Source organism: Orcinus orca, chromosome 6 (assembly GCF_937001465.1).
Source record: "Orcinus orca chromosome 6, mOrcOrc1.1, whole genome shotgun sequence".
Classification (NCBI taxonomy): domain Eukaryota; kingdom Metazoa; phylum Chordata; class Mammalia; order Artiodactyla; family Delphinidae; genus Orcinus; species Orcinus orca.
The window spans coordinates 29,669,324-29,741,412 of record NC_064564.1 but is presented as its reverse complement, the minus strand read 5'-3'; the positions used below and the strand labels follow the sequence as shown (position 1 = coordinate 29,741,412).

At 35.4% G+C, this 72,089-nt stretch overlaps 1 protein-coding gene, 1 long non-coding RNA gene and 2 pseudogenes across 2 annotated transcripts; 3 read left to right on the top strand and 1 right to left on the bottom strand.

Moving 5' to 3' along the window:
* The first annotated feature begins 27,960 nt into the window (after positions 1–27,960).
* LOC125964848 (60S ribosomal protein L22) lies at positions 27,961–30,203 on the top strand. The gene has a single exon (XM_049711537.1). The coding sequence runs from the start codon at positions 27,982–27,984 to the stop codon at positions 28,366–28,368; it is 387 nt and encodes a 128-aa protein (XP_049567494.1). The 5' UTR covers positions 27,961–27,981; the 3' UTR covers positions 28,369–30,203.
* Positions 30,204–41,658: 11,455 nt separating this feature from the next.
* On the top strand, positions 41,659–42,900 carry LOC125964799 (T-box transcription factor T-like; annotated as a pseudogene).
* On the top strand, positions 42,812–53,571 carry LOC125964798 (casein kinase II subunit beta-like; annotated as a pseudogene).
* A 1,131-nt stretch (positions 53,572–54,702) lies between these two features.
* On the bottom strand, positions 54,703–59,945 carry LOC117203865 (uncharacterized). Its single transcript, XR_004486805.2, has 2 exons — positions 56,816–59,945; positions 54,703–55,132 (listed from the first exon to the last, which is right to left on the bottom strand). It is a non-coding gene; the product is annotated as an uncharacterized LOC117203865 (long non-coding RNA).
* Between the last annotated feature and the right edge of the window lie 12,144 nt (positions 59,946–72,089).

Below are 72,089 nucleotides of genomic sequence, written 5' to 3'. Positions count from 1 at the left end.
AACTTAGTTTGTTAACAAGAATATATTTCAAGAAGTATACTGTCCAATTAGTTTTCTATTTGAATAATTTACAAACCTTCTGAAAATGGATAATAGTGAATAATAAAAATGTCATACAAATTAGTAAGACCTCTCTAATTATATAACTATATGATATATTCTAAATCTTTGGGCCTTAAACACAAGATAAATCTAAAAAACCTTATAATTTAGATAAAATACGTAATAACAAAAACAATAGCAAAGACAAACATTCCTATAGTTCCTACGATTTATCACACAATTTAAGAACTTTACTAACGCATCTATTTGACGGCAAACAAAAGCTTAACACTGACTCTTTCTAGTGTTATTACATGTGATTATTTCTCCTTATACTTTTTTGTTTTGTGCAATAATTTTGTTAACAAATATGTTACTTTGGGGCTGAAAATTTTTGCCTTTTATACCTTTTTTCTTTATTTTATTTTTAAGAAGTTACTTTCTGTTTTTCCAAATAATTGTACCAGAGTGGGTTTTTCATACATTCTGATATTCAGTGGAGGAGATTCTCATAGACAAATGTTTTTTAATGATTTTATCTTAAAAAATCTTATAGGATTTTTTAAAATTTGAAATATAGTTATTTATTTCTAAGTTAATCTCAAGAGAAAGTCAAAATAACTGCAACTATACGATAAGAAATAGGTATACATGAAATGAAAGAGAAAAAGAAATTCTTAAAATCAGCAACTATCAAAAAATCTTATATATTTACTTATACCATTTTCAACATACATATAATCATATGCCTCATTTTATGGAAAAAGTTGGCAATATTATATATAGTAAAAATGTAAAAGCAGCAGCGAGTTCAATGTGAGTCTTCTTTATTTATAGAAAAATTTCAATGAAATGATTTCAATCTCATGATCTATCCCTTTAAAGAGGTTCTCTGGTACCACCTTATCCCCACCCCCATCTGTATATGTGTGTGTATTTGAAAAAGTTTTAGATTTTTATTTGGAAAAAATTAAAATGGTGTGATGTGTCTCTCTAATATGGGTCTCGTTTTTCAGACTTTTGTATACTTCAGTCTGAATGCAAGAATTAAGGTCACTGGTGTTATACTTTAAGGGTTTGGGGGCTTATTTTTGGATAACTGTGAGACTGGGCCCATTTTCACATTAGCAGTGACTTGAAAATTATTCCACTGGGTAACAGACATATTCAAAAACCACAATCAATAAAATTAATATTTTAGATACGATCATAATAAAATCTTATTAATAAGTGATTAGGTGTGGGGGGAAATATTTTATGTGCATTTTGTTAATAAACAAAATATAACATGCATTCACTTTTAAGTGAATAGCCGATAGCTCAAAGTACTGCCAGTATTGCAGTTTTGAAAGAAGAATTTCCCTTCACCAAATAAATGTTAGTCCTGATATATTTCCTGAAACAATCTAACTTTTTATTTTCCAAGTTAGGTTTTTAGCCTATGAACTTCAGCATATTTTTGAATGTTTCTTTTTTTAAAAAAAAATTATTTATTTAATTTATTTAGTTTTGGCTACATTGGGTCTTCGTTACTGTGCGCGGGCTTTCTCCAGTTGTGAGGAGCGGGGACTACTCTTCCTTGTGGTGCGAGGGCTTCTCATCGTGGTGGCTTCTCTTGTTGCAGAGCATGGGCTCTAGGCACGCGAGCTTCAGTAGTTGTGGCTCGTGGTCTCTAGAGCGCAGGCTCAGTAGTTGTGGTCACGGGCTTAGTTCCTCCACGGCATGTGGGATCTTCCCGGACCAGGGCATGAACCCGTGTCCCCTGCATTGGCAGGAAGATTCTTAACCACTGCGCCACCAGGGAAGCCCAAATGTTTCTAATAATGGTGTACCGTGAACTAATTCAACACCAATCATTTTCACATACTGGATTTTGTTGTTTCAAGCAATGAAAGCCACTTAACCACAAGGACATCCTTTATTGAGAAATAGGATACCACTTAGAAATGCATCACAATAGTTGCAGAATATATATTATCTAATATTCACTGGGCTCACTGTGAAACAGACTTGAGCTAGCAATAAAACAACCTATTTTATTAATTTTCATTTACTTAAGGGTCATTTAGTCCAAACTAAATATAAATTATCATTAATTCATTCAACAATATTTATGGAGCACTGATTTAGGGGCAGGTCCTTCTCCAAGCTATGGAATTTCTGTAAGTTTCCAAAAGACATGAGTCCTAAACTCATGGAGCTCAGTCTTATAAATCTTAATTACATTAAAAAGTCTTTTGTAAAGAACTTTTGTTGTTGTTTCTAAAACAGACTCAATTCAAAGAATTAAAGATAAATTATATACTCATATAAAATTTCAGGTTGATTTAAGTTAAGAAAAAAAACAAGAGAGAGAAAGTATACCTTTCAAATTTCAAAAACAAAATTATCCATTTCTCATTAAAGCATTTACCTTGTGTAAAATAAGGATGCTTCAGCTTTTTCTCTCACTTCCATAGGAAGGGATATTTCTTCTTTTAAGAGAGAATTTCCTGGCATTTTCCTTTTTTTACTAAAAAGAAACTATTCTTATATGTTTTACCGGATTTTCACAGCACCAGGACCCGGGGTAATCAAAGTCATTCACCAGAATGACCGTGCATTGTAACAAGGCCTTCTACTGCTGCCGTCTGTCAAGAATGGAATCATTTTTTTAATGTAGAGAAGTCAGGAAGAAATAAAATGAAATGTCTGCCCTTTAACATTTCAGAACTGGGAAACTGATTCACTCTGCCCTATTCCAGTTAACTGTAATAGATGTATTTTTGTACTTGTTCAAACCACAGAGCTTCTGATGGGCATTCTTTTAAAATACTCCTATAGAGAGAATATATTCTTCCTCTCTGTTTATTTTCTTTGGAATGGCAGCTGCCTCAACTTAATGAGATTGAGACCATTTCTCTGAGGATCAGGTGCTAGTTCAGTGAGATTAATGAACAGTATGAAAGCTTAGTTTGATATTTGAAAAACTTATTTGTTTACTTATTTATGACCACTACTCATGGAATTCTGCTCCATAACCAGTGAATTCTAGTTCCTCAGGCCTGATTCAGGGTAACGTGTAGACTTTAAAATATGACCGATACTATCCTGATGATATTTTGACATCCTTGACTCTCTAGTAGAATCAGTAGATTTTTAGCAACATTTATTATTTGTTCAGAGATTTAGAGTTCATTCATTTGCATTATCTGTCTTATCACAGTGCCTGAGTGAAGAATGATGGTGATGGTTTCTATAAATACACATTCTCAGTTGAAGGAAACATTTTTCTAATCCTTTCCTATGGTCATTAAAAATATTTTGAAAGTAAATATTAAATATTTCCAATACCAGTTAAAATTAAAGTATTATATCTCTGTGTATCTATTAATATTGTAATTGCATCGTAGTAAGCTGAAAAATGTCTTCCCCCAAAATATTCACAACCTAATCCCTGGAACCTGTGAATGTTACCTTATATTGCAGAAAAACAGGGGTATTTGCAGATGTGATTAAATTGAGATCTTAAGATAGAAAATTATGTTGGATTATCCTAAATGCCATCACATGTATCCCTATAAAAGGGACTCAGATTTTACACAGATGGGGGGAGAAGGCAACGTGAAGATGGAGCAGAGAGATACTTAAAGACACTGGAATGATGGGGCCACATTTGACGGGATGCCTGCAGCCACCAGAAACTGGAAAAGTCAAGGAAAAAATTCTCCTATAGAGCCTCTGGGGGGGCCATGGCCCTGCCGCCACTATGACTCAGATTAAGTAATACTGACAGAACTGTGAGAGAATAAATGGAACACATTTTGCTTGTTTTAAGCCAAGTATCTGCTGAATTGTTACAGAAACTTTTTATGACTTGGAAAAATTATTCTTATGTTATCTTCTTGATTGAGGGCTTAGCTAATTTATTTCTTGGTTTTTAGTTAATTCTTGAAACATCAATGTCTTTCTGAGAACTATTTTTATCATATTATATATTCATCAGCCCATAATCCATACGGTTGCCATTTAAGCAAATTTAGTGAGATTTTTCTTAGTGCCCATATTCTATGTCTGTAAAACATTATAGATGTTTGAATAGATTGAATGTTGTTCATATCGTAGACACATATGTTATAGGTTAATATATAGAGGGGTATGGATAGATACTTTTTAATATCAAGTAAAACCAAGTTTTATTATGATATAATTCCTTCTTTGTTTTCTCCTCTTAGTTTTTTGCTTGCTTTGCTATATTTGAACAAAACTGTTTTCTATTGACTTATTACTTACACATGTCATACAGTTTGTAATGATTTCCTGTGAATTTAAAATATACATTGTTATATCTTTAATTAATAGACCTTTAGTTAACCAGTTTCTACCTATAGGTGATATGTTGTTTCACCTGTCATATAAGGTCTTTAAAACTGGCCTTAAAATGCCCTAAGGCCAACATTGTCACTGTTTTTTTAGCTAAAGACTTTTGTCTTGTGGTGGAAATAAAGGGGAAGCATCAAGATGCATATACTTGTCCCACCCACATGGCTGTGTTCCCCTCTCCAGTCTGCGTCACTAATAAGCATTCCTAGTTGATCTTTCAGACCTTTACTGTGAGAGACCAATGGATTTAATGAAGAAAGAGTCCTCCAGGGCGAGCAGACTCCCCCAGTTTCTTCAGTGCAGGGTTGTTTCACACGGCATTCCCAGCCTGCAATTAACCTTCCTCAAATGTCTGTCCTTCTAACTAAATTCTTCTTACCAGCTTCCTGCTGTGTCTACCAATTTTGTTTACTTTTGTGTTGTTTTAAGAACTTGTTTTATCTGTATGTAACAGTACTGTTGTAACAGTGAAGAGCTAAATTGGACTCCAGGTTAGATCTGTTTCTTTGAATTTAACCTTTGCTTTTCGTTGCTTTTCTTATTATATCATACATAATGGCCTGCCTCAAGGAACACTGCCCCTCTGCCTGAATGTTAAACTAAACTGCCTTTGTTCAGCTCCCAGGGAGCCGATCTGACCCTGCCCGCTTGTGAATGGCTGCAGTTAAGAAGAAATTAACACATCTCCTCCTATTTTGCAAGATAAATGGCCTTTTGTACTTTACTTCTTCACCTTCTCTCCCTCTCTGTTCTGTAAAAGAAACTGGCATCCAGACCCCGATAAGATGTTTTTTTGGGAACCCCAATCCGACATTTTCTCGGTCTGCCGGCTTTCTGAATGAAATCGCTCTTCCTTGCCTCACCACTTCCTGTCCCGATTTATTGGCCTGCCGTGCGGCGGGCAGAGCGAGCTTGGACCCGGCAACACTATTGCATTATTTGGAACATTAGTTACCTCTTAGGTGTCATTTTCTAAGAAAGACAGCGTCACATCTGACTCTAACAAATTGTAAATTCTTAAGTATGTCTTAACTGCTAGAATTTTCTATTTCTTATTCCACTTTTTAGAGTATTTCCCTCATTCACATGTGTGTTATATTGTGCAAGTTTTACACACTTGTGATGTTTCTCTGTTCTTGTTTATCATAATTTTTACTGATATAAAGCAAACCCCTTGATTTTTAAAGCATTTTTACCGTAAATTCTATTTTGACTGAGATTTACATTGAAAATCTTGTTTTAATCTTGCTTAAAATTTCCAGGTCTATAAATGGAGATACTTTTAAATGTCTTAAATTTTGCTTTTGATTTGTCTACTATAAATAATATAGTGATAGAATTTTAAGTAGTCAGTCTAGGAAAATTTGTCTTTTAATGCAAGCTTTATATCAATTCACAATTATGATCCATAATATACTTCATCTTATATCTGGTTTTCATTGAAATTCTTTTGCTTTTTCCCTTGTTTCTGCATTTTCTTGTATTCCAATTTAAAAACTTTTCTAGAAATAGTTTGTATTTTTTATTTATGGTTCTTATTTTTCTCTAATACTTAAAAATGTCTATCCTCTCTTTATAAATGGTACATGTGAAACCGAGCAGGGCCCTTTTGAGGCTCCCGGGCACGGAGGTCTCTTTTTTGTCCCCTATTTCTTGTCGGCGAGACTCCAGCCTCCTTGACCTTCCCTGAGTTCCAAAGGGCAGATTCAAACAGTTGCTAATCAAGGGAGGAGGAGCCAAAAAACCACTTGAGGCAAGATTAAAGGGAGCAGAGAAGCTCATCTAGATTAGGAGACCCGCCACTGAGACCCTGCACACACCCTAATCTTGTCAGCAACCCCACCCTTGGGAAGCATTGTTATAAAACTCCTTATCAAATCCTCCTGGGTGGGGACACACAGTTTTTTGAGGCAGAAGCCCCCTGTGTCCCCCTTTGCCTGGCAAAGTTATAAAGCTATCCTCTTCTATCTCATCCAAAGCTCTGTCTCCGAGGTTCGATTCAGCACTGGTGTACAGAGAAGCTGAGCTTTCGACATCACAGGTAACTGAAATGACCGTATCTAAATGTAAAACAACTTTAACTGCAGCATAAACATCTATGTATATATCCCTGGTAAAACAAACAAATAACAAAAATATCACTATGCATAACTTCTCCTATAACATAGCAATACATTTTGCATGGAATTTCTTGATCCTTCTCCCCTCCCTACCTCTAAACCCAAGGGTTGGTCCTGCCATCTAAAATATCTCTTCTTGTTTATAAGTTTTTATATATACAAACAAAAACAGCAAACAACATTAACGTTCTTAAATGGTAAAAATGCTGAATAAATGATAGTACATATAAATACAGAAATATTACCGTTTTTATATGTGACTTGTATGTCCGTCCTCACATGATATCTTGATTGATGTTTAAGTGGGAAATGCAGGTTTCAGAGTACTGTGCATAGTTTGCTTCCATTCTTTATAGAAGTAAACAGCAAACACATCTACATACGTGTTTGTGTGTATGTATGTTTTTGTATGGGTGCGTGGTATTGAAGCCGAATCCAGCCTCTGTACCCTGACACCGAATTGAATCTCAGAGACAGAGTTTTGGGTGAAGTAGAAAAGAATAGCTTTATTACTTTGCCAGGCAAAGGGGGACACAGCGGTATAATGTCCTCAAAACTGTGTGTCCAAAAAGGGAGGGGGGGTTGTGAAGAGTCTTATAGTCAAGGGGGCAGGGCTGCTGATAAGGATCGGGCTGTGCATTCCTTCAATCCAAATATCATCTGGCATCACGTGGTGATGGGCAAACTGTTACCTTATCTGGAATGAAGAGTGCTTCATCAAGTAGTTAACATCTTCCATTTGGTGAGGGGTTTAGTTCTGCAGAAGAGCTCAAAGATATTGTTATGAATATCCTTTGCGGGGGGTGGGGGTGGGGGTGGGGGGGACCGGGACCCTGCCCTCAAGGCTGTACTATTGTTTCTAGACTGCTCCTCCCTTGTCTCTGCATCCCCCCTCTCCTGATTAGCAACTGTTTGAACCTGGCCTTTGGAACTCAGAGAAGGGGATACAGAAAGGCTTTTGTGCCCAGGAGCCCCATAGGGTCCTGCTGGGTTTCAGTATCTTTTTAAATTCATGAGGAAAGATGTAATAAGTTATACATAAAAAAAAAAAACTCATTGCTTGAAGGAGCTAGAAAATGTTTTATTTCTGTGATTGCATTGAACTTGTATTATTTTGCAATACAAATATTTAGTACTTAAATTGCATTACATTCCAAAGTAGTGTTGTCAAAAAGTATTTATGTTTTAGTCAGTTTTCTCCAGAAAAACAGAGCCTGCAGCAGATATAAAGATATGCAGAGAGAATTTTTTTATGAAGGTGACGTGATTATGGAGGCTGAGAAGTTCTGCGATCTGCAGTTCGCTTGCTGGAGGCCCGGAACACTGGTGACACAGTTCCTCTTCAAACCCAAAGGCTAAGTGGAGGGGAGCCAATGGCGTAGGTCCCAGTCTGAGTCTGAAGGCCTGAGAACCGAAATCATTGATATCTAAGGGCAGAAGAGGGACCTCCTGGCTCCAACAGAGAGTAAATTCACCCTTCCTCTGCCTTCTTGTTCTATTCAGGCCCTCAGTGGATTGCGTGATGCCCCCCTCCATTGGTGAGGGCCATCTTCTTGACTCAGTCTACTGATTCAGATGCTAATCTCTTCCAGAAATACCCTCACAGACATACCCAGAAATAATGTTTCACAAGGTATCTGGGCATCCCTCAGCCCAGTAAAGCAAGTTGACACATAAAATTATCTATCACAATTTAGCATAAGCTGTGTTTTGCTATTTACATATATATGTACATACATATATAGTTTTTTTATATATAAATTTATTATCAGTTTTACTGAGCTTTTCTATGTGATTAATTTTCTTTTTCTGAAAAATATATGTAGGTACTTTATTTTTTAATTTTTATATTTCTTCCATATATTTGTTTTTTTATACTTGCATAATTAGTTACAGAGTTGTTTTTGCAATATCTTTTTTTTGACCACACTTGCACATGTCGCTACATTGTTTTGGAGAATGGGGTCATCTCTCAATACATGTTTTATTACCTCATCAGATAATAAAGAAAATGTGACTGTTTTAAAGTGTAAATATTCCTTTTCTCTAGGAGTTTGTAGCAATTTATTATTATTTTGTTTGTTCATTAATTTTGTCTGAATGTTTCAGATGAAAGCATCATCAATCTTAACAGGGTTTTTGGGGGTTGTTTTTAATTCAGTGATATGTTGTACTATTTATTTATCTAAATACCTTTTTCTCTTATATTCTCTCTATCCCTTAGTAGGATATATGTTACTGAGGTTGCATATGCATTTATTTTAAATTCCTAAGCTCCCTTAAAGAAAAGTTTCATATTCATATTTTGCAGGAATGCTATCTTCTCAAACATTACTAAGCATATTTATTAAGTTATTTGTGTTTATTTTTCCATTAATTTTGTTCCTTAATAGATAGTTCTTTCATTAGCTCCAGCCAGTGTTCCTCTTCTATGTTCCCCTCAGATATTTGGTCATTATGGATTTTTCTGTGTAAATTTATAACAGTAGTTAGCATTGATCAATAGTAGTTGTTTAAGTGGCTTCTTTTTATTCACTCAGCACAACACTAAATATTTTTCTTTTCCAAACAGCAGATGCACTTTTACTTTATGTGATTTCTAGCTGTGATTGTAATTATGAACTTGAGTCTGGTCTGGTTTTTCTGTTGAACAGGAAGAAATAGCCTTTTCTATGGTGATGACCAGAAGTTTTCCTCAGCACACCTCTCAGCTTCTCCTTCCAGCTTCAACACTCTGGGAACCTGCCATACTTGAGCTCTTTGGAGAGGTATTCTGGGACAAATCCTCTAGATACAGAAAATGTTAAGAGGTAACTGGCACAGAATTAACAGCTTTCATACTTGGCTACAAGACAGTCTTCTCTAGTTTCCCATATATTTCTTGACCTGATGCATTTAAGGACGTTTGAAATCACATTATTTTGAAGTGTCTTAATTTTGCTTATATTGGGTTGTGGAAGTTTCAGATTAGGTTTATCCTCTCAAGGCAATCTGATCTTATTGGCTCTGTATCCTTCAGAAATAACTGACTAATTGATTTACTAGGGACTTCTCTTGGTTTTTTAGGACCTCCAAGTCTTTAACTGTTTATTTACTATATTTTGTGATTTCTATAATCTCAATGGGATTTTTGAAAGAAGAAGAGATTAAAACATGCCCTTAGTCAGCCATTTTGAAACCCCAAGTCTCTCTTTTTTTTTAGGTAATATTATCACAGTGAGGGAACAGAAAAAACAGTTAATACCAATCAGAGTTTAATACAGAGTATGGTTCTATGAGTTATACATGGACATATAAACAGCAGTTGAAATCTAATCCCTATTAGAAGGAAATGCACATTCTTAAATGTGATTATTTTAACTTCATTATGATTAATTTTAATAAAATTACATACAGTTTTCTGGAATCCAGTTCATCATTAATTAAAATGAAAGGTACGATTAATACATCCACATTAAAAGTGTTTTTAAAAATTAAGCAAGAAAAAAATACACTAATAAATGTGAATTTTATTACTAACTAAGGAAAGTTAATTGGTTTGAAATAATTAGAAATAGACATATCCTAGATTTAAATTGGGTGTAGAATAGAATGTATCCCACAGAGAATGTAACTTTAATTCAAAAGGTAATACAGTGAATTTTACAAATCATAACTTGAGTGTGGGTGGAAAATCACTTCAGTTTCTTTTTTTGTTTTTGTTCTTTTTTTGCGGTACACGGGCCTCTCACTGTTGTGGCCTCTCCCGTTGCGGAGCACAGGCTCTGGACGCGCAGGCTCGGCGGCCATGGCTCACGGGCCCAGCCGCTCCGCGGCATGTGGGATCTTCCTGGACCGGGGCACGGACCTGTGTCCCCTGCATCGGCAGGCGGGCTCTCAACCACTGCGCCACCAGGGAAGCCCTCGGTTTCTTTTTAAAGTGTGCATTCCTGGTCCTCATTTCCAAATATCCTAATGAGATTCCCAAGAAGCTAAATTCCTAACAAGAATCCCCAGGTAATTCTAATGAGAGACACTGTTCCAAGAGAGTACGTACTCATTTTACCACTCAATAAAAGAGCTCAACAGAAATAGTTAATCAGATTTGATAATGCTGCAGCAATGCTAACTATGAGAGTAATAGTAATAATTACAATTACAAGAGCAAACAAATTAATAGCTTTATAGTTGTCAGTCTGCTATGAACTTTCTTTTAATGGTTTCTACCAATCCTTATAAAAATCTGAGTTCCTACAAATTAAGTTTATACTTCTGATAAAGAATTTAGTCTAAGAAAAGAGAAGCTATTTGTCTATGTCCTGTAAGTAGCAAGCATCAGCACTCTCTCACAGCAGAGACTTCTCCCATACTCCTCCCTGCTAGGCACTTCTATTTAAAATCATAATTTTAATAGTGCAAGTTGAAAACAACATGTATTTATATAATTACTATGTACCATGTTAATGTATCACATGACTGATAGAAAGACACCTTTCTGATGTTGATTCTTCCCATACAAGAACAAGGTATTTACTTCCATTAGTCATATCTTTTTTGAAGACTCTCCATAATGCTTCACTATTTTATCTGTTGAATTTCTAAAATGTATTGAATGAGTTATTTCTAAATATGTAAATTTTTGTTCTATTGCAACAGAGTTTTTTTTTTCTTTCTATGATGTTTCTTATCAATTTTTATTAGGAGAAGTAATTTTGGTATGTGATTAGATCACCAATTTAACACATTGCTTATTTTAATTTTTTGTTACATTACTAAAATTTTCTAGGTAATGTATCTGTAAATTGTTAAAATTTTATACCACTTATGCCTCTCATATAATCATATGATAATTGAAAAAATGCTTATTAATCAAGAACTGTGTCAAGCACTGCATTGAGTGTTGGAGTGAAAAAAACAAAAAGCAAAACCTTGCCTCATTAAACTTACAATTTACTGGTAATCTCAGGCATTTGCCAAATAATCATACAGAAATATAATTCCAAATTGGATAGGTTCCATTAAGAAAATACAGAAAGTTTTTTTTTCAATAAATTTATTATTTTATTTATTTAGTTTTGGCTGCATTGGGTATTCGTTGCTGCACACAGGCTTTCTCTAGTTGCACGCAGGCTTTCTGTAGTTGTGGCGAGCGGGGACTACTCTTTGTTGCGGTGCAAGGGCTTCTCATTGCAGCGGCTTCTCTTGTTGTGGAGCACTGGCTCTAGGAACGCGGGCTTCAGTAGTTGTGGCTTGCGGGCTCTAGAACGCAGGCTCAGTAGTTGTGGTCCACAGGTTTATTTGCTCCGCATGTGGGATCTTCCCGAACCAGGGCTCAAACCCGTGTCCCCTGTATTGGCAGGCAGACTCTTAACCACTGCGCCACCAGGGAAGCCCAAGAAAATACAGAAAGCTTTTAATGTATGCCACGGGGCATGTGATTAGCAGTTCAGATTGTAGAGAAATGCTGCAGTTAACTAGAAGTGTTACGGAATATTATTTTACATGGGTGGCACTATTTGAAAGGTCCAGGCATGAGGGAAAACAGGGCACAATGGAGAGCCTAGGGCCTGGTGACTGAGGCAGAGACCACAAAGGGGAATGAGATAGGAGAGTGTATTATCTACTGCTGTGTAAGAAATTACCTAATTTTAATGGTTTCTAACAATAAAAATGTATTTTCTAACAGTTTTTGGGAGTCAGGGATCAGAGTGTGACTTAGTTAAGTGCCTTTGTCTAACATCAATACTGAAATTATAGTCTGTAGGCCACCTGGGGCTCTGGTCACACCTATAGACTCAAAGTGAGGAGGGATAAATCCAGTTACAAGTCCATTCATGTGGTTGTTGGCAAGTCTCTGTCCCTCGACACATGAGCCTCCTACAGGGCTGCTCGACAAGGTGGCCTAACATGGTGATCAAATCCAAGAAAGCATGAGAGAAAGCAGCCAAGATGGAAGCCAGTCTTTTTACAGCCTAATCTTGGAAATGACAAGTCACCCCTTCTGCTCTTCTATGTTACAAAAGACTCCATAAGTCCAGCCTCCACCACCCACAGCCCCTCCCTCCGCGACCCACACCACCACACACCCACATGCACACTCCATCCTTCCAATCTTCTCCATCTCACTGTCTATTGTTTCTGTTCCCAGGGTGACCATAAGCTGTGGCTGAACCATAAAAATCTTCACGTACGCACAAGCTGACAGTGCTTTGCAAAACGCCCATACTGTGCCCCTCTTACTCCCTGTCTGACGACTTCTTTGCTTGAGCCGTTACAGGACCTCTTTTGGCACGTTCCTTTGCACAGCCTGAAAGTATGTGGGAGTTAATCTCCCAAGGGGTAAACTTTGAACAGTAGGATTCAGTAATTTGTTGGTAAATTCAGTCCTATTTATCCCTTGCAATAGAAGGACCCCAAATGAAGCTAGTATGGATTTTTGAGAGTAATCATGGTATTCTGTAATTTGTCTTACTTAGTGGTAGGCAGTTCAATAATCTATACTTGTGTCATCTCTCCCTTCCTCCTTGCCACTTTTTCTTTCACGTCTCCCTAGAAATGAACATAACTCCTCTGCCTCAGGCTCAGCTTTCTGGAAAGACTTAAGCTACCAGTTTGTACTTAGAATGCTAATCTTCAAGGTGGAATTTCGGAACTGAATTTTACCCTCAACTGAAAGCAATAAGAACACCATGTAACAGCACAATCACTAAAGATTTTATGTGTCATTTGGATGAGGTATATATAGGTGGAAGGTGAAGAGTTCAGATTTATAATGGCTAAGGCACTTGAGCAGTATGACAGCAAAAAATAATGATAAGAACTGTGAAGTGGGTTGGCTTTTTATAAACTGCTAACCATAAGAATGTACTGTAAACCATTGTTATTTTTAACCCAAATTTTAGTATAAAAATATGTGACCTTCAAAAATTAGAAGTTTGCATTCCTATATCCCTTACCTAGAGTTTCCAGGTTTCATTATTTGCTATATATCTTTTATCTCTCACCCTCGGTCTACCTAAACATACACTCACAACAATACACATTTTGATTACATATTTATCAATTATTTAAAACTAAGTTTCTGATACTTCACACAAATATTTTAGCTTGTATTTCATTTTTTTAAAAGATATTTTATCTAATTGTAATTATCACATCCAGAAAATTTAAGCCTGATATACAAAATGTTCTTTAATATTTATGTCATGTGTTCAATATAACAATTTTCCCCAAATATGCCACTGAATATTTTTCTAGTTGTTTTTATTTCTTAGTTCTGATCCAAGATCTAATAAAAGATCACATATTGAATTTTCTGGTCATCTAGAACAACCCATATTCCTTTTATTTTTATAACGACGTTTTCACAGTTGTGACTGAGAATTTTCTTCACTTACTTCCAAATACCAAGAATGAACTTGACTAAGGGCTCCAAATCCACCACTCTGAAATCCAACTCTGTGATAACACTGAGGTCACAGGCTATCTACGGGACTCCTCTTAGAACCGATGTTGCCAGTAACAATGTCCCTTTATTTTCCGTTCTTGATATTGAAATTTTTCATTCTTATAGGAAGCTCCTCTCCCTTTTTTCTTGGTCACTGTAACTAGAAGTTTGTCAATTTTATTGAACTTTTCAAAGAATATGCTTTTATTTGCATTGATTTTTTTTTATTTTTCTATTTTCAATTTCATTAATTTCTTCTCCATTCTTTATTACTTCTTTCTACTTGCTTTGGGTTTAGTTTGCTCTATTTTTCTTTAAAAATTTCTTAAGATGGGGCTTCCCTGGTGGCGCAGTGGTTGAGAGTCTGCCTGCCGATGCAGGGGACACGGGTTCGTGCCCTGGTCCGGGAAGATCCCACATGCTGCGGAGCGGCTGGTCCCGTGACCCATGGCCACTGAGCCTGCGTGTCCAGAGCCTGTGCTCCGCAACGGGAGAGGCCACAACAGTGAGAGGGCCGCGTACCACAAAAAAAAAAAAAAAATTTCTTAAGATGAAAAATTAAATTATTGATCTGAGTCATTTCTTCTTTCCTAATATAAGTATTCAATACTATAAATGACCCTGAAAGCACTGCTATAGCTGTATCCCTCATATTTTGATGTGTTGTATTTTTATCTGTATTTCATACAGACTATTTTTTCATTGGTTTTAGACTTCCCCTTTAACCCTGGGTTATTTAGAAATGGGATGTTTAATATCTAAAGATTTGAGAATTTTTTAGATTTATTCCTGTTTGACTTATAGCTAAATTCTATTATGCTATTAAAATGTAGCTATGATTTCTACTCTTTTAAATTGTTTGAGATATTTTTATTGGCTTATTATATGGTCTATCTTGTTGAATATTCATATGTCTTTGAAAATAATGTGTATTCTACTGTTGGGTGAATTGTTCTATATGTCAATTAGGACTATTTGGTTGATAGTGTTCAAATCTTCTATACTCTTACTGTCTTTCTGCCTATTTGTTCTATCAATTACTGGGAAAGGATTTTTGATGTCTCAATTATAATTTTAGAACTGCCAACTTGTTTTACTAACTTCCATTTTTGTCTCATTTATTTTGATGCTCTGTTATCAGTAATATATATATATATATATATATATATGTATTTATGGTCATTATGTCTTATTGGAGAATTGACCCTTAATGATGATATACTGTCCCATTTTATTCTGGATAGTATTCCTTGTTCTGAAGCTGGCTTTTTCTGATATTAACATAGCTATTCAAGGTTTTGGGGGATATTTTCATGGCATATCTTTCTCCATCTTTTTACTTTTAACTTATCTTTATCAGTATATATTAACTGCATTTCTAATAGACACAGTAGAATTGGATCTTGCTGTCTGATCCAATCTGACAATTGCATTCTTAAGAAAGTTATATTTAAGCCATTCATAAGTAACGTGATTATGGATGTCGTTGGATAAAAACTTTACTAAATTGCTAGCTGTTTTGTATTTATTTAATTTATTATATACTCTTGCTCTGCCTTCTTTTGCATTAAATAAACATTATATAGTATATCATTTTACCTCCACTATTGACTTATTACTTATACATCTCTTATAAAGTTTGTAGTAATTTCCTGCTAATTTAAAGTATACATTGTTATATTTTTAATGAATATACCTTTAATCAGGTTCTACCCTCAAATGATTGTTTCACCTACCATATAAGCTTGTTAAAACTGGCCTTAATATACCCTAAGGCCAGTAGTGTCACTGTTCTTTCTGATTAAAGCTTTTGTCTTGTGGTGGAAATAAAGAGGAAGCATCAGGATGCATATACTTGTCCCACCCACATGACTGTGTTCCCCTCTCCAGTCTGTATCACCATAGGCACTTCGTAGTTGATTTTTCAGACCCTTTGCTGTGAGAGGCCAATGGGGTCCAAGAAGAAAGAGTCCTTCAGGGCATGCAGACTCCTCCAGTTTCTTCAGTGCAGTGTTGCTTCACATGGCATTGCCAGTCTGCAATCATCCTTCTTCAAGTATCTGCTCTTCTAGCATCCTACCAATTTTGTTTTGTTGTGTGTTGTTTTTTTTTTTGTGTGTGTGTGTGTTGTTTTAAGAACGTGTTTTTTTCTGTATATAGCAGTACTATTGTATTATTTGGAACATTAGTCTTCTCTTAGATGTCACTTTCTAAGAAAGACAACTTCACATCTGACTCTGACAAACTGTAAATTCTTAAGTATGTATTACCTGCTTGAATTGTCACATAATAGTAAATGTTACACTGAAAATATTTTATGATGAAAGACCTTTGGAATAAAATACCCTTGGAATATTGTAAACAAAGTTTTAACATATTAAACAGGGAACTTTTTAAACAGAAGTACTTAGTAAGTTTCTCACAACTTGACATAACCTTAAATACATACCTTCCTTAGAATGATTGCTTCTATCATAGAACAGTCCTATGCTGAGATCTATACCATTATTGAAATAGCTGAAAATCAATGTGTTATTGGGAGATATATAGCCAGGTGTATATTCACATTGTCAGTATGCTTTATAATAAATGCTCAAGGACTTAAAATTATTATAGCTAAGTGATTTGCCCTTGAAATTCAGGGATTACTGTTATGTATTTTGATTCTTGCATTTTATATAATAGTAAGTTCATTGGGTTCAGAGCCCTAAATGTTTCCAAATGACTACAATTTTTTCAATGCCAGCAGTTTGGAAAATAATTGCTTTGAATCTCATTTTTTTTTTATTACCCATCATCTACACTATGCCACCCAGACAAGAGAACAGTGAAGTAAAAAAACATTGTTGATTTTTTGGTTACATTACAAAGTCTTCCCATTAACGTATATTGATATGGAGTTTTTTTAAGTGCAAGGACTAAGATCACTGAAAGTACAAAATAACATGCCTTAAATTTTGTTGTTTCTGGTAGATAGGCTCTGCTATAGAAATGCTGATTTGAAGGATAGTCACAAAAAGTCACAAAACCAGATATGTAAATTTTACATGGATTAGAATATATTAGCTCAAATTTAACTTAATCCTAATTTTAGAAAAGCTACAGAACTTAACAGATAGTCAAGTTAAAAGCTTATTTATTATAATTTATGATAAGACAAAAGATCATATATTCATACCATTCCACACTTCACAATATATAGGGCATGAAATTTCTAACACTCTTGATATCTTTGGCTTAATCCCATAAAGTTAACATTAAAAACTTCAATATTTTTTGAGAAAGATTAACAATTTAAACAAATATTACATATGGTTTAGGATTTACTAAATGAAAATTGAAATTCCATTCTGAAATTTAGTGATTATTGATTTCTTCAATCCACATAAAATTAATTTCAGGATACCAAGGCACAGTTCAGTCAGATGAGCACAAATTACCTTATTTTCTCTGTTCAATGTTAGACAAGAAATATTCAAATATCAACCATGCTATCTTCTGTCTGATGATAGTGTGTCAGATACAGTGGTGTTCATCAACCCAATCTATTCAGCCCCACTGTTTTCCTAGTCATCTTTCATCTAAGGAAAGCAATGTAGCATGGTTCCAACAATTAGATGGAAACAAGTCACTGAGTTGAGCTTTTGGGAATGTTTTGAAGAATGGTGAGGCTCCATAGGCAGGCAGTTATGCTTTTGCCCTTAGGCACTTCATGTTTTTTCCACCCTTTCTTCTTATTTATGCTTGGAATAATGGCAGGTTGTTAGAAGATTATCAACCATACTATGAATGGGAGAATGGAATCCACATGCTAAAAATGGCGAAGCAGGAAGATAGAATGTACCTGGGCTTTCAATGGCATTGGTCAGAAGCTGCATGTTTAAGAAAAACTTATAACAGCAACCAAACAACTAAGAGAGAAGAAGAGGTTGAGAGAGAATGAGAGAGAGAGAGAGACTTAGAATGAAGAATGTTCTTTTATGTTTTTCTCCCTTGTTTGTACTCTTTCTTTGAAAAAGAAAACCATCATAGGATAAAGTGCTAAAAAAAATGCTCAATATTTACTTAGTTAACTTATTCAATATGCTTTCCAGAAGAAAAAAAAATCATTACATGAAGTGGTTGACAGAATTGTAAAAATATCTCCCCAAGATTTTTTGTTTCCTAGCTGTTCAGTAAAGCACTGATACAGGTACTGCTGAGAAGAGTCTTTCACATGGAATTAAGGTTACTAATCAATTGCTTTATATTAGGGAGGTTATCCTGGATTACCTGAGTGGACCTAATGTAATCATATGAGCCCTTAAAAGCTAAAGAGGAAGACAGAATCATCAGTCAAAGAGATGAAGCTTAAGGGACTTGACCCACTCTTGTTGGTTTGAAGATGGAGGAATGGGGCCAGGAGCCAAGGAAGGCTAGCAGCCTCTAGAAGCTGAGAAAGATCCCTGATGTCTAGCCAACTGGTAATACCAGCAAGAAAACAGGGACCTTAGCCCTACAACCACAAGGAAGTGAATCCTACCAATCACTCACACATGCCAGGATGTGGATTCTGCCTTAAAGCATCAAGAAAGGAACACAGCCATGTAGACACCTTGATTTTAGCCTTCTGAGACCCAAGGAAGCTAGACTTCAGACTGTGAAGGCACTGTGAGATAATGCCTGTGTTAAGTCTCTGAATTTGTGGCAATTTGTTATGGCAACATTATGAAACTAATAATCATAGTAATACAAGAGAACCTGTTTAGGACATTTCCAAAAATATCCTGACATATTAACCTTTCAAAAATTACTTTCATCAAATTATAAGGCACAGATCAGAGATCAAAACCCTGAAAAATTACTACTAAGAACTCAGTGTTTGAGTGGAGGCAGGGAAGTAAGGATCATGAGATGCAATCAGGGTAGATAGTGTGTGGCTCTGTGGATGGGCCTTTGTGATTGAGTTTCCAATTGGAAGTTTGAAAAATAAATGCCAAAAAACTACACTACTTCAGAGTTTTCACTAGTGTCAGTTTCTAAGAAATCTTACATGAATTACTATAATTTCAACAAAACATTGATTTTACTAACATTTTATATTGTTGTAACTCTAAAGTTTGAACAATAATGTTTACTGTGAAATATAGGAAATTTATAATTATGTGTTTTTAAATTTTTTGCATGTAAAAAGTAGGTTGATTGAGACTATGCAATCCCATCTATTCACTCTTTGTGATTATACTGAAGTGCCATTCTCTTCAAAAAAGAAGAAAATATAGAGAGCTCAACTGAAATGAAAGGATTATAGTAGTATGAATTACTCATTCATATTAGTGATATATTCAATCAATCCAAAATATTAATTGAATAACCATTATATCCAATGATTTTTATACATAAATTTACCTATATTGCCACAACACAATGCATATTTTGAATGCATTTAAATTATTTTACACACATATACAAAATAAGACTGCTGATGATTAAATTTCACCTCGAAGTATCTTATTAGGTGATTAAATAGTAGGTGGCACAGAGTACAGTGAGTAGTACCAACTATTATTTCATCACTCACTTATAATAAGAAAACATTGAATAAAGAATGTTGTATTTATCTGAGTTTCCCAAGCAAACAACAAAATACCTAATACGTGGGAACATAAAAATGCTGTTGGAGTGAACTGTATGTTAATAGTTACACGATTTAAGCAAGAACATGACCAAGGATAAATGTATAACTGAATAGTTATGTTCTGTCATTTTGATAAAAAATTTCAAAATAACACTAAAAAGTCAAGTTTTGTTCTCAATTATTTGCTATCTTTCATTCTCTAAACAAATATTACATGAGTACTTGCCATGTAGCAAGTATCCAAGACATTTAGGGAATGGAAACGAACAAAGAGAGTCTCCGGCTTTAAGAATTTCCTGGACATGTTAGAATGTCTGCCACATGCAATACCTGAAGATGTTTATTAGAGCTTTATTCGGCATGCAGCAAAGGGCAGAGGAGGAAGTGTTTAACTCAAGGTAAGTTGTTTATCTGCTGGGGGAAAATCAGTGAAATCAGCTGAGAAAAACTGTCATGTGATATTATGGTTTAGTTATTCTGAAATGGGAAATAAAAGAATATTTTATACAGAAATATTAAATTATTTTATGGTGTGCAAATTAAATTTTTTGCATTGAGGTTTTTTAAAATGGCAATGTTAATCATGAACTTAAGAAAAAATACAGGTGAAAAAAGAGAAATGAGTTATATTTTTCAGGATTGGGCTGAGGGGAATATACTCCAGGCAGTGGCAACGGAAGATGCAACTTGCAGGGCTGTGAAAACTCATGGAACTTTTGAATGATGACAGGGAGTTCAGAGCCAGAGCAGAGAGGTTTTGTAGGCAGACAGGGATGAGTCTGAGAAGCAAGCAGGAGTAAGATCAAAAAAGTTCTCAAATATATTGCCAACAAGTATTTGACTTCAAGCTAGGCTCTGGGAACTCAATGACAGATGTGAATTGCAGAGGAATGACCATATTTCCATTTCAGAACAATCACACTGGCAACAATGTGGAGAGTCAGAAGGGAGGCCAGAATGTGAGCACTCAAATGAAGAAAAAATGAGCATGAGCCCAATGCCAGCAGAAATAGGGTGGAGGAGAGGGCTTCAAGAAAGGTTTAGGATGTAGAGTCTGTAAGACTTTCTGACTGATTTGAAATGAAGGGGAGGAACTGCCAAAGGAAGATTCAAGGACCACCCCAATTTACTGGTTAGCAAAACTTAACTTATCACACATACTTGTGATAACTATAAACTGAGATTTAAAAAAATCTTATTTATACTTGAATTTCAGAGTTAACCTAAACATTTCCTAATAAAACTTGCCTATAATTATGATTCCTTCTAATTTTTTCCTAATACTCAAAAGCAGTGATTTTACATTTCATGTAATCATGGTATAAGTGGCATGAGAAATACTAATTGCAGAATATTTACTTCAATAAGCCTTTTTCTCATGTGTTTGAATATTTCAAAACATAGTTCGTGACATTAAAGAAAAAATAAAAAAGATATAGTTAATTCTAAAAGGCACCATGAGATGCAAAAGTGCAACCTATACTTAAAAAAACATTAAAACATTGAGTATTTGTCCACATACATTGCCCACTGATTTGCAGCAGCAGTAACTCATGTAAAAGCTATCATGTAATATACATGAGATTGCTTTTCTACAATCTTGCAGAAAGGATACTTGGAAGTATCCTTTTGTACCAAAACTGGAATCATTTTTCTGATGATAGGGTAAAGTAAGGTGAAGTTTTGCATTTCATGAGTAGTCAGTAAACGTAGGTGGGCGAAATCATTTATTCCTTTCAAACAGATCACAAAATGTGTTATTCTTGATGATTTCCAACAATATTATAAGTCCTTGAAGTAGCACATGTATTTGCAGAAAAAAAAATATACACATAAGCAAAGCAGGGTGAAAGAAACAAAAATTTACCCATGATCCCAATAGCGATTATATATATATTTGAAAGAGAGAGAGAGAGAGGATGCTAGCTAACGGACTAGGTAATCAGACTCTCTAAGCAAAGTCTACCATTACAGGGATTCTAGGAATCTAGGGGTGGGCAGGAATATAGTGATTCTAGTACGTCATAGTGCTTAGTCACTGGGGAAGCAGTCTGGCAAGAACACATTGGCCAATCTTGGGGCAGCTGGAGGCTGTCAACCAGCTATCCTTCCTGCAGAAGTCTTCCTTGAATAGAGATGTAAGCAAGACACCTCCCATCCATCCCTTGCTTCATACAGATTCTCTTCTCTGTGCATGAGGTTTGGAAAACAGCTCCTTCATCATTTTTTTTTAAGCTTTGTATATGCATTTTTCTTTTGAACCAGAATCATTTTTTTATTTAATTTTTTTTAAAATTTTTGGCCGTGTCCAGTCTTTGTTGCTGTGTGCAGGCTTTCTCTAGATGCGGCGAGTGGGGGCTGCTCTTCATTGTGATGAGCGGGCTTCTCATTGCAGTGGCTTCTCTTGTTGTGGAGCACAGATTCTAGGCACGCGGGCTTCAGCAGTTGAGGCATGAGGGCTCAGTAGCTGTCGCTCACGGGCTCTAGAGTGCAGGCTCAGTAGTTGTGGCACACGGGCTTAGTTGCTCCGCGGCATGTGGGATCTTTCCGGACCAGGGCTCAAACCCTTGTACCCTGCATTGGCTGGCGGATTCTTAACCACTGTGCCACCAGGGAAGTCCCTCCTCCATAGTTCTTGTCCGTGTTTCTGAGGAGAAACTTATGAGAGGTTAGTGGGAAGAGGTACAGACACCATTGCTGCAGGTAGGTTCAGGATACCATTAATACTCATCCTCTCCCTCCTCAAACACCTATACTAATTTCCTCCTACCCTTAATTATTACCACAGGATTTGGTAGCTTACCTGGCTTTATGACCCAGGATAAGCTATATAATTTTCTGTGTTCAGTGCAAAATGAAATGTAGGATTCCTTGTTCAAAAATTACTTAAGAATTTCAAAACAGTGACAGCAGAGCAATAGACCAAGCATGAGGTTCTTTTAAGTATGGGGCCCTTCATTTGACCTGTGGGACTGCCCAGGTCAAATGCCCATGAATCGGCCCTGTTGTGGCCCACACTTAAATTTCTAAAGGGACTGAGACCGTGGTAATCATCCCTCTGTCTGGCTGGGGTTGCTGCATCCATCCACTCACAGGTACAACTGGGTAAGTTCCAAATTTCATAATGAGAATGCATAATCATTACTGAACTGAGCATGAGGAATTGGATTAATATCATGATTTTAGGTGTGGAAATGGTAAATAGGAGCTTAGAATTCACTAAATTATAAAACTGAAGAATGTTTCAATGTTTATGCCAGTTGAATGGTATTCTTTTAACAATGTTACTTTATTTTCATATGTGATGGGAACCTCCTAATTCCCGAAAAGACCTGTGACTTCTGAAAAAATAAACAATATCTTGAAGTTTTGTGACTTCACACCTACTTTATAAACTAATTGAGCTGAAGATTGGTGTTTAAAATTCTTGTGTTCTCGAGTGGACAGCTTGTGAAAAAAATTGAGGAAAAAATAATACTTACTGGAAAATAAGAAATTTATTTGGTAAAGTATAAAAATATTCTATTGGAGAAGTGAATATGGCCTGTGCATTGCTTATTAATAATAATAAATATTTACAAAGCACCTTCTAGGCACTAGGAAAAGTTCTAATTGCTTTACATTTTTTTTATTATATGATAAATGCCCCCATTTTATGGATAAGGAAACAGAATAGGTAAATATAGGTAAAAATTTAAGAGTTACAGTCTTAATCAGTTTTTAAAATTAATTACAAATTAATAAAATTCATGTTCTGGTATAAATTAAATTGTGTTTTGAATCATTTACTTTTAAAAATTTTGTTTTAATTTTACTCAAAGAGAAAAAATATACTCCTGAGTTTGATTAGAGAGAAAAGTGGTCACATTTCAGGAACTAGGTAATATATGATCTTTATATACAATGCCAGCACCCAGGAAGAGACTGCCTATCATAAGCTGTTTTTTCTCAAAATAACAACTTTATGGAAATATAGTTTACTTACCATACATTTTACCACTTTAAAGTGTGCAATGTTTAGCATTAGTGGTTAAGTGTTCATTGTTTGGTGTATTCACAGAGTTCTGCAAGCATCACCACTATCTCATTTTGGAATATTTGCATCACCCCAGGAAGAAATCCTTTAGCAATCTCTCCCCTGTCCTTCCTCTTCTTAACTCCTATTAAACTCATAAGTTTTTCAAAATTGAAAAAAGTCACATTGAATCCTAACCTGAGGCCCCATTTTTTGTTTGTTTAAGCTGTGAGAGACTTATTTGTTTGAAGTTTATGATAATTTTGTGTTTAAGAGATTTACAATGCCAAATTACTGAGTGTTTGATAGTAATGTTAATTTAAATGTGTTACACTAGATATAACAAAATTCAGATTTTTCCTTATGTAGTATGTTTAAGATGGGTTGCTTGTATATTTTAACCCCTTAACCTGACTCTGCATTGAATTTCTATGGTAACAGCATTTCTGCAAAAACATAAAAACGTTCAGAGGCTGTGCCCTCTCTCTCCTTTTCCTGTTGCCTTTCAGATCAGGAGAACATGTCTCTCCAGAAGTCACTGGAATGCCCTACATACATTTATTATTATTGCTATTTCCATCCCCCAAATTAATATCAAAACTACCATGATAGATTTGTAAAGAAACCATTTAGGACTACTCATGAGAAAGAAAATTATCTTGGATAATGACAGAAAAGAAAAAAAAAATACAGTTAGAAGATAGGAAGTCAAATTCAAACTGTTTGGCCTAATCCTGAATGTATCATTTTCATTATATAGTCAACTTCTGCTGTGCCCACTTGACTTTATGGCTTAATGATATGATTATGCCCAGTTGATGATGAGTAGCTCTGGTCATAGGATCACCCGAAATCCTAGTCATGTTTAAATAGAACATAGTGGTATGTGAGAAGCTCTTACTCAAACTAAGAGTAATTTACTGTCACAGCAACCAAGACTTTGTCCCCCAACTTCAATTAGGCTATGATGTTTTATCATAATATTTCATTCCTCTCAGATTTCCTATCTTTGGTTATAGGACCAGATGGTTTCACCGGTGAATTCTACCAAATATTATAAGAAGTCATACCATTCCCTCTCAAACTTCTCCAAAACATAGATGAGGAAAGAACACTTTGAAATTCATCTTACAAGGCCATCATTACCTGATACAAAAGCCAGACAAGGATATACAAAAAAATTAAATTACAGGTCAATATATGTGATGAACATAAATGCAAAATTACCCAATAAAATATTAGTAAATCAAATTCAACAGTACATTAAAAGGATCATACACCATGATCAAGTGGGCTTTGCTTCTGGGATGCAAGGATGGGTCAACACTTGCAAATTAATCAATGTGATTCACCACATTACAAAATAAAGGATAAAATCCTGTGATTATCTTAAGAGATGCAGAAAAAGCATTTGACAAATTCAACATCTTTTCCTAATAAAAAACTCTTAACAAAGTGGATATAGAAGAAATTTATCTCAACATAATAAAGGCCCTATATAACAAGCCCACAGCTAACATCATAATCAGTGATGAAAAGCTGAAAGCTATTGCTCTAAGATCAGGAACATGACAAGAATGCCTGTTCTCACTATTATTTAACACAGTACTGGCAGTCCTAGTCAGAGCAATTAGTCAAGAAAAAGAAATAAAAAGCATTCAAATCAGAAAATAATAATTTAAATTGTCTCTGCTTGCAGATGATATGATATAATATTTATAATAGACTTCACCAAAAGACTGTTATAACTAATAAACAGTTTCAGTAAAGTTGCAAGATACAAAATCAATATACAAAGGTCAGTTGTGTTTCTATACACTAATAATACCTATCAGAAAGAGAAATTAAGAAAACGATCTCATTTACAATTGCATTAAAAAGAATAAAATACTTGGTAATAAGTTTGATCAAGGAGGTGAAGGATTTGTACACTCAAGAATTGTTCCAGATTGAATGTTGAGCATCTTTTCATGTACCTGTTGGCCACTTGAGTGTCTTCTTAGGAAAATGTCTACTTAGTTCTTCTACCCATTTTTTAGTTGGATTATTTTGTATTGAGTTGTATGAGTTCCTTATATATTTTGGACATTAACCCTTTACTCTGTATATGGTTTGCAAAATTTTTCTCCCATTCTGTAGGTAGCCTTTTCATTTTGTTGATTGTTTCTTTAGCTGTGAAGAAGCTTTTTAGTTTGATATAGTCCCACTTGTTGATTTCTGCTTTTGTTGCTTGTGTTTTTGGTGTCAAATCCAAAAAATCATTGCCAAGATCAATGTTAAGGAGCTTTCCCTACATGTTTTCTTCCAGACATTTTATAGTATCAGGTCATATGTTTGAAGTGTTTAATCCATTTTGAGTTAATTTTTATGAGGAGTATAAGATAGAGGTACAATTTCATTTTTCTCCATGTGGTTATCCAGTTTTCCAGACACCATTTGTCAAAGAGAGTATTCTTTTCCCAGCAAAATAAGGTATCAGAGAGGTATCAGCACTTCTGTCATTATTGCAACTTTACTCAGAATAACCAAGATATGAAAAAACTGAAGTGTCCATCAATGGATGAATAAATAAGATGTAAAATATATATGTATGTATATATATTTATATTTATATTATATTATAATTAATATTATAATATATATATATGTATATATAATTCAGCCATGAAAAAAAATGAAATTCTGCCATTTACAACAACATGGATGGACCCTGATTTATTATGCTAAATGAGCTAAGTCAGACAGAGGAAGATTAAATGCTGTATGATATTACTTATTTGTGGATTCTAACAAAGATAAACTTGTAAAAACAGAGAGTAGAATAGTGATTACCAGGGGCTGAAGGTTGGGGGATTGGGGAGATGTTATTTAAGGATACAAACTTAAAACTAGTAGATAAATAAATCCTGAAGTTCTAATGTAGAGCATAGTAATTATAGTCACCAATACTGTATTATGAACTTCAAATTTACCAAGAGACTAGATCTTAATTGTTCTCATCACAAAGAAAGAAGTGATAATTAACTGACACATTAAAGGTATTAGGTAACACTATGGTGGTAATCATATTGCAATATATAAATGCATCAAATCAACACATTGTACACCTTAAAATTACACAGTGTTATATGTCAATAGTATCTCAATTTAAAAAAGAAAAAAAAGTAATTGGTTGAATAATTTAGTTATCAGAATTGATGTATGTGTAACTTTACCACCTCAACGTGAAGCCCTGATTTCTGTCTAGTCTAAGCTTCAGAATTCAGTTTTACAGTTGTAAATTAGAAATGAGGATTTTGAAAAGTCCTACACATAAATCCATGTAGATACATATAGCACGTGCACACACACACACACATCATACTTTGTATATTTATTTTGAATAGAAAATGGAATAAGCAGGTGAGTAGTTTCAAAGTTGAAGATTTATTCATTTTTGGAAATTTTTAGGTAATTTTAGTCAGTTTGATATAAATATCAATATACTATATGTTGGCTGCCATTGGTCTAAAAATCTACCAGATCTTCCAGCTCCATGCTACTAATAATATCTAGTACTGTTGTGAGCTGAATTGTGTCCCCCCAAAAGATATATTGAAGTCCTGAACCCAGGCACCTGTGAATGTGACCTTATTTGGAAACGGGGTCTCTGTGATTTAACCAACTTAAGGTAAGGTCATATTGGATTGAGGTGGGCCCTAAGTCCAATGACTAGTGTCCTTATAAGGAGAAAGAGACACAGAGAGGTAGACACGCAGGGTAAAGGGCCATATGATGGTGGAGACAGAGGTTGGAGGGATGAAACTTCGAGTCAAGGCACGCCAAGTATTTGCCAATGATCATCAGAAGTTAGGGAGAGGCAATGAAGGATTCTTCCCAAGAGTCTCCAGAGGGAGCCTGGCACTGCTGACACATCAATTCCAGACTTCTAGCCACCAGAACTGTGAGAAAATAAATTTCTGTTGCTTTAAGTCATATACTTGTAGTATTTTGCTATAACAGCACTAGGATATTAATACACATACTATATACAGTAGTAGATAGTAGATTGGCCAGTGATATTCCAACTGGGTAAACATTTCTTTGACATGTTCTTACACAGATGGGCATTCACCATACCTTAATGACTTGCAATTTATAATTTTGCTTCTGTGACAGACCCATGATATGAACTTTGGAACAACAACAACAAACAAAAAGTACTGGGTGAAAGAACAGTATTGTTTCTCCTGAGAGACAATTAGAAACTGGTTTCAGACAGGCTGGAAGTAGAGAATGCAAATTTTCTGTTAAAAATCAGTGGAATAAAAGCATTTTATTTCAATCTCATCTTTTCGACCCCTGGCAAATGCCTAAAAGAACAAAAGAATAGTAGAGCTTTTCTGCCTCCGCTGCGGCGATGGCGCCAGTGAAAAAGCTTGTGGTGAAGGGGGGCAAAAAAAAGAAGCAGGTCCTGAAGTTTACTCTTGACTGTACCCATCCTGTAGAAGATGGAATCATGGATGCGGCCAATTTTGAGCAGTTTCTTCAGGAAAGAATCAAAGTGAATGGAAAAGCTGGGAATCTCGGAGGAGGTGTTGTAACAATCGAAAGAAGCAAAAGCAAGATCACTGTAACTTCCGAGGTGCCTTTTTCCAAAAGGTATTTGAAATATCTCACCAAAAAATATTTGAAGAAGAATAATCTCCGTGATTGGTTACGCGTAGTTGCTAACAGCAAAGAAAGTTACGAATTACGTTACTTCCAGATTAATCAAGATGAAGAAGAGGAGGAAGATGAGGATTGAAACTCAGTTATCTGGAGTATTTTGTATGAATTCTTAAATAAAATTTAGGAAACAAAATGGCGGCTTTCCTTGTATCTCTGCAGTGTGGATTGAACAGAAAATTGGAAATCATAGTAAAAGGGCTTCACTTGGGCTGCCACTCACTTACTTGTAATTAAACTTTTTTTCTGCTTGAAAATTTCAATTCTTTTGGTAGAAATACCAAAATGTGTAAGTCTCCTTCAAGGGAACTGACTACTGTTTGTCATTGAACAGGTGGATAAGGGCATGGAGATGTGAGTTCAGTTAGTTACTATTTTACACAAAAAGGGGTGGGTCAGTTTCATCTGGTACTTTTCTCAAAGATTGAGGAATACAAATGTGGGAACTCCTGATTCACTGAAAGTAGATCCAGTGACTTGTTTCTGAGGTTCTTGTTTTGGGAAAGTGGCAGTGTCGATAAAATGCAGGCTTCTGGGGCATTTGTCTTCATTTTCTGATTACAAATTACTCTTGATGGACACAGTTATTACTATGTATGTTAATCCTTTTTCTTCCTGTAGAAATAAAATGTCCTTTTGCTTCGCATATTCTACTACACCTCTGGAAAGGGTCTGGAGAGCGACTGTAAAAGCCACAGGTGTTCAATTAAGGAAAGGTCTACAAAATACGAATTTGTAAATAAGCATTGTTTCTACAAGTCCTTGCACCAAACTGTCACTTTGAACCCCACCAGGGGGAGCTGGAGATGAGGAATAGTGGAGCTTCCAAAGGTGGGTGTCGGTGAGGTTGCCTGGGGTCAGGCTCAGAATCCCAGAGTTCTGGAGTCTTACCCCGGGGGCAGGTGTGGAAGAGAGGGGCCTGGGAGACAGCTCAGGCTGAAGAGAAGTCTTGAGATGCCCAGGGAGTAGTCCCTTTCACACCATTTAGGCCACGGCTGGGCTTAAAAGTCATTCTACAAACACGTTAAGCAGGGCCAAACTGAAAGGGCTTCCCACGATATTGGGGGTTCTGCTGTACGTGTACAGGCTAGAGATCTGTGAAAGGTCATTAATGAGATCATAAAGATGTGATTGTTGCTGACAATATCAAGAGTGACTTTGAGAAGAGATCCTGATGCCTTATGGTGCCCTCTAAAATTTAAATTTTACAGGAATGTCTGCATTGATTTAAGGTTACGTTGTATCAAATTCATGTCTTCTAAGAGCGTGCCTAGGGTGCCTTTCCACACCTGAAATTCTTGTGATCTTGCTAGTTGCATAGCTGGAAATTAAATGTTTTGAGTCATACCTTGGCTCCAATTTAACATTTGGTGCTCCTTGGGTTGAATTTAACATGTTGAGGCTTTGTAATTTCATTTGTGGTAAAGGCTCTAGCATTTTCTATTTCTATGCAAATTTCTTGAAGCAGAATTGTTTGCATGTTTCTCTGCCCTAGAGAAGGCATTGTTTCTTTCAAATTTAACTGAGGCATCAGTTGCTCTTTGGTGCTGTCCATTACCATGATTATTAACTTTGTTAGCAAGTTTGTGACTTGGGTTTGCAAATTTTACTTCTTTGTTGCATTGATGTTCCCTTGTAGTAATTCTTAGTTTGGTTGTAAAAAAATTAGCCCTGGGCTGAAATTAGCATATAAGTTTTTTTTTTTTTTAAACTATTTCCAGAATCTAAAACTTGTAATAAAACTGAAAATTTTTGGTTTTTCTATGCCTTTTGAACTCTTGTATTTTGACTTTTGATCACATTTTATATTAAAGTGGCTAACGCATGGCTACTATTATTGTACAAGGCTTTTTTTTTTTTAAAGGATTGGCATGTTAATCTGTTTAGCAACAATAAATTGGTTGTTTGTCCTCACTGATGAATTGCTGTACCAACAATGACCTTGGACTTCATTAAAAAAAAAAAAAAAAGAATAGTAGAAAATTCAAGGTTTAATATAATAGAAAAAAAACTTCAATATACAAATAGAATTATACTAGCCAAAAAATGTGAAATATTAACCTAAACAAGAGTGCATGATATTTATTTTCACAAACTTCCTCAGTCTCCAAGATATTTGTACATTTCCAAAAAAATATTAAGTATCTTATTCTGCACAACCTCTACAAAATGACAGTTAAGACATCAAGAGTTATAGGAAGGCTCTGGGTACTGTGGAATATATCCTGTTGGGACCCAGATATTTGCGACAGAAAAGCAGATACCTGGCAAATAAAAAACAAATAAATAATAAAAATAAATAAAACCATCTGTACACTTTCTTTCCTAGCCTGAAAGTTACTTCACTGAGAGCTGAATAGAGGAGAGAAGGAAAAGCATTGCCATAGACTAAATGTTAGTGCCCCCATTCATATGTTAAAACTTAATTTACAGTGGGATGTCATTTGGAGGTGGGGCCTTTGGTTGGTGATCAGGTCATAAGGGCAGATCCCTCATGAATGAATGACACCAAACCTGCTGGCACCTGATCTTGAATTTCCCAGCCTCCAGAAGTGTGAGAAATAAGTTTCTGTTGTTTATAAGTCACCCAGTCTACGGTAATTTTTTTTTTTTGTGTGTTATAGGTGCATATACTTTTTTTTTTTTAACATCTTTATTGGGGTATAATTGCTTTACAATGGTGTGTTAGTTTCTGCTTTATAACAAAGTGAATCAGTCATACATAAACATATGTTCCCATATGTCTTCCCTCTTGCGTCTCCCTCCCTAGTCTACGGTAATTTGTTATAGCTGCCTGAATGGGCTAAGACAGGAATAGAGGAGGCAATCCATGATTTTATAAGTTGAGGGGTGCTCTGGATACTCTAGCTTTCAATATGATGGGCTCTCAATATTTCACTTTCCTTTCTGCACTTTCTTCTGTACTTTTGAGGGATAAACATGCAAGCCACATATTTCAGACAACCTAGCTTTCTGAATTTCTCTTGGTTTCTGCCAATTGGAGGCACTAGATGGAATTTAGAAGGAAGAAAGAAGAAACAGAATATTACTTTGCTATTTCAGTTTCTTTCAGCACCTAGGGGCTGTGACAGTAGCAGGACCATAACGACAAAAGAAGGCATCTTGCTCATGGTCTTCTTGGCATGGAACCTCCATTCTAGGAGAAGAGCATGCAGGGGTGGAGGCAAAGAAAGGCAGACCAGCTCTATAATATACAAAAATTTATTGAATTAAATGCTCGCAAAATGGGTGAATTTTATATTTAACCTATATTTTATAAAGCCATTTTTTTAAAGGTGATTTTAGGCAGCAGTGAATGTCAGCAACTTTGAGAGTAATTTAGCAGCAATGGTAGAGTGGGCTCCTGGTTTTTGCTTAATAGCAAAATACATTTCTAACAGTAGCAGACACAGACAGAGAGCTTACCCCTCATACTGTCAGCAGCTCTGGGGCGAAAATGGTCACATGAGCTGTAGTCTAAGGCAGTGACAGTTTCTTGATCTATGAAGAACAACCCTCCTCTTCCCTTAACGCCTTTAGCCATTCCATCACTCTAGTCACCCGTGATCAGCTATAAATTTCCCCATCCTTAAATACTGAATGGTTTTCACATCTGCCAAATGTACACTGAATACCAAAGAAGATTTTTCTGTCACCCAAGCAATTTGTTGAGGAAGAGTTTGGAGTCAACACCTCTGAATCCACGCCCCAGATAGTCCCAGTTACCATAGTTGTCAACATCTCTGGCAAGCAGCAAAAATAATTCAAAGATGGATCATACTTAGAAAGGAAATGATATGTGCTCTATGCGCAAAACAGTTTTCTTTAAATCAGTAAATGGTCATTTCTGATAAAAAGATGGTTACAGTAAAACAAAGGAATGAAAGAAATGCTTCTCATTATTCTCACAGAATTTATAGATAATATCATCTTTATAAGTAATAAGTGAAATTTGAACAATGAGAAAAAAGTATTCCAAAGAGACTGTATAGGATGTCCAAAGAATATAGAATTGAGTTGCAAAATGTCACAATATGACAAAAAATGAAAAGCCAGTGTAGAGAATAATGCCCGTTATAGGTGGAAAAAGTTAGATGTTTATAAGTAGTTATGAGGGTGACTCAGAGAGAAAGAAAGAGAGGGAGGGAGGGAGGTGGAGCAGGGAGAGAGAAAGGGGAATGTAAACATGATCACAGAAGGAACGCTAGACTTTAAAAAGGTATATCTAACATGCATTATTGATATTTTTAAGAAGAACTAAGCAAATGAAAATATAGAAAGAGTCTAAAGTATAATTTTTTCAACATTTTTTCTGAAATAAAAACAAGTTGAATGTGTAGACTGAAGGGGCTCATAGATTTCCAAGAAATAATGAAACCTAACATTCATACCTACCATTCCAAATCAAAGCATATTCTGGTAAGGATGTTAAAATTCAGGTACAAAGAAAGAATCCTAGGAGTAGGAGGGGAAAAAATCATGCCCCCTACTAGTGTGAAATATCAAGATGGATTCGACATCTTCACAGTAATATTCATGCAAGGAGACAGTTTGATCAGTATCTAAAATATACTGAGAGGAAGAATATGTGATGCAAGAATTTTATAATCAGCCAAGTAATCCTTTGATTTTAGAGAAAACTTTTGAGTAAAAAGGAAAAGGGTGCACGAAGTTATGCCATTTATGAATAACAAGGTCTGAAACTCCTAGGGGACAAGGTTAGGCAGTGATAAAGAAAGAAAAGGGAGAAAATGGAGCTGAAATCAACTGATTAGGTGATGAGAACTAAAGGATATTTTTTAATCCTTGACAGACTAGACATCCATGCCAACCCACCCCCACTCCTGCCCAAATATGTTAAGATTAATTTTTATTTAATGAAAGTGACAGAAGCGTGAGATGGTCACATGATCAGAGCAAAGGTAGCGGGAATATTCAGCCAGCCTCCTTTGGGTTGCAGAGTCTGTTAATTTTGACCCTGTCCCCATGTGAGGACTCTTGTCAATACGCAAAGCTCATTTTTTCTAAGCTCAAAGCTTTTTCAGAATCAAGTCACCTAACACCATTCAGAAAGAACTTTAAGCAGCATCTATGTCCTTCCTGTGAAATATTTATGAGCAACTTGGATTCTGACTTTCCTGTCAAACCCACCAAAGCCTAGTCTACATTCTCTTTTAAGGACATGATGGATGTTGGAAGTGGAAATCCTGTTTATCCCCGGCCCACATCTATCTTTCTATTTTTTTCTATTTCTATAGATGATAGATAGAGAATAGAGATACAGTTAATTTCTCACCGAGCTTATTAAAAAATCTATGTTCTTACAAGATGTTACTTATATTATTTCATTTGATTTCCCCAATACTGTTAATAGTTGGCATCATAATTCCCATTTTACAGCACAGAAATTTCAATTCCATTAGGTTAAATCAATTTGTTCTAAATTACACAGAAATTCAGTTTTGTGTCTGGTATTAGAAGGATCTCTTTGTACTTCCCCACCACCCCTTACTGTAGTTGTAAAATTCACCTATTGGCAATCACATATGATAAATGATCATATGATTCCAGAGAATAAATTACAAGTATTAAACTTAAAAATAATGGCTTGTTAGTTCCCTATCCCCACATCTTTAATGACAGAAATCACAGATCTTGTTCATGAGGATCACCGTTTTTGAAGTAAAATACTGGATTTTTATTTCTATTGCTATGACGGTATTATTATAGTAATACCAAAACAAGAAAAAGACAATACACAAAAAGAAAACTACACACCAATTTCCATCATAAAATAAATGTAGAAATCCTTAGCAAAATATTAATAAATAGAATTAGCAATATATACAAATAATTATACACCATTACCAATTGATATTCATTCTCAGCATGTAAAGCCAGTTCAATATTCAAGAATTATCAATGTAATTGACCCAATCCTAAAGAAAAAAAAATTGCATGGTCATATAATTCAATGCAGAAAAAGGGTTTGACAAATTTCACAACCATTCATGTTGTAAAAACAACAAACGGACAAAAAGCTCTCAGAAAAATAGGAATAGAGAATAACTTCTTCCACTTGATAAACAGCATCTATGGAAATCAAAAACAAAAAGAAAACCAAAACCAAAAATCCCAAAGTTAACATTATACTTAATGATGAAAGACTGAATTATTTCCCTCCTCAAGATCAGGAACAAGGCAAGGATATTCACTCTCACCGCACTCATTTAACATAGTATGAGGTGTTCTAGCAAGTTCAGTAAGGCAAGAAAAATAATTAAAAGACAGATATGTAGGTAAGAAAGAAATAAACTTGTCTCTATTCGCAGATGATATGATTGTATACAAACTGAAGTCTAGGAATACACATATACTCAAAAAAATACCCTTTTAGAATTAATAAGTTAAGCAAGGATACAGGATATAAAACAAACATAAAATATTAATTGTAAACCTATTTGCTAGGAATTAACTATGGGCAGTGAGATTTTTATAATCACTCAAAAATGAAATATAGAAATATATCCAAATAATCAAATATTTACAAGACTTGTCATCAAAAGACTATAAAATGCTCATGAAAAAAATCAAAGAGGTTCTAAATAAATGGAAGACATTCAGTGTTTATAGATTGGAAGCTTCAGCTTGGTAACCGTTAGTTTTGCAAGGGCCATCATAACAAAATATCAAAGGCTGGGTAGCATAAATAAAATAAATATATTTTCTCACAATCCTGGAGGCTTATTAAAGTCCATGATCAAGATGTCAGCAGGATTTTATTTTGCCTAAGGCTTCTCTTCTTTGCTCCTAAATGGCCATCTCTTCTTTGCACCTTCAGAGTCTTCCTCTATGTGTGTCTGTCCTAATTGCAAATCAGGTTGGATTAGAGCCCATCTTAATTACCTCATTTTAATTTAAATACCTCTTTAAAGACCATATCCCAAATATAGTCACATTATCATATTGTTAAGTCTGGGGTGTTAGGACTTCTACACATAAATTTTGGGGAGAGTCAATTTAGCTCATAACAGTAAGGATTTCAATTATGCCAAAATTGATATATAATTTAAAAACTATTCTCATCAAGACATCAGCAAGAATTTTTGTATAGACCAGATTATTTAAAAATATATATGGAAAGAACAAAGGAACTAGAAGAACAAAAAGAATTTGGAAAATGAAGAATATAGTAGAAGAAGCCAGTCTACCCAATTTTAAGCCTTATTTTTTTTCTTTATCTTTTTTTTATTACTGCTTTATTTATTTATTTATTTATTTTGGAGTATAGTCACTTTACAATATTTTGTTAGAGTCTACTGTACAGCAAAGTGAATCAGCTATACGTGTACATATATCCTCTCTTTTTTGGATTTCCTTCCCATTTAGGTCACCACAGTGCACTGAGTAGAGTTCCCTGTGCTATACAGTAGGTTCTCATTAGTTATCCATTTTATACGTAGTATCAATAGTGTATATATGTCAATTCCAATCTCCCAATTCATCCTTATACTATCTTTAGTAATCAAGACTGTGTGGTGTGAGTGGAGGAATAGACACGTAGGCCAATTGAAGAGAACAGAAAATTCAGAAATAAACTCACAAATATGCCCAAATGATTTTTGACAAAAGTGAAAGGAACAATTCAATGGAGAAAAGATAGCCTTTTAAACCAATGGTACTAGAGCAATCTGATAGGTTAAAAAAAACTGGGCCTTGACTTGTCACACATCTTACATAAAAATTAATATTCTGGTTGTGATATTGTACTATAATCTAGGATGTCGCCATTGAGAGAAACTGGGAAATGAGTACATGAGACCCCTCTGCATTATTTCTTATTACTGCTAATGAACCTACAATTACTTCAAAATGAAACTTTTTAAAACATTTAAATAAAACATTTAAATCCTAAATAAGATCAATAGTCTGAATGTTGATTCATAGTGAAGCCTTTGTCAGTTTGGTGCTTGAGCTATCAACAGCAAGGCAGACTGCTATGATCAGGTGAAAAAAAGAGATTACTGTGTGTAGCCTCTCATCCTATAATACCCCACTTGAGACCTAAATAGAAGACAGTCTTATTTACCAATCAACTGGGGGAACACATACTGTCTATATATATGTATATATTTCATTTTTAGGAGATTAAAGAAATTCCTAAGCTTAAAATCAACACTATAGTGCTTAGGACTCAGAAATGTTATCTGCTAACTTCATAGTTTATGAAGATCTTTCATTATGAGCTTAAGGGAAGAAAAGAAACTAATATGTAAATTAAGCAAAAGAAAGTTATAATAAAAGAAAAACAAAGAGAAAACCCAGCAGAGAAGGTAATAAAATTCCAGTGGAGATCATTACAGGTACTTTTAAGAAATAAAGGTAGTAGAACATAATGATAAGCATGATTTAGAACTGAAAAATGTTGAGAATAAAAGCAGTACATGCAATTTTTAAATGGCTAATATAACCTCCAAAAATAACAGAAACTGAGGATGGAAATTATTTTCCAAATATAATTTTAAATGATTTTTTACCAACTGAGGAAATTCTTTCAGCCTAACATTCTCCCTCAAGGGGCATTTGGATTTGAACTCCTAAAGATGGGAAGATAATTGGTATTTTATTGCTCAATATGTTTGCAACCATAATGATGAAAATATTGTTTATTTACTTTCAATTTTGAGTCGATCTTCAGGCCACGGAAAGAAGATGCTGTGTTTAAGGATGGAATGAAAATCCAAGAGCTATGATAAAAATGTAACTTACACAAAGCAGATTGTGAAGAAAATTGGGTAGAGAAACAAGGGCATTAAAATTGTCATATAAAGTATGAAAACTGAATTAAAGGACTATAGAAAAATGATTGAGTTTAATTACATTGTTTATACTAAAGATAATTGACAGAAAAACCAAAACAATAACATAATTGACTAAAACAGTTGGAGAAGAGGACCTGAGTGAGTTAAATATTTATATTTGATATTGGGGGAATAATAAATGTTATCTGATATTAATAAATTCAGAAAATATATATTGTTTGAGAAGGGAAATAACCAAAATATAAGCAATTGTGAAGAACTTGTCTGGAGAGTAGACTTAGAAGTGAAGAAGTGATCTGACTCTGTTGATATTTAATATAAAACATTCTTTAACATGTGATTTTTTTAATGAGCATATATTACTTGATAAAACCAATACTTTAAAACTACAACCCTACTTATAAGTGATAGTGATTTATATGATAGGAAGGTGCTTATTGTTGAATTGATATGAAAAAATTTAGAATAGAAGCAATTACCAAACTAGAATCATGCATGTAAACATTTTTTCTAGCATTTTTTATGTGTTAAAATGTGTTATTTTTCTTTGCTTTATACTGTTGAATTTGAAATATCACCCACCCAAGGCTCTTTGTTTCTCCCTAGTTACTTGGCTAGCGGCTGCTTCTATTTGCAAGGACATATCATGTGAATTACAAGGAAATAAAATAATTGGCCTTCAACTAGACTAAATTTTCACCAAGTGGATTATTGTGCCCTGATAATGCCCACAGTCTAAACGACAACACTCAAAACTCAAATGTGTTCTTAATTTAATTAATTATAATTTCCAAGTTAGGAAAATTGTGTTTTGTATAAAATATTATTTCATTAAATTAGCCACAATAAAACATAAGAATCACCTTTCATTGGGAATATACAAGAGTAAGTTTCAAATAATTTTATCATGGAAAGTATTATAATAATCATTTCTAATATTTACAGTTAAGAATCTTAAAATCCTTCTGGCTTTACTTTCAAGAAAAGTCATCAGCAACATTTAAAAATGTATGCTTATGAAATAAATCATCCAATTACTCTATTTCTATGTTTAAATTCCCCAGTTCTTCTGGCAATAGAATATAAGTCACTGAAGCTTTGTTTCCAGTGGAAAGTGGCTGGTACCTCCAATCCTACCCCAGAAACCCACATTTATATAATCTGCAATAATTATCCAGGTATTTTTAGATCACTTCCATGGCTTTAATATTTACTTGTCATGTTACTTATTTTCACAGCTAGGCATCACATCACCCATCTTTACAAATAAATTTATTACAAATTAAAGGATATAATCCTTCTTCTCTGACTAGTTTTCTACAATTTCTTTTTCCCAGCAACAAATATAATTAAAAATAATAATTGGTCATTTGTTTTAACTTGTCAGTAGAACTTACCATTTCCTGGTAAGGACATCTTTGTTAAAATTGGATGATTTTTAAATGTGTCAAAATGATCAAGATAATAAAGGTCTTGAAATATTTGCCTTTTTGAATTTAGAAATGTAAGCTATGACAGAATACAATTTCTTTCTGTAAAACACATACAAAAATGAATAGCACATTTCAAATAGTTAACTGTTATTTCACAAGGATCATAAAAATTAAATAATTAGATGAGGAACTCTGTTCCATTATTCAACAGGACAATTAGTTCTATCAACATTTACAAGTTTTAAATATAGATTTATAATGCAAATATATTTATAATGTATTTTTATTTTTTATAGTGTATTTTTAAAATCTTCAATTAAAATCAGTAATCAAAAGAATTTAACATTAATGATAATAAAGCATTTATTATAATGTTTCTTATTCTTCAGTTATACTATTTCAATACTTTAAATACATGTTCAATTTTATTACCATATTTATGAATTAAAAATCTTAGTTTTGCTTAATGTCCTCCACTAGCAAGAAAACAAAAATTGAATGATACATTTCCATTTACTTATAACTTGAATTCTTTATAAATAATTTTATTTATCAAATATAAATAACTATGATTATAAATATAAGGTTTCAAAAAATGAGAAAAACGAAGATACAGTTCATGAATTTGTGCTAATGACAGTTAATTATGCTTAAAATTTATTGTCAATTTGAACAAAAAACTATCACAAAAACAAAGTAGGACATTATATAATGATAAAAGGTCAAATCACTAGGAAGATATAACAATTACAAATATATATTCATGCAACATCAGAGCACCTAAATATATAAAACAAACACTGACAGAATTGACTAGAAAAATAGACAGAAGTGCAATAATAGTAGATGATTTCAACGTCTCACTTTTCAGAATGGAGAGACAGTTACCTTATAGGGAACAATTTTTATGAGTTTTTCTTCTCTCCTTCCCTTATTTATTTTTGCAAATATAAAAAGAAAAGCACAAACTGTGAAATAATAAAGAAAAGAAACAGAGATGAAAGAGAGAGAAAGGGGTGGAAGGAAGGATGGAAAGAAGGAAGGAAGGAAGGGAGGGTTTCTTACACAAAAGGTGACATACTATACACAGTTTTCTGCAACTTCCTTTTATCACTTAACAATTTATACTCCAAAATATACAATATATAATCCATTTAATCCATTTTGTAGAGATCTTCCCAACTGCTTTGCGCAAGTACATAGTAATCCACTGTGTAGATATATTGCAGTTTATGTAACTGTTGGATTTTGGTGTTAGAATTTTGGATTTTGGGGGTGATTTCAATTTTGTTACTAGTACCAATAATGTTACATTGAAGAACATTTGATACATGTCATTTCAAACTAATGTCAGTGTACTTTTGGATCTTTGGAACAGATTCCTGGAAGAGGGATTGATAGATCAAAGGCCAAATACAGCTATGATTTTGTTAGATATTGATAAAATCTTCTCCATGGATGTTGTCCCATTTTACATTTTGAAAAACAAAATATTAGACTGCTTTTTCCTCCTTAGCCTCACCAACAGAGTGTTATCAAACTTTTCATATATTTCAAATCTTACAGGTGACTAATGGTTTTGGTTTTAATTAGCATTTTTCTCATTATAAAGATTATAATATGAAATATATTTTCTAACAAACATTGTTCCATTGAAAATATGAAATCTACATTTGGATCTGAGTAGCCCAGGGAAGTATCCTGGGTTAATGACATAAGTGGCTATTTAGTTGTAATTAATTAGGTTAATCTGAAACCATCCATTTTACTCAGGACTGCAGTTTAAAGAGATAGGAGAAAGAAAGGCAGAACAGAAGAAAGGGAAGGAAAGATGGAAGGAAGGAAGGAAGGAAGGAAGGAAGGAAGGAAGGAAGGAAGGGAGAGAGGGAGGAAAGGAGGGAGGGAGGGGTGAATTAAGCTAGGTCTGAATTAAGACAAAAAAATATATGAATAAATGGCAAAGAACTGCTTAAATCAATGTAATTACCCTTGTTTGCTTGAAATCTGTGTTATAGTTTGAAGTCTGTGCCATACCTACCTTGTTAAAAAAACACTAAATTTACCTATCTTGCTCATATTCATGTTTCTCATAAACTCTGACCAGAAATTACAAATTTTAAAGTTTTACCGCATTTCAGCAGTAAACTACGTGCATAACCTCAAAAATGGATTGATGTCTCTTGTTAATACATATTTTGTTCATCATATGCTGGGTAGGAGCTACATATTAGTATATATGCTCAAATTTTTATTGCATTTAACACACCAGAAGGGACATTATACAACTAATAAGAAGTGAAGTCCATGTTAAGTTATTTGATCAAATATGTTTCATGAAAACTGCCTAAGAACATCAAAACAATTAGTCAAACCCAAAATTCAATCTGAGTTAGCATTCATCTTCAAAGATTTGAATTCAAAAGTAAGTTCAGAGACCAAATATTATATTTTGATTTGTTCTGAAGTGACCATCTGTCCATATGTAAAAGCTACTGTAACAGTTTGGCAGGCAGTTTAAAGAACCAAAATAACTACTCTGTGCAGGTCAGGTTCACAGGCATCTGGGTGTTGACTTGGAAAGCACAAAACGTAATAATCACAGCATGTGGTACTTTACCGAGTAGCCAGCCAAAAGGGTCTGTCTAAATAGGCAAAAATTTTAGCTGTCATAAGAATTCTTTGAGGAAACTTTATAAATACCTATCAAATTTCAAATATCAGTGGCCAACATTTTTAAAAACACCATAAAGATCTAATAAAATGTTATAGAAAAGTTATAATAATCCTGAGGTACCCATAATTTATATGCTGGCACATTTAAAAATGTTCCTTTTGTTTAAAAATGGGCTTCAAAGATATCAATAGTTTTATTTGTATATTTTATAAATATTTGTGTGCTAGTCAATAGTCAGATTTTTAATTGTTTAAAGCAAATCCAATGCCACAAAGAGCTACTTTAGTCATGCCTTGCAGGAGTTCAAGGGGACTATCCTCTATCTTCACCCCTCTGCCCCTCCCCTACCTTCAAGTCTTCTCCTCACAGGTCTCTGCCTGGGAACTGTGGACATTTGCTGCTCCTTTTCTTGGAAGAGTGGCTGTTGAAAGGAGTTAAATATGGCTCTTGGGTAAGTAAGTCTGGGTTGGAGGGCCATGAAGAAGGGTCAGCAAGAGGACAATCTCCCTTGGTGTCCGGAACTTGTAGGATAGCCTGCAATAGAGTGGACCACCAGCTGAGCTCCTTGAAGTGAGAGCTACAGGCTGGCAGGGAGAAGGGTGACCCCAGTGTCAATCAAGAAAAGTTAGATATGGCTGTACTTCAGAGAGCTCACCAACCAGGTGATGGTCACCAATAACAGCAGGAGGATGTTCCCAGTGCTGAAATTGAGTATGTCTGGCCTGGACCCGAACACCATGTGTTGTTTTATCTTGGATTTTGTGATGGAGAGCAACCACTTCTGGAAGTGTGTGAACAGAGAGTGGGTGCCTGGGGGGTCAGTCCAATTCATATGTACATATTGAACTCCTTACATAAATAAAAGCTCTAAATTCATATAGTATGAGTTGAGGGTCTACAGGGGATGACTACCAGCCACGGCATTCTCAAGACTCAATGCATATCTGTCAAGGCTTACCAGAAAGAGATTACAGCTCTTAAAACTACATAAAACTGATTTGCAAGGGCTTGCTGTGATGCAAAAAGAAGCAGGGATCACAAAGATAAGATGGAAGAACCCAGAGACAAACAGCAACCTGGGTATTACTAATGGAAGTAGCTTATCCCTGGACTCAGTTCCTTCTACCTGCTGTCAACCCCCATCCTCAGTTTGGAGGTCCTGTCTCACTTTTCTCCACCCATGGCTGTGAAAAATGCTCTATGCTGAGGAACCACAGTTCACACATCCCTGTCCCTGTCCTCAAAGCCGTGCCTAGGACTCCTCCTCACTTGGACAAGCTCATACTTAGCCCATACACTCATTGGAAAAATTCTCCAACCTATTCTGACAATTCATTTGCAAGTTGTCCATGATCTGATCCCATGAACTTAGCCCAGCCTCAGCATGTGTGTACATACTATCATGTTACTCCTGAGCACAACAGGACTGCATCGGTACCCCAACCTGTGGTCAGCTAGCAGAGCACCTTCACACCAGGATCTCAGACAGCATAGCTACCTAATGGGCTGGGAGTCCAGACCTTCCCAGTGAACACTATCTTACCCAAATAATCTCAGGTCCCTTCTCCTCAGGATTCTCACTCTATAAGAACCATGTCGTGGCCACAGATATTCCTGACAGCCAATATCACACCTTGGCCTCATAACCTCATGGATATCCCTGTCACCACCTTCCATGTAAACCAAAGCCTTTCCTTAAAATATACACTATTTTTTTTTTATGTCTACCAGTTTTACTCAGGATTTGATCTAGGTACAAAATGACAGTCTCATAGGTCAAGAAAGAAAAAAAATCTTATTAACTTCACTTTAAAATATGAAAAGGAATATATGTCCTGTTGTTCATCAAAAAAATAACCCCACCCATCATCTGCAACACAAGTGTTGTCCTATGTTGCGTTTATATGCTACAGATGAATTTAAGTATGGAAACAAAACTCAGTTGGACTATTAAATCACCATTACTTGATCATAATAAAATTTTGTTTGCTAAGATCCAGAAACTTATTTTTTTGTGTCTCTTACAGAATATAGAAGATTTGACACACTAGAATTAATAAACTCAACTCGTCTTATTTAGTGAAATAAAAAGCATACTTTCAATTGCATCCCTTGTTTCTTCAGAGTAGTTTTCAGGTCCCTTTTGTGACAGCTATCATACTTATAGTTAAGCTGTTAGGGACAAAATAATAAATTCATAGTTGAGGACAACAGACTTTAACTGCAATGGAAATTTCACTGTTCTGCCCAATAGAATGTGTTTATTTTGAGCATATGTAATTGCCTCTTGTATTGTTAAACATACAATGGCAATATTTTTCTTCTGAAAAAAATAGCCAAAGACAATGAGCAAAACATTTTCTGCAAAATAAAGGTAATATGCAAAAAAAAAAAAAAAAGAAACAACAACAGCAAAAAACTAAATAAGTTCTAAAAAGATCTAGTGAGAGGATTCAGTACTAGAAATTAGTGACAAACATAATCCACTAAAATTTTCAAAATTTACATAGCTCAAATTCTCATCTTTTGCTAACTTACTGTGCATCTAGAAATATTTATTTTGGAAAATATTGAGCAAACTTCTTTTGCCCAGAATGAAAAACTTTAAAGTTTAAGATGGATTACACAAAAGAACACATGCTTTCCTTTTCAAAGGAGAGTGATTTTTTTTTTTTTTTTTTTTTTGGCGGTACGCAGGCCTCTCACTGTTGCAGCTTCTCCCGTTGTGGAGCACAGGCTCAGTGTCCATGGCTCACAGTCCTAGCCACTCCGCGGCATGTGGGATCTTCCCGGACCGTGGCACGAACCTGTGTTCCCTGCATCGGCAGGTGGACTCTCAACCACTGTGCCACCAGGGAAGACCTAAAGGAAAGTGATCTTAAGAGCTTATAATTACTTAGTAAAGGTTTTCTGAAGATCAAATGCTTTTTAAATGCCCCTTTTTTGGTAATCTCTAAATTAACTGGAAGCATGTAAAATTGTTCTAAATTAATGATAAAAAATCAACTTCATATTTTTTAACTGGCTCTTTAAGTTTTATATTAACAAATTGTAGTTCATGATATACCTTAAAATATTCTGATAAAGTATCCAGATTAAGTTCATCCAAAGAAGAGATAATGCATTTCTACATTTGTTTGTGATAATTGGAGCAAAGACTGTATTAAACTAAATAATGATACTTTGACAGTGTAAAGATGCAAATGTACATGAAAGTAATATTTTTCCAACGGTGAGAAGATGTATTTTATACTAGAGCTGACTTAAGTCTTTTGCACAGGATATTTCTTTGTCTGGAAATGGCTTTCCCCACATAATCGCCTGGCTTACTCCTTCAATTTCATTCCTCACAGAGGCCACACCTGACCACTCCACATCAACTGCCCCAATGTACTATGAAAACCCTTGGTCTGTTAGATTTTTTTCATAACACGAATTTTTATCTACTATGTTTATTCTTTTATTTTCCAAATATTTTATTGATTGCCCCCCTTGCCCCTGTCAGATTCAAGTTCCTCAAGTGTAAGAACTCAAGTTTTTCTTGCCAGTTGATCAGTCCCCAAGACCTAGAATCATTTTTGGAAAATAGGAGCCCAGTACATATGTGTCAAAAAAACACTCAATGACCTAGGAGGAATTTCAGGAAAACTTTTGTTGTCATAATCACATAAAAATACATAATGTCTATAAAACAGCAATAACTAATTAGATGGGAAGAACAGGCTGGAATGAGAAAGGAATAATGAGGCAAAAATGGGTTTAGGTGAGATTAAAAAATACTGCTAAGAAAGTAAAAAACAAAATCTAAAAATTACAGCCACACTAGAGGCCCTAAGACAACAAGAAACATTAATCTGATTATAAATGTCACAGCAATAATCCTTTTTTGGGTTAAATTCCTGAATCAAAAGCAAAGTATAAAGTCTGAGTTTTAAAGATGCAATTACTACATGTACACAGAGAGAAACAAATTACCCAAATGTTTGATAAAAATGTTAAAAAAATTATTATATACAAAAACTATTTAAAAAGTGATGAAGAATGAAAGAAATGTCAATTGATATTTACAAATATACCAGTCCCAATTAGGGATATGATTAGTCTGAAACCATTGAGTGTTAGAAAAAAATTATAAGAAGGTAAAAAAGAAGTTAATAAGAAATCAATGATAGTATGAAAAAGGAAAAAATTTCAACATAACAAGAAGATAATAGAAAAAGGAAATTGAGGTCATTTAACTACTAAACTGTAGACTGTTCTTTCTATGTAACTATGTTCTCACTCTATCCACTTTCTGTCTCCTATTTTTCCAACATACTTTGGACATTTTAAAATAAATTGCAACACACTTGGAAACAGATAAATTATAAGGGTTTACATCACATTTTCTTACCACAATGTTATAAAACTAGTAATTATAACAAAATGTGATAAAATATTTTGAAGTTAAAACACACATTTCTGAAAGTTTGTGTAAATAGGAAAATAAAAGCTGAGTTTTTAGATTTCTTATAAATATCAAAGTAAATTATGTATCTCAAAACTCAAGCACAGGGGAGGAGTCAAGATGGCGGTGTGGGAACACACAGAGTTAGCTTCTCCCCACAACTAGGGTGCCTGCCAGCCACTGGTAGGGGACTCTGACCCCCAAGGAGACAGGAGGAACCTCAGAGTGAACGAGTAGGATGTAGGCAGACCGATGGGGGAGAAGTGGAGCCCAGACAGCATTGGTGTCCCTTGGGCTGGGGAGCTTGCTGAGTTCCCAAGCCAATTCCCCCTCCCCTCAAAGCCCCATCCAGGCCGCATGGGTCCTGGGGACATAGGAGGGAGGCTGGGGAGATCAGGAGTGGCAGATAGGAGGGGCCATCCAGGAGGATCAGGAGAGGAGCAGAGGGTGATTACCCTACTCACTTGGGCACAGGGAGCCTGCTGAGCTCCCAGGCTGGTCCCCTGCCCTCCAAGGCCCCCTTTTCCCCCTACCGTATTGGTCCTGGGGACATAGGAGAGAGGCCTGGGAGATCAGAGAGGCAGGCAGGAGGGACCCTCCCAGACCCCAGACCAGAGGAGCAGGGGAGGAGAGGAGGGCATTTGCTCTGCCCCTGCTGGGCTCCCAGGTGAGGTCCCCTACCCTCTGAGACCAGGGGTGGGTGGCACGCCTGGGTTCCTACTGTTCCTTGAGTATAAGCCCCATCCCCCACAGCCCTCAAGATGTTTTCCAGCCTTGTGGGTCCTGAGCATTGGCCCCATACACCACCCAAACCTCACCCTTGCTTAGGCCTCGCTCTCCACAGCCAAGGCCTTCCCTCCCCCACCTTTTTTTTTTCCTTTTCCCTCCTCCTCTTTTTTACTATAGGGTACTGATGTACACTCCAGTTGTTGATTCATATATATTTTTATTTTTACATTCTTTCTAATAAATCTGTTTGTTTCCTAGTCTAATTTTATTTTTACTTTGTTACTGTTCTTTTTTTTTTTTTCTTTTTTTTGCTGCCCCACATGGCTTGTGGGATCTTGATTCATGACCTCGGGGTTGGGCGGAAGCTCTTGCAATGGGAGCTCCGAGTCTGAACCACTGGACTAACAGAGAACCTCAGACTCCAGGGAATATTCTTCAGAGTGAGGTCTCCCAGAGGTCCTCATCTCAGCACAAAGACCATCTCTACTCAATAGCCTACAAACTCTAGTGTTGGAAGCCTCGGGCCAAACAACCAGTAAAACAGGAACACAACCTACTCATTAAAAAAAAAAAAAATGAGATGGCAAAAAAATATGTCACAGTTGAAGGAGCAAGGTAAAAACCTACAAGACCAAGTAAATGAAAAGGAAATAGGCAATCTACCTGAAAAAGAATTCAGAGTAATGATAGCAAAGATGATTCAGAATCTCAGAAATAGAATGGAAGCACGGATTGAGAAAATACAAGAAGTGTTTAACAAAGACCTAGAAGAACTAAAGAACAAACAAACAGAGATGAACAACACAATAACTGAAATGAAAAATACACTAGAAGGAATCAGTAAAAGAATAGCGGAAGCAGAACGAATAAGTGAGCTGGAAGGCAAAATGGTGGAAATAACTGCTGAGGAGAAAAATAAAGAAAAAAAGAATGAAAAGAATTGAAGACAATCTCAGAGGCCACTGGGACAATACTAAATGCACCAACATTCAAATTATAGGCGTCCCAGAAGAAGAAGAGAAAAACAAATGGTCTGAGAAAATATTTGAAGAGATTATAGTGGAAAACTTCCTTAACATGGGAAAGGAAAGAGTCAGCCAAATCCGGGAAGCACAGAGAGTCCCAATACAGGATAAAACCTAGGAAAAATACACCAGTACACATATTCATCAAATTAACAAAAATTAAATGGAAAGAAAAATATTAAAAACAGCAAGAGAAAAACAAAAAAATAATATACAAAGAAATCCCCGTAAGGTTATCAGCTGATTTTTCAGTGGAAACCCTGCAAGCTAGAAGGCAGTGGCAGGATATACTTAAAGTGATGAAAGAAAAAAACCTACAACCAAGATTACTGTACCCAGCAAGGATTTAATTCAGGTTTGATGGACAAGTCAAAAGCTTCTCAGACAAACCAAAGCTAAGAGAATTCAGCACCATGAAAACAGTTTACAACAAATGCTAAAGAAACTTCCCTAAGCAGGAAACACAAAGAGAAGAAAAAGACCCACAAAAACAAACTGAAAACAATGAAGAAAATGGTAATAGGAACATACATATCGATAATAACCTTGAAAGTAAATAAACTAAATGCCGCAACCAAAGGACACAGACTGGCTGAATGGATACAAAAAAAGACCCATATATATGCTGTCTACAGGAGACCCAATTCAGTCCTAGGGACACATACAGACTGAAAGTGAAGGGATGGAAATAGATATTCCATGCAAATGGAAATCAAAAGAAAGCTGGAGTAGCAATACTTGTATCAGATAAAATAGACTTTAAAATAAAGACTGTTACAAGAGATAAGGAGGGACATTACATAATAATCAAAGGATCAGTCCAAAAAGAAGATATAACAATTATAAATGTTTATGCACCCAACATAGGAGCACTTCAATACATAAGGCAAATGCTAACCACCATGAAAGGAAAAATCGACAGTAAAAAAAGAATAGTAGGGGACTTTAACACCTCACTTACACCAATGGACAGATTATCCAGACAGAAAATTAATAAGGAAACACAAACTTTAAATGACATAATAGACCACATAGATCTAATTGATATTTATAGAACATTCCACCCAAAAGTGATGGAATACACTTTATTCTCAAGTACTGATGGAACATTCTCCAGGATAGATCACATCTTGGGTCACAAATCAAGCCTCGGTAAATTTAAGAAAATTGAAACCTATTAAGCATTTTTTCTGATCACAACACTATGAGATTGGAAATCAATTACAGGAAAAAACCTGTAAAAAACACAAAAAAAATGGAAGTTAAACAGTGCACTCCTAAATAACCAAGAGATCACTGAAGAAATCAAAGAAGAAATAAAAAATACATAGAAACAAATGACAATGAAAACACAATGACCCAAAACCTATGCATCACAGCAAAAGCAGTTCTAAGAGGGAAGTTTACAGCAATTCAATCTCACCTCAAGAAACAAGAAAAATCTCACATAAACAATCTAATGTTACTTTTAAGACAACTAAAGAAAGAAGAGCAAAGAAAACCCAAAGTCAGAGGAAGGAAAGAAATCATAAAGATCAGAGCAGAAATAAATGAAATAGAAATGAAGAAAACAATAGCAAAGATCAATAAAACTAAAAGCTGGTTCTTTGAAAAGATAAACAAAATTGATAAACCCTTAGACAGAATCATCAAGAAAAAGAGGGAGAGGACACAAATCAATAAAATTAGAAATGAAAAAGGAGAAATCACAACAGACACTGCAGAAATACAAAGGATTATAAGAGACTACTACAAACAACCATATGCCAATAAAATGGACAACCATGAAGAAATGGACAAATTCTTTGAAAGGTACAATTTTCCAAGACTGAACCAAGAAGAATTAGAAAATATGAACAGACCTATCACAAGTAATGAAATTGAAACCATAATTAAAAATCTTCCAACAAAAAAATGTCCAGGACAAGATGGCTTCTCAGGAGAATTCTATCAAGCATTTAGAGAAGAGCACATTTAGAGAAGAGCAAACACCAATCCTTCTCAAACTCTTCTAAAAAATTGCGGAGGGAGAAACACTCCCAAATTCATTGTACGAAGCCACCAGCACCCTGATACCAAAACCAGAAAAAGGTATCACAAAAAATGAAAACTACAGGCCAATATCACTGATGAACAGAGATGTAAAAATCCTGAACAAAACACTAGCAAACAGAATCCAACAGCACATTAAAAGGATCACACACCATGATCAAGTGGAATTTATCCCAGGGATGCAAGGATTCTTCAATATATGCAAATCAATCAATGTGATACACCACATTAACAATTTAAGGAATAAAAACAATATGATCATCTCAGTAGATGCAGAAAAAACTTCTGACAAAATTCAACACCAATTTATTATAAAAACCCTCCAGAAAGTGGGCATAGAGGGAACCTACCTCAACATAATAAAGTCCATATATGACAAACCCACAGCAAGCATCATACTCAATGGTGAAAAACTGAAAGCATTTCCACTAGGATCAAGAACAAGAGAAGGATGTCCACTCTCGCCACTCTTATTCAACATAGTTTTGGAAGTCCTAGCCATGGCAATCAGAGAAAAAAAAGAAAGAAAAGGAATACAAATTGGAAAAATAAGGATTAAAACCATCACTATTTGCTGATGACATGATGCTATACATAGAAAATCCTAAAGATACCACCAGGAAACTACTAGAACTAATCAATGAGTTTAATAAAGTTGCAGGATACAAAATTAATGCACAGAAATCTCTGACATTCCTACACACCACCAACAAAAAATCAGAAAGAGAAATTAAGGAAACACTCCCATTTACCATTGCAGCAAAAAGAATAAAATACCTAGGAATAAACCTGCCTAAGGAGGCAAAAGACTTGTACTCAGAAAACTATAAAACACTGATGAAAGAAACCAAAGATGACAAAAACAGATGGAGAAATATACCATGTTCTTGGATTGGAAGAATCAATATTGTGAAAATGACTATATAGCCTAAAGCAATCTACAGATTCAGTGTAATCCCTATCAAACTACCAATGGCATTCTTCACAGAATTGGAACAAAAAATCTTACAATTCATATGGAAACACAAAAGACCCTGAATAGCCAAAGCAATCTTGAGTAAAAAAAAAATGGAGTTGGAGGAATTAGCCTCCCCGACTTCAAACTATACCACAAAGCTACAGTAATCAAGACAGCAAGGTATTGGAACAAAAACAAATATAGATCAATGGTACAGGACAGAATGACCAGAGATAAATCCATGCACATATGGACACCTGTTTTATGACAAAGGAGGCAAGAACATACAATGGAGAAAAGACAGCCTCTTCAATAAGTGGTGCTGGGAAAACTGGAGAACTACATGTAAAAGAATGAAATGAGAACACTACCTAACACCATACACAAAAATAAACTCCAAATGGATTAATGACTTAAATGTAAGACCAGACACTATAAAACTTTTGGAGGAAAACATAGGAAAAACACTCTGACATAAACCACAGGAAGAACTTTTTTGACCCACCTCCTAGAGTAACAGAAATAAAAACAAAAATAAACAAATGGGACTTAATTAAACTTAAAAACTTTTGCACAACAAAGGAAACCATAAACAAGACAAAAAGACAACCCTCCGAATGGGAGAAAATATTTGCAAATAAAACAACAAAGGATTAATCTCCAAATTATACAAATAGCTCATGCAGCTCAATATCAAACAAACAAACAAGTCAGTTAAAAAGTGGGCAGAAGACCTAAATAGACATTTCACCAAGGGACACATACAGTTGGCCAAAAGGCACATGAAAAGATGCTCAACATCACTAATTATTAGAGAAATGCAAATCAAAACTACAATGAGGTATCACCTCACGCCAGTCAGAATGGCCATTATCAAAAAATCTAGAAACAATAAATGCTGGAAAGGGTGTGGTGAAAAGGGAGCCCTCCTGCACTGTTGGTGGGAATGTAAATTGATCCAACCACTATGGAAAACAGTATGGAGGGTCCTTAAAGAACTAAAAAAAGAACGACCATATGACCTAGCAATCCCACTACTGGGCATATACTCTGAGAGAACCATAATTCAAAAAGAGACATGCACCCCAATGTTCATTGCAGCACTATTTACAATAACCAGGACATGGAACCAACCTAAGTGTCCATCGACAGAGGAATGGATAAAGAAGATGTGGCACATATATACAATGGAATATTACTCAGCCATAAAAAGGAACTAAATTGAGTTATTTGTAGTGAGGTGGGTGGACCTAGAGTCTGTCATACAGAGTGAAGTATGTCACCATATGTTAATGCATATATATGGAATCTAAAAAAAAATAGTACTGATGAACCTAGTTGCAGGGCAGGAATAAAGAGGTAGACATAGAAAATGGACTTGATGACATGGGGTGGGAGGGGGAAGCTGGGGCAAAGTGAGAGTAGCATTGATGTATATACACTCCCGAATGTAAAATAGTTGGCTGGTGGGAAGAAGCAGCATAGCACAGGGAGATCAGCTCGGTGCTTTGAGGTGACCTAGAAGGGTGGGATAGGGAGGATGGGAGGGAGGCTTAAGAGGGAGGGGATATGGGGACATGTGTATGCATACGGCTGATTTGCTTTGTTGTGCAACAGAAACTAACATGGTATTGTGAAGCAATTATACTCCAATAAAGATGTACTAAAAAAAATGGTATCAATAGAAAAAAAAAAACCTCAAGCATAAGGACAGTTTGAAAAACTGCAGTATTTACAAAAGCTGAAGATACACAGTTCCAAAGATAATCAGCTCCACTCCTATATATATACCTAAACCCAACAGGAGTGCATCCATAAGTTCACTGAAAGGCATGCACTAGAATATTCATTATAGCATTATTTGTAAGCCCAAACTGGGTGCTACCCACATAAATATCCACTCATAGGAGAAGCCGTAAAAATTGTGGAATACTCACACAATGGGAATTGATCGTCTATAATGTACATAATGCATAATTTATCAATACTAAGTACAAAAAAAGACAGGACGAATCTCTGGTTTTAGAAGTCATGAGAGCAGTTAACTGGAACAATTTTTACTGAGATGAGAATGTGCTAGGTTATTGGTATTCTGTTTTTGATCTGAGTCTGACTAAGCAGGTATCTTCTGACATGTGAAATCAATCCATTGAGCTGAACTCTTTTGATGTGGTTACTAGTCTTTACCGATACTATGTTCAATAGACACTTAAAAGGACATAGAAATTAAAAATATCATTCCCATGATATTTTTATTTATTAATTCATTAAAATAAGTAGAAACACATTTTAATCATGACATGCTTTGCAAAACAAAAGAAAAAAAAGACCCCTAACTTTCAAAGACTTTTATGATCACTCAAGAAAGCAAAATTACAGAGACAAAGAAGCATCAGGAAATCAGTAAGGAAAAATAAATGACAAATTTAAAAAAATGATTTAAACATCAGGAAGTGTTATTTATACTGGTTCTGTGGGCTCCATGACTATGAATTCTTCTGTGAAGTGGATGAAGACTCCATCCAGGACAAATTTAATCTCAGTCCACTCAATGAGCAGGTGCCTCATTGTAGACAAGCTCTAGACATGATCTTGAACCTGGAGCCTGATGAAGAGCTGGAAGACAACCCCAACCAGAGAACCCTGATTAAGCAGTCAGCCAAGATGCTGTATGGGTTCACCCAGACCACCTATATCCTCACAAACCATGGCACCACCCAGATGTTGGAAAAGTACCAGCAGGGAGAGTTCGGCTACTGCCCCACGTGCACTGTGAGAACAAGCCAATGCTTTCCAATAGCCTTTCTGACACCCCAGGTGAGGCCCTGGTGAAGTTCTACTGCCCCAAGTGCATGGACAATTCCACACCTAAGACACCATCGAGGCAGCACCACACAGAAGGCCCCCTACTTGGGTACCAGTTTCCCTCACATTGCTCTTCATGGTGCATGCTGAATGCCGGCCCAAGCAGCCCACTAACCAGTTTATGTCCAAAGTGTACAGTTGCAAGATCCATCCACTGTCCTACCAGGTGCAGTTCCAAGCTGCCAGCAACTTTGAGTCTGTCAAGACCATTCACTTATTCCCAACCCCACCTGTCACTCTGTCTTTGACAGTTCCAGTCCTCCCCTGCCACCTTTAAGGAAAACTCTATGGTTTATATTTTAAATTAGAAGAGTCATTATTGTGGTGTGAATATGAAATAAAGTAGAAAAAAGGCAAAAATAAGCATTTACTCAAAATTTATATAAAATCTTGCCAGATCTCTTCAGGAAAAATAGTTTAGAGCTTGATGACTCCTAATATAAATGTTGTAAAATCATAAGGTATTTTTAAAATAATTCTATGGTAATTTATTTAATTACTAAATAAAATTGATTATTTATATTAAGATACATTAGCATCATTGATTAATGTATGAGAAGAATACTGAATAGTACCATAATAATGAAGAAATTTTTTAAAAGATCTACAAGAACTACCATGTTGAAAGGTACAAAAATCACAGGTCTTTAGAAAGGAAATTTTCATATACCTAAAATCAACTAATTCTCATATTATTTAAATAGTTCTGGGCTATAAGTTGAAATGGACTTTGCTGTGTCAAACCACAGACTGACTCGCATTATTTTAAAAAAAGCAAATCTCAAATATCACTAGTAAATAGCAATTAAATCTTAAGAGAGAATATATTTTTATACTTGATAAAATCAATTCAATGTTTAATAAAATTCAAAGAAAGCATAAGTACCAACAGACGTATCTAAACATGACAAGAATGTGTATCTCAATCCACCTATATTCCAAAATGTTCTGGAAATTAATTTAATAGATTTATGATTATAAATGTGAAAAGAAGCTAAAATTTAGGTATATGATCTAGCAACTACTATAATGTACTATAAAACCTTTTATTTTTCCCTTGGAATAGAGAGTCAAGTCAAAAATAATGAATAATCCAATGAAATCAGAGTGTATACAAAATTTATGAACATCAGTGGGGAGAGATTGGATGACACATTAAATTGAGAATTGGCTAATTATGTCAAGTTGGGTTGATATAAAACATCTCTTAGTTGGAGAACTGAAATTCCAATCCCATCTCAGTGGAAAAAATCAAGATGCCTATTTGGAGAGTGTTCTTAGCCATCAAAATCTAGTTAGGCTAATTCAATGACTAATGATAACACCATACTTCTATGTGAGTGACAACAAATATAGACATTGTAATATTCATATTCTTCTCAGTATATTGTTTGCTAAGCACTGCATGTTGTTCTAGTTTTTTTTTTTTCATATTATAAGTGTTAGTTTTTGTTAACTTGATCTTTCTACACCTATCTATCCTTGAGGTGCTTGGATTTATCCTGTAGATACTGTGTTGGAGTCATGTTAGCCACCTCAGGGTCAGATATTATGAAACCTTTTTGTAATCCACAATGGAGACTTTGTAACAAGCTACAGCAGTGGGGAGAAGCAATTTGTTTAAGTATAAGGTATAAATGGGGCAGCAAAATAATAACATTAAAATTCAAACAAGACCCTTTCAAATAAGCATATTTGTTGAAAATATTTAATCTAAGAGGCAAGTAGACAGATGAGTAAGGACAAGGAGCAGAAAACTATGGTGTCTTGGAAAACCATATCCATGTGAAAACTGAATACTGTCAGCACCAAGTTCTTTCATGTAGTCTTGAATTCAACTGTAATTGAAGCACAGATCATAAATGAGAAAGGTTTTTCAATCTGACACCCTTAGAGGAAAAAAGTGACAAATGTAATTTTCAGATTGCAAAGCATTAGTTTATCATTGCACGTTGTTGTGAAGATATAGAGCAAAGTTGGAGAATATTTATATACCACATCCTAATGACACATGGAATAAGAAAGTTGAGCTCATCATTCTGAAACTTAATATCTCTTTTGTTTACTAAAAAAGCAAAAAGCAAAACTGTGATAATCGATATTTTTCACTTATATCTAGGGATAGTTATATTAAGCATGGTGTTTGTAACAAGAAGCTGCTGTTGCTCAAATGGATATTGCAACATATTTTTCTTGTCTACTCAAATTTATAATCTATGTTAAACAGAACATTTAGCTTACCAACTTACTCTAATTATCCATATGTATACCCCAGTTACCATGTTTTAATTAATGTGAACATTATATAAATTATATAAATCATCTTGAATTATGAAAAACTTTTAAAACTATCTTTCTAGCATATTGTTAAGATAAAATTAAAATTTTATTTACAGTCAATTCACTTAAAAACATTTTATCTGAAGCTTTTGGGTGGAAAGAAAAAGCGTTTACCATTACCTGTACCCTCAGAAGGATTGACTGAGTCTCTTAGTATCAAATAACATATACATAAAGTATGAGATAACTTGTTTCTTAATCATATGCATTAGGAAGTATATACTGCCTTGCTAAATAAGGGTTTGAAAACTCTTATTCTGATGCTTTCTAGTTTCATAATCTTGAGGAAAGATACCTAATCTGTATTAAACTCAATTTATTAATCTGTGATGTTGACAAACATTGAGTGACTCCTCATAGATTAATTGAAGAGATTAAATAACATAAGCCACATAAAGTATACTACTATACATAGAAAATGATCAAAGTGTATTGACTATTATTGATATTAATTTAATGTAAGTAAGTGTATTTGGTAATTCCACCCAAACAATCTCTCTATAGTGCTCCTGGCTTCTGGGATATTATGGAGCTATTTTCACTAAAGATGGGAGATGATTCCACTTCAAATACAGCATATTTCTTTCAAACATATCTTCGATCCTGTTTCTATTTAGCATCTTTTGAAGTACAAATAAATTTCCAAAGGGAGCCAACCCTCTTTTGCTGAATGTTGTAAACAGATTTTTTTTCTTATTTATTTATTTATTTTTTGTAAACAGATTTTAATCTCAGTACCTGACAGGACAACACAGCTCTTCTCTTCAGCACACCATGAATTTGTCACTCTACTCAGTGTATCCAGTTTTCTGTGCACTGTAGATCAGTAGCTGTATCTCCATCTCCAGGCATATTTATTTCTGCACTTTTTGTATCACCAAATAATCCTAAGTATGCATTGATTGTTTCCTGAATTTTATATTTCAAAGGCACTGGTTATTGATTGGACAGCTCCGGAAACCTAGATTTGTGCCCTTGTCTCCAGTCCCCATTCAGGGACAGCTAGAGCAGTGGCCCACATGCCATTCTTCTCAAAAGCCTAATTGCTTCAGGTGACTATCCCTACTATTTTCTGAAACCTCTGAGACTGAATTCAGAGAGTTGAATTCCGTTCTTTTTTGACATGTTCTAACTACATTCATGGAAGGAAACTTGTACACATTTTCAATTTTAAAAATTACCTAAAATAGTAAGACTTTAACTCCCCCTGGATGCCATGCCTCACAATCATGGTTGTTTCTTTGGGACATCAGTCTGGGCAGGAATCTCCTCCTCCTTCTTTGTCAGGAGGTGAAGTCATATCTTTGTGCTTGCATTTGTTCAGTTTCTCCACACTAAGTTTGGAAAGGCTGTTTTGATTATTTTACAATCCTGACATTCAATTGTGATCATGACTAACTTATTGCAACCAAAACTATTAAGAATCCAGGAATAAATCATCATCTTTCTGTTCTCAGAAGGACAAAGCATGCCACACTTGAAAGGAAAATTGTTTTTAGTAGACCTATTCAATTTTTCTGAAAGGATGCAATTCAAATGTAGACTACAAACACACATTGTACATATTTTACTGCATTGTGTAAGGAAACAAAAACACAGGTAAATAAAAGTAAAATTTCCTTCAGAGTTTTGCAATTCACTAAAATAGCACTATAAAATTTCTTTGTAAAAGAAGATAATAGGTCTGTTGTTGGTTTCAAAACAGTTCTAGTAGGGTAAAAGTATCTTGAACTGTCAACAAATGTGGCATCCATCTTATCTATTAATGGTCTTGGGAAGACCGTTTTCAGAATGCAAAAGTTTAAAACTGAAATTCACTCCATGGGGTTAGAGCTTTTAATGGACTGTCACTGATAAGGAAATGATGGAGACCACAATGTTTCTGCAATCTCATTAGCTGGATGTGTTGTGTGAAGTTGAATTTCCCAATCTCCAGAATACGAACATATACTACCAGTGAGGAGAGAAGAAAAGCAATTCAAAGTTCTATATTTAACTTTTATTCTTTTGAATACAGCATTAAAATAACAATTTCCATGGCATTGTATTTTCCTTAGTTCTTTAGTGGGCAATAAAAATAAATCTCATATTATTTTAGCATAATATCATCCTTCCAAAGGAAATCTACTTTGAAATAACATCTCATGTGGTCAGAGAACTTCCCTTAGTTCATATAAAGTTGGCAACTACACTGTTTTCTTCATTAGAAAGAGACAAGATAATATATCCAATCATCAGTGTCACGGGGCATGCTTCACGAGTATTTGCTTAAAACTTTTAATGCTGTGCAAATGTGACATTTAAGAAATATTTATTTAGAGTAAGCCAAATAAATTTGTTGACTCATTCATGATGCCCATGGAATATGATTTTCTATTGATCATTTATATTAAAATGTCAATGTGTAAAACTAGATCTCAAAATGCAGGAATATCTGTATATGAATGCAAACTATGTCAATCATGTAGAATTGGTTGACAGGTACACAGATGTTTGGCATACTGCAGCTTAATTGACAAAATTTCCCTATAAAAATAATGGTTTTCTCTTGTTAATGTAGCCTTTTCTTTCCAATTTAATGGAGAAAATCTATGAATTAAGGCATTCAAATTTTTTTAATATTTATAATTTCAACTTAAATATATTTAGATAGAAATATATAATGAAAGCAAAACAAAGAAACACAATTTTAGTCCCAGTTCTGCCACTTCCTTATTTATTTATCCCAGGCAAATCACTCAGTCTCTCTGAGTTCCCATGTATTGATACTTTTGTGTCTAGTAACTAGATAATTGTCAAAGACACTTATAATTTTATGATAACTTTATAAAGACCAGAAACGGGGTAGAGTGATCTCAAAAATACATTAAATATGTGCAGCAGTGAATAAGAATTCTGTTTTCCTCTATGAAGATGGTTGCTACAAATGTGCAATGTTTCAGGTGGGAGAAAAATGTGTCTTCTGACATCTGCAGCAGTATTTCCATGTAAACCAGGAAAAAAGAATGACTTCAAAGGACATAATGATAACTAAGATGTATGGAACACTTTCTATCACTGATAGCTTTAAAGATTTCCTTACAAAATCCTCATAGTAAGCCTCTGAAGTTGATCCCAAAATGACCATTATTTTCTAGATGAGGAACCTGAGACTCAAGAAATTTGGGTAAGACACACAAGGTGAAGTAGTTAGCAACATCAGAACTGGTTCAGAATATGAGAGTCTGGCTATAGAGGTGATATAATTTAACCATGCTTACAGCAACAATTTTGAAAAAACGTGAGAATTCGTTCAGAGATTTGGAAGAGATATGGAAAGAGACCATCTATTTTAGGCAAAAAATGTATTGAAAGCAATATCCCTTTGTTTCAAAAAATACCTGTATTGCTGTAATTTAAAAATAACCTTTTAAATACTCTTCCCCTTTATCAACTGAGAACAATTATTTGATTACTGGGAAATATATAAACAATCATATTAGCCAAATGATTAGAGTTGCTTGGTCTTCAACCAATGGCTTTTGGAAGGAAGTAACATTTTTCTCTTGATGCTCCTCAAGGAAAAATTGACATAAGAAATAATTGTCACTTAAATATTTTCTAAATGCTTTTAAGGACTTTGATTAAAATTGGGGAGGGGCAAGACCAAGGTCAAGTACATAATGCTTTTTCATTTAACAAGGAGGAACTTCCTGACTTATTTGAGTCAGCTCACAAGGACTTTTTTTTGTTAACATCAACACTCAAAAATTTAGAGAGCTCACATTAAAATATGAATTTCTTTCTTTTCCACAAACACTGGAATATCTGCCAAACCTGGTTCTGAATTCCAATGTGGCAATGATCCATGGTTGCTGGGTAGCAGCTGCCACCTTTAGGCGGGCCATGCACTTTGCAATGCTTCCAACCACCCGGGGCCTGCTTCACTCAATTACATTTCCAATCTGGCATTAAAAAAAAGAATATTCAGTGCTTTACAGTCTCCTCCTTAATGCCACCATTTAATACTTTTTTTTCCTTCCCAATACTCATTAGGGTCTTGTGAAATGCCCTGAGTCCAAAGCAGTGAATAATTTTTGTTACCAGTGGAAAGAAGGATGGATTAATTTGATTAATTTCCTCTGAATGCTTTGAAGTAAGGCATCAAAGAATCACTGTTTACCTCTTGAAATGCTCAGATTTGATTCTATAGTAAAGAAAATGTGATTCAACTTTCATCCAAAGGACAATTGGAGAGCTTTGGAACTTTGTGCTTGAACAAAGACATATCATAGTCCATTTTATTCTTTTCTTAAAAGGTATGTATTTAGCATTAATATTATTTACCCCCTGGCATGTATCAGTAAAAATAGTTTCCCTTTAATATGATTTTTAAGTGTAGATTTATAATTAAAATACATTTGCACTGTAAAAGAAGCTTTCGTCCAAGGAAAATAAAATTTGAAACTATTTTAACATACTCAAATTTGTGCTTTCAGAAAACTTCCTGAATTATTGCATTACAATTAGTTGCTATGAAATCATCTAGTCCTTGCTGTTCTGAAAAGAACCTTGCATAGTAGCCCTATAATTATATGTGCATTATCTGAGCGAATTGAGAACAATAAAAATAATAAATTATATTAGGTTTATGAATTATAATTTGTATTATTTAGGGCATAATTTTGATTTTTCAGAATATAATTAGTACTTTGATTCTTTATATAGCTAAAAACTGAAAATGAGATAGAGTTGTGCCACCTTTACAATCCTTAGTATCTCTCTGTCTTTGTCTCTGTCTCTCTTGCTCTCACAAGCACAGAAGACACACACACACACACACACACACACACACACACACACAACTGCAATATCTTTTCTACTCAAAGTCTGAAAAATTATACTTACATGATGTTTTGAAACAACAAAAAAGAAAACTTAATGCTAAGGCATACTCTCAGAGATAGTCTGTGGTATACTCACACATACTGATGGTTAAAATGGAAAATATTTTTAAATGATACACAAGACAGCAATTTTCTATGAGCTTTGATAATGCATGACTTTTGCCTCTCAGTTCAACTTTATAGACACTATATTGAAGAATCTTAGAAACAGTTCAGATCACCTTTATGCATAGAACTGTTCATCATAGTTCTACAAAATGAAAACATGGAAACAGAATTTCAAAACTAGGAATTAGTAATTTTTTATTTCACAAAGTATATTATTCTAATGCTATTAAAGTAATATATAAGGAGTGTGTAAAAAAACAAAGTCCATCAAAAGTATTTCCTTTAATGTTGAATGACCAAAAAGTGCCAGACATTTCAAAATCCAGTTGTGTTTGCGTGTTGGTATGTATGAAAACTGACAAGTAGAATATAATATTTATATTAAAAATCAAGTAGGTGAACATAGCCAAGACTACCTTATTAAATAGAAAAAAATGGAATGACTTACATTATTGAATATAAACACATATCGTGTTACCATCCTCTAAAATACAATTTTTGTACAATCTATACAATGTACATGTAGGATATATATACTCTGTAAAAGTTGCTTTTAAATGCTTTTGAGAGCTGTGGTTTTCCCTATTTTATCCGATTCTGATTCCACATTTTTCCAATATTGACCTCATATTGCATTTGTAATCAGAAATAAATTTTTAAATAATAAAGTTGGAGTGAGCCTTAGTGCATCCTGCAGGCAGTTTCCCAGCAAGTACTGTGGACCTCAGTTAAGCAACATCCCAATGGGTGTTCCAGCCACTTCCCTGCGAGTTCAGGACCCACTCCACCTACCCCAAATGTAGCTCCCCATGAGTTTCCCCTACATATAGGAGGCAGCTCTCTGCTTGCTGGCATCCTCCTGTGGAACTTCAGTGAACTTCTCCACTATCTGCTGGGCTACAGCCATGCGCCACCAGGGGGTTCTGAGCCTCAGTTTGGGGTGGGGAGTGGTGTTTTGGGGGTGGGAGTGAGGGAGGAACTTTTGCACTGATATCACCCCTAAGAGTAGTGGCTGCTTTCTCTATTAGGTATTACTGCATTCTTTACTCCATTCACCTGTTACTAGGTATGAATTCTTTTGATAAACTGCACCCATTCCACGTACCACATGGTTTATCTCCTGACTGAACCATGACTGAAAAATCAGCATTATTTACAGAAGAAGACAGATTGAAAGAATCCAACTGGTAAAATGTAAGGGTAATATTTAGGTCAAATGTGAGACACAGGGTAACATGAAAAACTGTAAATGAAACCTTCCTCATTTGAGAAGAGAGTGAAAAAAATGTGACTTTGGATCTAATGACTAAGCTTCTAAAGAGGAAGAAAAAAAATTATCTTACTGAACTAATTATACGAATCATTGCAACAGTTAGGCATAAAGGTAGTTTTTTCTTTTTTTTTTGGAGTATAGTTGATTTACAATATTGTGTCAGTTTAGTTTCAGGTATACAGCAAAGTGATTCAGTTATACATATACACATATCTACTATTTTTCATATTCTTTTCCCATATAGCTTATTAGAGAATATTGAGTAGAGTTCCCTGTGCAATACAGTAGGTCCTTGTTGATTATCCATTTTATATATAGTAGTGTGTATATGTTAATCCCTACCTTAAAGGCAGTTTTTGAATCTACTTTTTTTTAATGTTTGTCTTTTTTAACATGTTTACTAGAGTATAATTGTTTACAGTGTTGTGTTAGTTTCTGCTGTATAACAAAGTGAATCAGCTATACACATACATATATCCCCTCTTGCGTCTCCCTCTCAACCTCCTTATTCCACTTCTCTAGGTGGTCGCAAAGCACCAAGCTGATCTGCCTGTGCCATGCAGCTGCTTCACACTAGCTATCTATTTTACATTTGGTAGTGTATATATGTCAGTGCTACTCTCTCACTTCGTCCCAGTTTACCCTTCCCCCACACCATGTCCTCAAGACCATACTCTACGTCTGTGTCTTGATTCCTGGTCTGCCCCTAGGTTCATCAGAACCTTTTTTTTTTTAGATTCCATATATATGTGTTAGCATATGGTCCTTGTTTTTCTCTTTCTGACTTACTTCGCTCTGTATGACAGACTCTAGGTCCATCCACCTCACTACAAATAACTCCATTTTGTTTCTTTTTATGGCTGAGTAATATTCCATTGTAAATATGTGCCACATCTTTTTTATCCATTCATCTGTCTATGGACACTTAGGTTGCTTCCACGTCCTGGCTATTGTAAATAGTGCTGCAATGAACATTGTGGTACATGACTCTTTTTGAATTATGGTTTTCTCAGGGTATATGCCCAGTAGTGGGATTGCTGGGTCATATGATAGTTCTATTTTTAGCTTTTTAAGGAACCTCCACAGTGTTCTCCATAGTGGCTGTATCAATTCACATTCCCACCAACAGTGCAAGAGGGTTCCCTTTTCTCCACACCCTCTCCAGCATTTATTTGTTTGTAGATATTTTGACAATGGCCATTCTGACCAGGGTGGGGTGATACCTCACTGTAGTTTTGACTTGCATTTCTCTGATGATTAGTGATGTTGAGCATCCTTTCATGTGTTTGTTGGCAACCTGTATAACTTCTTTGGAGAAATGTTTGTTTAGGTCTTCTGCCCATTTTTGGATTCAGTTGTTTGTTTTTTGGATATTCAGCTACATGAGTTGCTTGTATATTTTGGAGATTAATCCTTTGTCAGTTGCTCCATTGGCATATATTTTCTCCCATTCTGAGGGTTGTCTTTTCATCTTGTTTATGGTTTCCTTTGCTGTTCAAAAGCTTTGAAGTTTCATTAGGTCCCATTTGTTTAGTTTTGTTTTTATTTCCATTTCTCTAGGAGGTGGGTCAAAAAGGATCTTGCTGTGATTTATGTCATAGAGTGTTCTTCCTATGTTTTCCTTTAAGAGTTTTATAGTGCCTGGCCTTACATTTACGTCTTTAATCCATTTAGAGTTTATTTTTGTGTATGGTTTAAGGTAGTTTTCTAATTTCATTCTTTTACATGTAGCTGTCCAGTTTTCCCAGCACCACTTATTGCAGAGGCTCTCTTTTCTCCATTGCATATTCTTGCCTCCTTTATCAAAGATAACGTGACCATAGGTGCGTGGGTTTGTCTCAGGGCTTTCTATCTTGTTCCATTGATCTATATTTCTGTTTTTGTGCCAGTACCATACTGTCTTGATTACTGCAGCTTTGTAGTATAGTCTGAAGTCAGGAAGCCTGATTCCTCCAGCTCCATTTATCTTTCTCAAGATTGCTTTTGCTATTCGGGGTATTTTGTGTTTCCATACAAATTGTGAATTTTTTGTTCTAGTTCTGTGAAGAATGCCATTGGTAGTTTCATAGGGATTGCATTGAATCTGTAGATTGCTTTGGATAGTATAGTCATTTTCACAATGTTGATTCTTCCAATCCAAGAACATGGTATATCTCTCCATCTGTTTGTATCATCTTTCTTTCATCAGTGTCTTATAGTTTTCTGCATACAGGTCCTTTGTCTCCTTAGGTAGCTTTATTCCTAGGTATTTTATTCTTTTTGTTGCAGTGGTAAATGGGAGTGTTTCCTTAATTTATCTCTCGATTTTTCATCATTAGTGTATAGGAATGCAAGAGATTTCTGTGCATTTATTTTGTATCCCACTACTCTACCAAATTCATTGATTAGCTCTAGTAGTTTTCTGGTAGCATCTTTAGGATTCTCTATGCATAGTATCATGTCATCTGCAAAGAGTGACAGCTTTACTTCTTCTTTTCTGATTTGGATTCATTTCTTTTTTTTTCTCTGATTGCTGTGGCTAAAACTGCTAAAACTATGTTGAATAATAGTGGTGAGAGTTGGCAACCTTGTCTTGTTCCTGATCTTAGTGGAAATGGTTTCAGTTTTTCACCATTGAGAATGATGTTGGCTGTGGGTTTTTCATATTTGGCCTTTATTATTTTGAGGTAGGTTCCCTCTATGCCCACTTTATGGAGATTTTTTATCATAAATAGGTGTTGAATTTTGTCAAAACCTTTGTCTGCATCTACTGAGATGATCATATGGTTTTTATTACTCAATTTAGTAACATGGTTTATCACATTGATTGATTTGCATATATTGAAGAATCCTTGAATTCCTGGGATAAATCCCACGGGGTCATGGTGTATGATACTTTTAATGTGCCCTTGGATTCTGTTTGCTAGTATTTTGTTGAAGATTTTTGCATCTATGTTCATCAGTGATATTGGCCTGTAGTTTTCTTTTTGTGTAACATCTTTGTCTGGTTTTGGTATCAGGGTGATGGTGGCCTCATAGAATCAGTTTGGGAGTGTTATTCCCTCTGCTATATTTTGGAAGAGTTTGAGAAGGATAGGTGTTAACTCTTCTCTAATTGTTTGGTAGAATTCATCTCTGCAGCCATCTGGTACTGAGATTTTGTTTGTTGGAAGATTTTAAATCACAGTTTCAATTTCAGTGCTTGTGATTTGTCTGTTTATATTTTCTATTTCTTCCTGGTTCAGTCTCAGAAGGTTGTGCTTTTTTTAAGAATTTGTCCACTTCTTCCAGGTTGCCCATTTTATTGGTATATCGTTGCTTGTAGTAATCTCTCATGATCCTTTGTATTTCTGCAGTGTCATTTGTTACTTCTTTTTCATTTCTAATTCTATTGATTTGGGTCCTCTTCCTTTTTCCTTGATGAGTCTGGCTAATGGTTTATCAATTTGTTTATCTTCTCAAACAACAAGCTTTTAGTTTTATTGATCTTTGCTATTGTTTCCTTCATTTCTTTTTCATTTATTTCTGATCTGATCTGTATGATTTCTTTCTTTCTGCTAACTTTGGGACTTTTTGTGTGTGTGTTCTTCTTTCTCTAATTGCTTTACGTGTAAGGTTAGGTTGTTTACTTGAGATTTTTCTTGTTTCCTGAGGTAGGACTCTATTGCTATAAACTTTCCTCTTAGAACTGCTTTTGCTGCATCCCATAGGTTTTGGGTCATTGTGTTTTCATTGTCATTTGTTTTTAGGTAGTTTTTGATTTCCTCTTTGATATCTTCAGTGATCCCTTGGTTATTTAGTAGCGTATTGTTTAGCCTCCATGTGCTTGTATTTTTTAAAGTTTTTCTACTCTAATTGATATATTGTCTTATAGGGTTGTGGTAGGAAAAAATACTTGTTATGATTTCAATTCTCTTAAATTTAGCAACATTGGAGTTGTCACTCATGATATGGTCTATTCTGGAGAATGTTCCATGAGCACTTGAGAAGAAAGTGTGTTCTGCTGTTTTGGGATGGAATGTCCAATGAATATCAACTAAGTCTATCTTGTCTAATGTGTCCTTTAAAGCTTGTGTTTCCTTATTTTCATTTTGGATGACCTGTTCATTGGTGAAAGTGGGGTGTTAAAGTCCCCAACTATTTTTGTGTTACTGTCAATTTCCTGTTTTATGGCTGTTAGCATGTGCCTTATGTATTGGAATGATCCCTTGATCATTATGTAGTGTCCTTCTTTGTCTCTTGTAATAGTCTTTATTTTAAAGTCTATTTTGTGTGATATGAGAATTGCTACTCCAGCTTTCTTTTGAATTCCATTTGCATGGAATATCTTTTTCCATCCCCTCACTTTCAGTCTGTATGTTTCCCTAGATCTGAGGTGGGTCTCTTGTAGATAGCATATGTACAGGCCTTGTTTTTGTAACCCTTCAGCCAGTATAGGTCTTTAGGTTGGAGCATGTAATCCATTTATTTGTTATTGTCAATATGTATGTTCCTATTACCCTTTTCTTAATTGTTTTGTTTTTGTCTTTGTGGGTCTTTACTTTTTCTAGTGTTTCCTGCCTAGAGAAGTTCCTTTAGCATTTGTTGTAAAGCTGGTTTGGTGTTGCTGAATTCTATTAACTTTTGCTTATCTGTAAAGATTTTTATTTCTCCATAGAATCTGAATGAGATCCTTGCTGCATAGAGTAATCTTGGTTGTAGGTTTTTCCCTTTCATCACTTTAAATATGTCCTGCCACTTCCTTCTGGTTTGCAGAGTTTCTGCTGAAAACTTTGTTTCTGTTGAAAAATTTCTTTGTTTCTGCTGAAAATGTGTTGCTTTTCCCTTGCTGCTTTTAATATTTTTTCTTTGTATTTAAGTTTTGATAGTTTGATTAATATATGTCTTGGTGTGTTTCTCTTTGGGTTTATCCTGTATGGTACTCTCTGCTTCCTCGATTTAATTGACTATTTCCTTTCCCATGTTAGGGAAGTTTCGACTATAATTTCTTCAAAGTTTTTCTCAGACCCTTTCCTTTTCTCTCTTCATCTTCTGGGACCCATATAATTCGGTCTGTTTAATGTTGTCCCAGAGGTCTCTGAGACTGTCCTCAATTCTTTTCATTCTTTTTTCTTTATTCTGCTCTGTGGCAGTTATTTCCACCATTTTATCTTCCAGCTCACTTTTCCATCTTCTGCCTCGGTTATTCGGTTATTGATTCCTTCTAGAGTATTTGTAATTTCAGTAACTGTGTTGATCATCAGTGTTTGTTTGCTCTTTAGTTCTTCTAGGTCCTCATTATATGTTTCTTGTATTTTCTCCCTTCTGTTTCCTGGATTTTGGATCACCTTTACTATCATTACTCTGAATTCTTTTCAGGTAGGTTGCCTATTTCATCTTCATTTATTTGGTCTTGTAGGTTTTTACCTTGCTCCTTCAACAACATATTTTTTTGTTGTTTCTTTTTTTTTGGGGGGGTGCTTTTGTATTCCTGTCTTACAGGTTGTTTGTCATGAGTCATCCAGCACTGGAGTTTGTAGGCACTTGGATAGAGCTGGGTCTTGGTGCTGAGATGAGGACTTCCGGGAGGCCTCACTCCGATTGATATTCCCTGGGCTCTGGGGTTCTCTGTTAGTCCAGCGGTTTTGACTCAGAGCTCCCACCACTGGAGCTCGGGCCTGACATCCAGCCGGGGAACCAAGATCCTGCAAGCTTCATGGCACAGTAAAAAAAAAAAAAAAAAAAGGAAGAAAGAAAATAAGGAGCAGTACAATATCAAAGAATAAAAAACAAAATAAAATTAGAAAGATAAAAAATCTATTAGGATAAATAAAACTATAATTGAAACAACTGCAACAAGGTAAAATAAATACACAACAGAAAAAAGAAAAAAAAATGGGGGGGGGAACAATCCAAAAGGAAAAATCACTAACAAAATATAAAGAATAAAATAAAATTAGAAAAATAAAAGATTTATTATGAAAAATAAAAATATAAAAGAATCAACAATAATGAATCAACAAGGTAAAACATAACCCCAATCTGACAGAGCAAAAAGGAATAGAAGAAAATAAAAGAAAAATAGCCTTGGCTATGTGGGTGGAGTTTGGGGGGGGGAACTTAGGCTGGGGCGGTGTTTAGGGTGGGGGGGTGACTTTTGAGTGTGGGGCGGGACCTATATGGGGCAATGTCCAAGTGTGGGACGGGGCCTAGGTGCGTGGGTGGGGGGTGACTTTCAAGCGCGGGGTGGGGCCTCTGCTTAGGACCTGAGCAATAGGGGAGAGGCAGCACGTGGAAAGGAGGGCCTCTGGACTGTGGGCTTCCGGAGTTTGGAGGTAGGACCCTGAGTGAGGGTGTGTGGGTGGGGTTTAGGCCAAGCTCACTGGAGGGGGTCTCTGAGTGTAGAGGTATGGCCCTGGGTGGGGGTGTAGGGGCGGGGCTTGGGCTCTGTGCTGCAGGAGGGAGGCTCCAAATGCAGAGGATTAGGCCTGGGAGCCCAACAGGCTTCCTGGTGCTTAAGTGTACAGGGAAAGCACCAGCCGTGTTCCCTTCCCTTCCTTCGTGCCCCTCCCCCATGGTCTCCCCCCATCGCTGCTGGACCCGTATCTGTGAGTGGGTCTCGCTGGGTGTAGGAACTCCTCCCCTCCACCATCCGCCCCTCAGGGGTGCCAGTCCCAGAGGTCTGGCCTTTACTTTTGATCGCCCTTCCCTCCCTCCCACTCCCTCAGGACATGCGTGGCTGGAGGGACCGAGGTGGTGGGCAGGGGAAACCTGGCCATGCTCCCTTTTGATCTTCTTCCCTCCCAGTGGTCCTCCAATTTCCCCCTTCTGGCATGGGATCCCTTCCCCTCCCCCAGCCACCCCTCAGGGGGGCCAGTCCTGACTCGCCTCCACTTCTCCTCCTCCCTCACTCCCCCCATGCCCCACATCCTACCCAGTCACTGGGGGTTCCTCCCATCCCCTTAGGTGTCCGTGGCCCCCACCATTGCCTGGTAGGTGCCCTAGTTGTGAGGAGACGCAAATTTTGTGTCCTCCTAGTACACCATCTTGACTCCACCCTTCTCTCGTATCTACTTGATCAATCTGTCCTGCATGAAAAAAAATCACAACTCCATAAAAATCAAACTAACAGAAGAAGAAATTTATTAATATTGAATTAGAGTAAAATGGTTGAAACACCAGCTCCAGTTCCAGGGGTCATGGATCACCAAGGCACGTGATGCGCTGGTGTTGAGGCCACGTGTGCATTTACTTGACAACCAACAACTTTCAAGATCTTTCTGAACATCCCTTCCGCACCGTTCATCCCTAAGTCTACCAAACAACCAATTCCACTGCCCTACGCGGGGTAAAAACTGTCTCTTCACACATTACTTTTTTTTTTTTTTTTGCGGTACGCGGGCCTCTCACCATTGCGGCCTCTCCCGTTGCGGAGCACAGGCTCTGGACGCGCAGGCTCAGTGGCCATGGCTCACGGGCCCAGCCACTCCGCGGCATGTGGGATCCTCCCAGACCGGGGCACGAACCCATGTCCCCTGCACCGACAGGCGGACTCTCAACCACTGCGCCACCAGGGAAGCCCACACATTACATTTTAAGGCACAAATTATTCATTATAAACTGGAAGCCACTTTAAGAAATCTATCAAAAGATAGATTTTATGGTTGAAAATATGTCTGTGAATTTATACTAGGTCTCCAAAGTAATCAAAAAGAAAGAGGATGTCAAGTGAGTTCTCAAAGAAACAATTTTTCTTGTCATTCAAATTTTCAAAATTCATGTGTGTGTTCTTCTGAGCCAGTAAAATAAGTAAAATAAATTCTCCTGTTCCATTTATGAATCTCTTCCTCAAATTTTGACATAATGAATTAATTTAATTCATCCTCAAGGCAATTTCAAGGTTTTCACTGTAAATTCCTTAAAGCAGAACTCAAATTTCATGGATTTCTATAAAACAAGGACTTTTTTTGGATCAAAATACTCCTAGAGCTATATACTAGTACAAAGCATTACACATTATTTGTTTATATACACTTTCTATACAGTGTCACTAAAGAACTTTGAAATCGTGGTTTCCATATTTCCCATTTTATTTAATTTTTCCAGTTTCACTGTTTGTTTTTTTCCTGAGTGTGAATTTTACATAAATTTTATTGAAAAATTATTTTAAAAGGAATTTAGAAAGAATTCATTCATGCACCTCCCACTCCCAACTGTACAAAGAAAATTTTTTTTCTCTTGATTTGATTCTAAGAAATGGAATGATAATCTTAAACTTTTCCTTTCAAATCCAGTCCTTGTGCAAATTCAAGCTCAATATATTTACAACATGAAGCAAGAGATGAACTAACTTCACATTTTCAAAACAGATAATCTTTTCTGCATGGTTTTTTTCTCTGTAAGGATTTAGAGTTAGTACCCATGATCATTAAAAAATATATATATATATTTGTGTGTATATATATATATATACAAATTTTGTATATATATACAAAAATATATATTTGTATATATATATTTGTATGTGTATATATATGAAACAGCATTCTTATTCAAAAAAGTGTTCATACAAAAACCTGCCACTCAACTAGATGACAGTTTTATAAGTCGCTTTTTTTTTTTGACAACCTATTTATCCTACTATTTAAAATCCTTGAAGGAAGGCTTGCCATAAATGATAGTGTATTTCAAAGGTCATGTAATTTGCAATTTGTCATTCTTCATTTTGCAGGAAATGGTTCATGATGTAAACACCACATGAGCAATATATTAACATGTTTTGCTGTCTTTCAGCGTGAATAGATTTTTCTCTTAATTTTGATGACAGTCAAGGCAAACTATACATTGTTCTGGTCAACCATGGGTTGTAAAGAAGAAGATATGTATTAAATTGTATATGTTGTTATGCTTTGGTATCTCTAATTGTTGTGCCTTGTTTGTTTGGTAGAGGTAGATTCTAAACTTCTAGAAAGAAACATACTTTTGATTATTCATTTATTCATTCATTCATTCTTTTAAATACTCATCAATTCTGTCAAAGTGCTTATATTAAATGCCTAATAAATTCAAGAAAGAAATGATTTAGGTAACAGATGATGAAAACTGTGGAATAGTTTCTACTTTTGTGAAACTCATGGAAAAGCAAGAGAAGCAAACAAGCAATCATGTGAATGTGAGTTTTTTTGGTATGTGTGCTGTCAGGATGGCCTGCTTGCCAGACACTCCTCTATTACCCTGTTTGTGGTGCTGACAGAGGATGATTCCCATGCCCATTTTATATTTCTCACCTTAGTGCCTCATATGAAGTAGAGAGGGCAGATCCTTCTTTGCGGGCTATGGTCAGACATGTGACTCAAGCTTAACCAAATGCACATTCACCCTTTCTATGTGGCTTTTCAAAGTGGGACATTTGGCTCAAGAATTGGGAGAGTTTTGTTTTGTTGTGTCATTACTATCATGACAGCAGTAATTGCCCTGGTAGCTCTAGCATGGCACCTGTGATCTTGGCAGAGGGACCGCTGGTGACATCTTGAATAGTATAAAGCTGTTGCATGTCCTTACCCTTAATTTCTGCTTTCCAGCATCCATGGACATGTGCCTTGTTATAATTTCAGTATTGCTGTCTCTCATTGATTCTATGAGGCTTTAATTTATATCTACTCCTAATGTATCTCCCTCTCCCACCTGCCAAAACACAAACAAACAACACAGCTAGGGTCAGAAAGAACAGCTCAAATGTCCTTCACAGCTTAAAATAAAACTTATTGAACAATAGTTTACGTCCCCAAAGAGTGAAATTAAGATAAAAAGAACAGAATTTCTGTCCATGTGGGTACAGCATAACAGTCAAATGCACTTTGATTTCATTTTTTTTTTTGACCTATTTTGTCTTTCATTAAAACATGTAAAACACTCAGAGTAGGGCTTGGTGAGTAGTAATCATATGTCAGTATGAGCTATTTTATTATACAAAGGGGTGGAGCATAGAGGTTAAGAGCCCAAGTTATGGTTCTACACTGACTTTATTCATAAACTAGCTCTTCCATTTACACATCTGTGTGACCTTGGGCAAGTTACTTGGAAAGGTTACTTAACATCTCCGTGCCTGAGTTTCTTCATAGGTGAAATAAGGCTCATAATAGTATCATTCAAGACTGAGATTGATAATCCCAGCAATATTTATAGAAAAGTCTTGTCATATATTAAGCTCTCATGGAGTGTTATGTTTCT

What these genes read in the sequence shown, in the direction of transcription:
- LOC125964848 (XM_049711537.1), top strand. Translation starts at nt 27,982, where the DNA reads ATGGCGCCAGTGAAAAAGCTTGTGGTGAAGGGGGGCAAAAAAAAGAAG.